The 72089-nt window shown below is 48.0% G+C and overlaps 1 protein-coding gene and 1 long non-coding RNA gene across 3 annotated transcripts; both read left to right on the forward strand.

Annotated features, from left to right (window-relative positions):
• Positions 1-5424: 5424 nt before the first annotated feature.
• LOC146180115 (uncharacterized) lies at positions 5425-6725 on the forward strand. The gene is made up of 3 exons (XM_084580330.1): positions 5425-6171; positions 6236-6409; positions 6720-6725. Exons 1-3 carry the CDS (start codon positions 5779-5781, stop codon positions 6723-6725), a joined length of 573 nt encoding a protein of 190 aa, XP_084436456.1. The 5' UTR covers positions 5425-5778.
• Positions 6726-10298: 3573 nt separating this feature from the next.
• On the forward strand, positions 10299-50717 carry LOC146180116 (uncharacterized). Of its 2 annotated transcripts, none has more exons than XR_014700955.1 (3): positions 10299-10609; positions 19266-19445; positions 50623-50717. It is a non-coding gene; the product is annotated as an uncharacterized LOC146180116 (long non-coding RNA). The 2 variants fall into 2 exon arrangements; XR_014700954.1 differs by lacking the exon at positions 50623-50717 and adding an exon at positions 26866-27083.
• Positions 50718-72089: the final 21372 nt, after the last annotated feature.

Raw genomic sequence — 72089 nt, forward strand, 5'->3', positions numbered from 1 at the left:
CAGCGAAACACTTGATAGGCGCAGCCTGTTGAAGAAATCCAATCAGCTCATCTGAATTTCTCACCAACAAGAATCTTGGTTTATTTCTCTAGTGTGGCCCCGCCGGGGTGGCGCAGTGGTGACGGCGCTCGACTACTGTGCCCAAGGAAGCGGGATCGAATCCCGGCCTCGGCGGCTGCTTTTTGTTGACGGCGAAACGGAGTGGCGTCCGTGTGCTGTGCGATGTCAGTGCACGTTAAAGAACCCCAGGGGCAGGTGGTCGAAATTACCGGAGCCCTCCACTACAGCGTCTCTCATAGCCTGAGTCTCTTTGGGACGTTAAACTCCCACAAAACTAAAATCTAATTCTCTTGTGTGTGTGTGTTGTGTTTGTGTATAACCATGCAGCGCCAGAGGTAGTCGGAGTTGTATAGCCAACTAGCCCACTCGCAATTACTACTCAACTTTCAACGCCTGGAACGACGAAACGAAGCTCAGGCAAGTCTACTTTTCTCTTGAAGGATCTGCCCGAATATGGTTCGAAAATAAAGAGGCAGCTTTGAAGGATTGGGAGATTTTCAAGAAAGAGATTTTTACTGCATTTTCAAATGTCGTCAGAAAGGAATGAGCCCAGGACCTGATCCAGTGATTTCCAGTGATCCAGAAAGCGCAGTTGAAGTTTGCGTCGAAGAGCCTCGGGTTGTGGAAACAACTGGTGTTGAGAGAGACAGGCAGTCTCCTATCTTTGAGTAGAGGTGTGCTCTGCGGAGGCGCCGGCAAAAGTGACCGCCATTGATCGAAATGCACAGGTCGAATCCTGCGAAGTAGCCGAATGTGCTCACCGTGCTAATGAAGCGATATGCTTGGATGGCGCGAACACTGAACTTGTGTTATCAACCGGAGCGGCAGTGTTCCAGGCAGGACGTGCCGAGACCAGCACACTAAAGACAGCGATCGCGACATCAGTAGTAACCTCCGAGGAGAGCGGCACAGCTGGATAGACGAGGCCCTTACCCAGAAAAGACGGGTTCATGTGAAGATGTAGATGAGCGGAGTCTGAGGCTTGCTCTGAGCGACGGCGATGGAAATTGCGTCCCACGCTTTGAAAACAGCAAAGTAACATTGCCACAGGCAGCGATAAAGCACGACCAGTGTTGGGATGTCGTTTCGCACCTGCGCAAAAGACGGATCGGTAAGGCTTAGCCTTCTGAGAGTGAGTTCCTTCAGCCAGGCAAGATAGCTCCAGAGACAAATATTGAGTGCATTCATGTTCGCGCTTTCGTGAAAGTGTGTGTGCCGAGGACACAGTCATCTAGCGTTTTCTGCGATGCAGGAGAACGGCACAGCCAGAAAGCAGGGAACGTACGATTATCTTGCATGCTGCGGCTTTTCTGTGCCGTGCGAGCAGTCAAGGAATTTGATACCGGTGGTAAGTGCTGTGCGCTGAATGTTTGCAGTCTTAACCCACTCTGCCACTGCCAGTTTACGACAGGAATAAATGTCTCCTGTGGCTCGACCACACGCTGAGGCACTGACTGAGATTGGGGGAACGTTGGCTGTTGGTAGACTTGGAATAGGGAGTGGACAGTCATTCCTGTGCGGGACATGTGTATTGTGGGAACTTCTGCTCTTTGTGCTTGACCAAGCTGTGTTTATTGCTTGGTTTGGTGTTGTGCATGCCACGCTGTGTCGTCTTGTACGCCGTGTGGTTTATTTACCGTTTGCGAACGCGCACATGGAGTATTTCTTCCAGGGCGCGCACGTCTCTGCACGCAGTGTTCCACTATTGTTTTGCATGCTGCGTGTGTTTCTGTTTGTTTGGTGTACGAGACGACACAATCTCCCCCTTCCCTCCATTAGAGGAGTTTTATGTTGGCCGTTAAGCAAGTGTACGCACAACATTCTTAGTGCGAAGGTGTTAAGTTGGCGGACCGTTGTGGAGGAGGGGAGCACTCCAAAACAGCCGGCTCACTTCTTCTGTTTGTCGTTTCTTTGTAATTGTTGACTTTGTTGTCAGGGTTCTTTTATGAGAACGGGTCCGGGCACCCGTTAAACTTGAAATACGTGAGGAAAAGTTTTTTGACCGGGAGTGCGGGACTGAGACCTGGTGAGATGCTGGTCGGACCGTGAGGCAGAGTAGGAATCATGGCGCCAGACACGAGAATTATGACAATCAGGGAAAACGACCTATGGCGCATCTGCCGCTCGTACCACTTAAGGGGCCCGCAAATGTACACGCCGCAGTGACCTCTTGCCTGTGCGACCGGAGGAATGTGCTGATCTCTGTGTCAGCCGCGTGAGAAACCCAGGGTCGTCTTACGGGTAGCATACGCTGTTTCAGTTTCAAATGCAGATCCACGCAGGGCAGGCAGGCGTGCCGTCGACGCGGAGACTGCGGATAGCGAAACCATCTCCGCGTCGTCGTTTAACCTGTCAGCTCAGACCAGAAACGGGCGAAGGTTTATTATCTTCCTTGCTCAGCGCATAACCAATTGGGCGGCACCGACGCAATCGCAAGCTGCAAAACAAAGCACGATAACGGATGTTCGCTCGAGAAGCGCGACGTTTACACATAAGCGGTCTCGTGTTTCTGGCTTCGCTCGCGCGAACCGGGGGTGCCGTTTCCAATGCGATGCCTTCGTGGTACTCGAGCGCGGACAGGCGCGCACCGCGCGTCGACTTTCGACTGAACATAAATTTCGCCGCGGCGCTCTCGCCGAGCCGGCTCAGACGCGGGAGAACAGCAGGACACATCCAGTGCTGTCGGTTCTAAAGTTCACGAAAACATCGCCGCAGCACACGGCGCTCATGTTGAGGAGTGCGGTAGCAATAAATTCTATCCTTTTTCCCACTCTGCTTACGGCCAGCGGGGTCCTGTCATTACCCTCGTATATCTTGCTGCCCTGTGTGCCCTTGCGCGTGTATGCATTGCTGGTGAAAGTGGCGTTCTTGTGTCTGTTGATTTGCTTTGTCTAGCCCCTGATTTTGCGAGGATATCTGCGCGCCATGTTCACAGGGGGAAAGGGTGAACGATTAGTGGGAGGGGCGCGGTGCTTGCGAAGGACCAATCTTGGAGGTGCCGACGTTGCATCGGCTATTTAAAATGTGGCTTTGTCATTCTGATTGGCTAGAAGAAGCTCTCTTCCTCTGATTGGCCACGAGGTTGGTCCCCATGATGTTGAAAATGTATACTTAAGATGAGTCTTTGGGCGCAAAAAAGGGCGGACTGCCTGACGATTGAGATCTGGGGCGAGTGTTCACGGAGGCGAAATGTGTTTTTGACCTGTGCAATAAGTGTACGTAGCGCTCGAAAAAGTTGCCCCGTCCGTTTCCTGCAACGTGTCCCCAGATCAGCGGACCGTGAAAAACACCACATTAGCCATAAAAGAAAGTTAACTACGAAGACGGCTTTCGGCCGACTTCCAAGGCTTATTTTAGGTTTTTTTTTTCGAGGATCTGGGCACCTCCTGAGCTACGTCCTTCGCTCAGGTTCATCCTCTCGGCCACCGCGGGCGAATTGCGGGATCCGGACCCGATTTTAACGGGTATTTTTTCAACCGCCGATCTTGGTTCGCTGCCAACACCAGCGGCCATTGCGTCGCCGGTCACCACAGGGTCGGGCTCTCGGATCAGACGTACCAAGAGCAGGTGAGCGTTACTCCTGCGGACTCATGTGTGGGATCCTGCTGCCTGCAGCCGTTTTTTAACCGGATTTGGGAGCTCCGGAATCTTAGAGCCGCGTGGTGCGGCGGCCTTGCCTATGCATATCCAGTCATGATGAGGGTTTGAGCTGAAGTGTTTGGGGTGCAAACTTATACCGGTGAACACCTCCGGCAACACACTCCCTCAGCAGAACAGGTATTGGCCATACCGGTGCAGTAATTGGCCACAACCTCCCATGATTAGACCTGCAAAATTCCGGCCCGCAGTCATCAATGGCGGCCAGACCTGTGACGCCGCGGTTGTGCTAAGAATCTCTAGCTCCGCTGGAAAGGCCGCCATTGGAAACTGACCCTTGAAACTTTTAACGCCAGAACACTAGCTAGTGAAGCTAGTTTAGCAGTGCTGTTAGAGGAACTAGAGGGTTTTTTTAACTCGATATTTATTGCCTCAGGGCATCAGTAGGATATGAAATGAAGGATGAATGAATTATTAATTTAATGGAAAAGGTTGGCTGATTTTATGAATCCCAGAAGTGAGCGATGATGAGGTCCCTGCGTCCAAGTGGTGTATGAGGCAGGATTGGTTGCTGAAAGGACAGCTATGCTCAGGTCCCGAATTCGTGTTGGTTTGAGTGCTGGGCAGTCCCACAGCAAGGGGTGGATGTTGGCCTCGACATCTTCGTTTTTACAGATCGGGCATCCTGGGCGAGGATATAAGTGTTGGAAGTGTGACCACGCCCTATTGACAGCTGGTGTAAGGGCAACACCCACCCGGATCCTCCTAAGCGCCACCTCCTCTGCACGGGTGAGACCGCGGGGAAGGGAAATCGCACACGGAGGGATAAGTGCACGTGTGCGGCGCCGGAGTAGCTTCTTTCTTGACAAAAGGAGGGTAGCGTCGTCTACTTCGAGCAGCCGTGGGATTGATGCGTCTAGGTTGTGGGGCCCCACAGCCCCTTTTAGCGTTTCGAACCGCGCGCGCTTTTTTCTGTTTGTGTTGGTGTCCGCCCGGGCAGCGCGAGTACGCATGAGCGAGCTGCCCGGAGCGGGGGCGGCATGTTATCGGCGCGAGACAGAGGGTAGATAAGCGCGTTGGAAGCTGGCTCGGGGCTTTCTCGTCGGGCGGCAGGCCAGAGAAGGGCGGCGTGGCAGCGTCCCAAGCCGCCGGATGTACACGGATGACGGAGCGGAGTCCTGCGAGGCGAAGACTGAAGCGGCGCCTTCAAGGAAGCCTTAGGAGTGTTAGCGTGAGTGCTGCCACGCGAGTAGCAATGTTTTTGTACCGTGATCAACGCTTTGGCCCTATTACTCGCCCTATCCGCGCCGCAGTGTGTTTTGTGTTGTCGGGGTGAAGCCCTGACCCATGTTCCGTTTTATTCTGCATAGTCCATTGTCGCGAACTTCGACGGCATGTTTCCAGCGCAGTTTTGACCAATGCTGTTTCTTTTCTATTTTATACTTTTCTGTTGATCCGGAATAAACCGGTGTTTTTAAGAAAGACTTGGTTTTCACTCGTCGGGCGAGACCATCGCTCGCGAACCCGTATTCTAGAAGGCGGAGCCTTCATTTGGCGCCCAACGTGATTTCTACTCGAGCTTTGGCTTGCCCCGCGAGTGTACCAATTTGAGGTTCATGCAGTTTCGTGCGTAGCGATGTCGGACTTACCGGGTGCAAGCGCCCAGTAACGGAGACAGTTCGGCCTCCCACACGGGCGGATTCCGAGCATGAGCACTCAGAAGACAGGAAAAGCAAACCGTCGGACATTTGTAGCGGAACTCTTGGCCTCCTGAACGAGCTACTGGAATCAAAGGCACATTTCAGAGAAATGGTAGGAAGCGAGGCAGTTTCGTTAACGCCCACTCCCTTGTATCGCGATAATCAGCTGCGGCTGAATTTGGCCGTGCCAAGGTTTGAAGGATACGCCGATAAGAAATCTGTGTGCGATTTTCTGTATGAAATCGACAATTATCAGATGGCAATGGCAATTTCGGACAGCGCTCTGGTCACGCGTGTGCTTCCCGTAGCTTTGGTAGGTTCCGCAGCAACCTGGAGGCGTAGACAGCGGCCGTTCACAACAAAGCAGGATTTTATAGACCGTTTTTGAGAAGAGTTTTTGTCGCCTGACTATGACATCCGTATGAAAGACGAGCTTTGCACCAGGACGCAAGGCGAAAACGAGGGTTTGCTAGAGTTTTTGCGCAGTTTTCAAGAGCTTCATGAGCGGGCAGATCCTGCAGTTCCGGAACCAGAGAAGGTGGCTCATGCTATACATCGGTGCCATCCAAGGTACCAGCCATATCTCCGGCGTCGCCAGTTCGCGGACTTCGATGACATGGCTAGAGAAGCATCCCGCATCGAGGCATCTTTCCTGGCGGAGCTCCAGTACAAACCACCTCCCCCTGCAGAGACTTGCCTTGAGCCGTCCTGTGCGTGGCCTGGATCATCGGCAGCACGCAGCCTGGAGACGCCAGGCTGCCGTACGGGGGCTGGCGACTTGCACGGAGTCACAAGCCCTGATGCGTCTACTCAGGTGACGAGCCGATTTCATGGGGCGACAGGTCAGACGGGGCCCCGTGTCTTCTTGCCATACGCAGGCGCTGGTACCCCTTGTGTGGCAGCAGTTGGGACACCCCACGTCAGAGCGCGCAAATCCCGGAGATTTCCTACAGCGGCTGCCGGCTATCATTCACCTACGGGTGCAGCGTGGGTGTCACCATCGGGTGCAGCGTGGGTGTCACCATCGGGTGCAACGTGGACGTCACCTACGGGTGCAACGTGGGTGTCACCACCGGGTGCAACGCGGGTGTCACCACCGGGTGCAACGTGGGTGTCACCACCGGGTGCAGCGTGGGTGTCACCACCGGGTGCTGCGTGGGCGTCACCGCCGGGTGCAGCGTGGGTGTCACCGCCGGGTGCAACGTGGGTGTCACCACCGGGTGCAACGTGGGTGTCACCACCGTGTGCAGCGTGGGTGTCACCACCGGGTGTAACGTGGGTGTCACCACCGGGTGCAACGGTGTCGCCATCAGGTGAGAAGCGGGCGTCGCCCCCAGGCACAACTTGTCCTCTGATTCGCAGATCTAGGACAACACAGGGGAGGGTGTTTTGGTCATCGCACCATCCGGCGGCCAGGCCGCACAGACCTGGCCAACCACCGGGAGAGCTGATCCAGTCGCTACCTTTCCTGCCTGAATCGAACCAGGTGCCACCGACCCAGGTGTCTTCGACACAGGTACCATTGTCACCACCTGCTATGCATGAGGCAGACCCCGAGAAGCCCTACAAACACTCGGTGAGTGCAGTCCCGTCAACTCTTTTTGAGGAAAGCCAACCAGACAAGACCCCGCTGGTCTTGGTCAAAATGGCCGGACTGGAGCTTCCAGCCCTTTTAGACACAGGGTCTACAGTGTCAGTCTTCGGCGATCAGGTGAAAAATTCCTGCGAGACAAAATGTGTCCGGTTGCGGAGTGTAAACACTAACCTTCGTATGGCGTCGACTCACATAGTACCCGCAACCTCAGCAGCCCGCCTAACAGTTGCTATAAATGGTCGAAAGATTAGACAGCGTTTCTTACACCTCCTCGGAGTATCCTGGCCAGTCATACTAGGCCGTAACTTCATAGTGATGGCAGGAATCGTGATATCTCAGTAAGGGAACCTACCGGTATGGCACCGGTACAGAAGCATTTCAGTTCAAGACCAGGGCCGCTGAGCCACAGTCACAGTTGCTTGCCACGAACGGCCATTCGGCCAATATCACAGGCTGTGGTATTCTACCCGTTTTGAATTCCTTCACGGGGTCACCAGCGGAAAAAAGCAGAATCGAGACAATGCTCAGGCCCTTTGCTGCAATGATCACGGAGGCTCCGGGGAAGGCCAACGTACTAACCCACAGGATTGACACCGGCGATGCTCGTCCTATCAGATTCAATCCAAGGCCCTTGAGTGTCCACAAGCGAGCGCTGCTGGATGGGGCCCTCGACGAAATGGTGGCTACCGGTGCGGTGAGACCATCAAAAAGTCCCTGGGCGTTTCCTGTTGTTCTCGCGCCTAAGAAGGATGGAACAGCACGGTTGTGTGTCGATTATCGACGTCTGATTTCTGTGACAGTGCGAGACTCTTACCCTTTCCCGTCTGTTGACTCTGTCATGTACTCACTTGGGTCAGCAAAATTTTTTACAACTCTTGGCTGCAGTAGGGGTTTTCTACAAATCCCGATTGACCACTGCGACATTGAGAAAACGGCTTTCACTTGCCACCGGGGACTGTTCGAATTTGTGCGATTGCCTTTCGGGTTGTGCAATTCACCTGCTACTTTTCAACGGGTAATGGATATTGTGCTCGGAGACGCTAAATTTAACTACGTAGGAGTGTTCTCAGAAAGCTTAGAAGAGCACCTCCGTCATCTAACGAATATCCTTCAACGAATGCAGAAGGCGGGCATCACCATTAACCCCGGCAAGGTTCAGTTGGTGACAAGCACAATCAATCTTCTTGGGTTCATTGTATAACAGGGCACAGTTCGCCCGGATGAAGAGAAGCTTCAAGCCAATCTGCAGCTCCCCCCACCAAACAACATAAAGAGCCTCCAGCATTTCTTGGGCATGGTAGGATTCTACCGCCACTTCATCCCGAACTGCGCGGACCTGGCGCGACCCCTCCATCAGCTCCTCCGGAAGGGTGCCCGCTGGTCATGGACAGAAGCCGAGCAGGGATCATTCTGTTCACTGTCTGCAGCCATCGCGGATACTGCACGCCTGCGGCTTCCACACCTTAACCGGCCATTCACGGTACAAACGGATGCAAGTGAGTACGGAATTGGGGCGGTATTGCTTCAAGAACATCAAGGAAAGCTTTGCCCATTGGCGTTTGCTAGTCATACACTGACGGCACCGGAAAGGAACTATACTGTGACAGAGAAAGAGTGTCTCGCGATTGTGTTTGCCCTCAAGAAATTTGACATGTATTTGGATGGCGCAGAATTCACTATTCAGACCGACCACCAGGCTCTATCGTGGCTTTCGAGGTTGCAAAATCCAGCTGGCCGTCTGGCCCGTTGGTCACTCGCTCTCCAAAAGTATAATACAGGGTAGAATACAGAAGAGGCACTTTCAACAAAGTGGCCGATGCCCTGTCACGAGCTCCACTTCCGGGCGAGGGAGAGCGAGCACCCGCGGTCCATGCTGTGACAGCTCCTGCCGACACCTGGGGCACACTGGTGTCCCGTCAACAGCTCCTTGACGCTCAGCTTTCAGACGACCAGTGCAACCAGATCCGCCAAAGCCTGAACAGCGCCAGCCCTGCAGGGAGCCGGGCGCTTAACGGAAACTATGACAGCTACGTGGAAGCAGAAGATGGTTTGATCGTGCGGTATATACCTGCTGCGGACACCGACAGTGGTGAGTCCGCATTTCGTGTGGTCGTTCCTAAGGGCCTACGTAAGCATTTTCTAGAGTACTTCCACGATACACTCCTCGCAGGTCACAGCGATGGCAAGAAAACATATGACAAATTGTGTCGCGTTGCAACATGGCCCCGCATGAGAAGGGATGTCCTGACATTCGTCCGCACTTGTCATACCTGCCAGACCGCGAAGCCAAGGGGAGGAAAACCACCGGGCCTCATGCAACCTGTAGAGAGCCGATACCCATGGGAAATTGTAGCTTGCGACATAATGGGTCCCTCCCCCAGATCAGTGAAAGGGAATCGCTACTTGTTAGTAATTACTGATCATTTCTCGAAATGGGTAGAATTGTATCCCCTGAGTAGGCTAGACTCGAAAATAATTTGGGATAAGCTACTAGAAACATTCACTCGCTTTGGTTTCCCAGCTCAGCTTATCACTGATAATGCCACGTATTTTACCAGTCGGATATTCACTGCCACTTGCAAAGTTCTTGGCGCGCAGCACAAAAAGACTACGCCCTACCATCCTCAAGCAAACATTACAGAGCGAGTGAATCGAAATCTCAAGACTATGATGGTGGCATTCACGGAGCGGCACAAGGACTGGGACGCTCGTATCCAGGAGATGGCCTTCGCCACAAGAACCACGGTAAACCGGTCAAAAGGTTTTACGCCAGCGGCCATTCTCCTTGGTCGTGAGCTCAGGTTCCCTATTGAGCATGCTCTGAATGGCTCTGATTTACCGGGTCATAGCCATTCTAAATTTGCTCATGATCTTTCCAGCCGCTTGGCCGAGACTCTGAAGGAGGCAAGGGAAAACCTAGACCTTGCCCGCCTGGAACACTGTAACCAGTACAACAAGGAAAGCCGACCTTTGGAATTCACAGTCGGCGACAAAGTCCTTCGCCGCACGCACCCACTAAGTGATGCAGCAAAAGGGTTTGCTGCTTCTCTCGCTCCACGATGGACTGGCCCTTACACAATAACAAAGCGCGCGTCTCGGCTTTCTTACTTTATTCGCCATGTGCAGGGTGGTCGAGAAGCCGGACCAGTCAACGTGGCCGATCTCCGAGCTTACCACGGCCGTCCACTAGCCACTTAGAACCACTTGACCTACCAGGCACTACGGGTACCCACGCCCGGCGGATACCTCCAAGCATGCGCCCCGCCAGCAGCAGTACCAGTTCTGTCCTTATCCCGCGTTATTGTTGGTTTACACGTCGGGAGGTGTCCCGTCTAGAGAGGGGGGGAGTGTGGGGCCCCACAGCCCCTTTTAGCGTTTCGAACCGCGCGCGCTTTTTTCTGTTTGTGTTGGTGTCCACCCGGGCAGCGCGAGTACGCATGAGCGAGCTGCCCGGAGCGGGGGCGGCATGTTATCGGCGCGAGACAGAGGGTAGATAAGCGCGTTGGAAGCAGGGCTCGGGGCTTTTTCGTCGGGCGGCCGGCCAGAGAAGGGCGGCGTGGCAGCGTCCCAAGCCGCCGGATGTACACGGACGACGGAGCGTAGTCCTGTGAGGCGAAGACTGAAGCGGCGCCTTCAAGGAAGCCTTAGGAGTGTTAGCGTGAGTGCTGCCACGCGAGTAGCAATGTTTCTGTACCGTGGTGAACGCTTTGGCCCTATTACTCGCCCTATCCGCGCCGCAGTGTGTTTTGTGTTGTCGCGGTGAAGCCCTGACCCATGTTCCATTTTATTCTGCATAGTCCATTGTCGCGAACTTCGACGGCATGTTTCCAGCGCAGTTTTGACCAATGCTGTTTCTTTTCTATTTTATACTTTTCTGTTGATACGGAATAATCCGGTGTTTTTAAGAAAGACTTGGTTTTCACTCGTCGGGCGAGACCATCGCTCGCGAACCCGTATTCTAGAAGGCGGAGCCTTCAAGGTTCACGAGGCGGGTTCCTAAATGAGCTTGACTTTGGGAAGGCGGCAGATTCCGTGGGACCCACTCAATGCGTATTGATTGTGGGATGCGCACCGCAAGCTGGTGGATGTCTTGGCAAATTTTAGGGCAGCGGCTGACACGTCGGAGCAGACGTACTGCCTGAAGTGCGTCAGTGCGGATGACAATGTGTGCTGTAGGGAGCATGGTTATGAAAGACACAGCAGAGTGCCTCTTGAACTGCCAGGAACTCAGCGCAGAAAGATGTAAGTGGTTCTGAAAGCTGAAACGTAGTTGTCTGATTCAGGCTAGGTCTCCGTGGACAGTAACTAGAGGGTTTGAAATGGGATGTCATAGGACTTAGTGCGGTTAGGAGACCAAGTGAGGCAAATACTGTACTTCACGATCTCCCCAGTACTATTCCCAACTTGCTTAGAAGAAGTATTCAGAGACTTTGAATAGGAGCAGATAGGGATAAGAGCAGATATGGAATACCTCAGTAATCTTCGATTTACTGATAACATTACCTTGCTAAGTAACTCAGGGGATGCATTGCAAAGAATGATTGATAACCTAGACAGGCAAAGTAAAAACGTAGGCTTGAAAATCAATATGCAGACGACTAAGGTACTGTTTAATAGCCTAGGGAAGAAACTGCAGTTTACGTTAGGTAGCGTAGCACTGGAAGTAGTAGGCGAATATACCTATTTAGGACAGGTAGTAACCGCTGATCCGAAGCGTAATATGGAAATAACAAGGAAAATAAGACTTGAATGAGGTGCAGTTGGCAAGCACTCCCAGACTATGACTAGCAGCTTACCGGTATCTCTCAAGAGGAAAGTATATACCAGTTGCATCTTACCTGTACTTATCCATGGGGCTGAAACATGGAAGCTAACAAGGACGGTTCTACTTAAGTTGAGGACAATGCAGAGGGCTATGGAAAGAAAAATGGTAGGGATAACGTTACGAGATAGGAAATGTGTAGAGTGGGTTGGAGAAATAGCTCAAGTCAATGGCATTCTAATGAAAATCAAGAAGAAATGGGCATGGGTAGGACGTGTAACGCGAAGAAAGGATAACTGATGTCACTTAGGGCAACAAACTGGATTACAAGGGAAGGAAGGCGTAGCAGGGGGTGGCAGAAAATTAGGTGAGCAGATGAGATTAAAAAGTTCAGAGGGATCAAGTGGATGCAGCTCGCACAGGACCGGGTTAATTCGAGGAATATGGGAGAGGCCTTCGCCCTTCAGTGGGTATAATCAGACTGAGAATAATATGATTATGATGATTTTGAAGGAGGAAGATGAGGAGGAAAGGCAGGGAGGTTAACCCATGAAAAAAACCGGTTTGCTACCATGCACTGGGGAAGTGGTGAGTGGATATAAAAGTTGTGAGAGAGGAATGGGTGAAGGTAGTATAGTCACATCACAGACATGCCACATCACATCACGTCGCAGTCATATTGCAACGTAACGTTACACAGAAGGCACTCTGGCACCGAGGAACACCAACAATCAGTCAGGTCAGCATGAAAGTGGAGCACAGTTTCGAGTTGTCGTCTTCTCCCAATCGCCCGTTCAATTCTTCGTCGTCGTCTATGAATGGCATCTTTTATTGCGCCCTTTCTTGGCAGCATCGCCTCGATGCGGCAAATGCTGCTCGATGCGATGAGCTGAGAGATAGTATGCTAGGTTGGTATGGGATACCACAACACAAATCGGGAGCCCATCAGTCTCAAGATCAGTCAACGGGCTGTCGTGGTAGGGCTTCATCCTGACGACATGTACAACATCAGTGAACTTGCGCCGTCTCTGGCTGGAAGGGTCTTGGGTAGCGGATTCAACTTCGTAAGTAACGTCGCTGAGGCGGCGAAGGAAACTGTATGGGCCGAAGTACCGCCACAGCAATTTTGCAGGTAACCCATGATGACGAACGGGCGTTAAAATCCAGACATAGCCTCCAGGCTCGTAGGCAGCGAAGCGCCGTCCCTTGTTGTAACGGTCAGCGTCTATTTGCTGTTGTAGGTATATGCGCTGCCTTGCCAGCAGCCGCTCTTCTTCCGCACGCTGAGTAAAAATAGCGATGTCCAGGTCAAGCTCATGTTTGTCCTCGTTGTATACGGGCCGCATTGTATCTAGGGGAGTGGTCACTCGACGGACGAAGTCAACCTCGAAGGGAGTGAGCCGCGTCGTCTCCTGAAGTGCCGTATTATACGCGAACGTGGCATATGGGAGATTTTGATCCCAGGTCTTATGCTCTATATCCACGTACATAGACAGCATGTTGGCCAGAGTTCTGTTTAGCCGTTCCACCAAGCCATTAGTTTGAAGGTGGTACGCCGTGGTCCATCTATGGCTAGTGTGCGTAAGGTTCAGCACAGCCTTAATCAGGCGGGCCGTAAAAGCTGCCCCGCGGTAGGTAGTGATAACAGCCTTGACGCAATATGATGTCGTGGACAAAAAACTCTGCTACTTCAGTTGCAGTTCCATTTGTGAGCGACTTAGTCTCAGCATACCGGATCAAGTAGTATGTCACGACAACAATCCAACGCTTTCCATTAGTTGACTTCGGGAAAGGACCAAGAAGATCCATCCCCACTTGTTGGAAAGGAGTTTTCGGTGGAGCGATCGGCTGAAGAAATCCAGCTGGTTTCACTGGTTTCACGGGTCGAGTCTTTCACCATTGACATTCACGGCAGGTATTAACGTAAGATCGTACTGAAGGTAATAATTTCTGCCAATAGTATTTCTCCCGAATCCTTGCAAGCGTACGACTAACTCCCAAGTGGCCGGCGGACAGTTCGTCGTGACAAGCGCTGAAGATGTCAGGCCGTAGGTGCGTAGGTAGGTGTCTCTTTTGATCTTTCAAAATAGCGCTTGTAGGGAACTGCACTTCGTAAAGTGTATGACTGCAAGCCACGACGAAAAACAAGCGATACTCTACCAACGCGTCCTTCCAGATAATCGATGAGCGGCGCCAGCTCCGGGTCCTTGCGTTGAACGTCAGCCATATGTGATTGGGTAATGGCTCCAATAAAGGGAAAATCGTTGGCGTTTTCCACTGCAGTGGAGTCCAATGGCGTGCGTGACAAGCAATCCGCATGCCGACATAAAACAACAGTAACGTCATACTCTTGAAGACGGAGGCTCCAACGAGCCAAGCGTCCAGACGGGTCTTTAAGGATTGCCAACCAGCAAAAGGAATGATGGTCGCTGATAATACGGAAGGGTCGTCCATACAAATATGGTCGAAACTTGCTGATGGCCCAGATTACCGCAAAGCACTCCTTCTCCGCTGTCGAATAGTTCGCCTCCGACCGTGAGAGTGTTCGGCTCGCGTAGGCGATAACGCGTTCTACTGATACCGCCCCTAGGCCAACGTTGCTGACATCAGTATATACATCGGTTGCGGCGTCTCCATCAAAATGGGCGAGTATAGGGGGTCTGTATAGGCGGCTTCTAAGCTACTGGAAGGCTTGATCTTGATCGCCTCCCCGCAGGAAGGGTATGTCTTCTATGGTTAGTGCTGTCAGCGGCTCAGATATCTTAGAAATATCTTGGACGAAGCGTCGGTAGTAAGAACAAAGACCTAGAAATCGCTGAAGTGCCTTTTTGTAAGTGGGACGTGGACAATTTGACACTGCGGTAGTCTTCTCGGGATCAGGGAGAGCACCCTGTGCACTGACAACGTGGCCGAGAAAGCGTAGTTCCTTGATAGCGAAGTGGCATTTCTCAGGCTTGATCGTTAGTTGCGCGCCTTTGATTGCCTGAAGCACAATGCGCAACCGGTCCATGTGTTGCTCTAAGGTAGGCGAGAAATAACCATCTAAGTACACCAAGCACGACTGCCACTTCAGACCTGATAAAACCGTGTCCATCATACTTTGGAACGTGGCCGGTGCAGAGCAAAGACCAAATGAAGCACCTTAAACTCGTACAGGCCGTCAGGCGTCACAAATACAGTCTTCTCTCGGTCTCTCTGATCCACCTCAATTTGCCAGTATCCACTTTTGATTTCTAAATAGAAGAAGTACCTGGCGTCGCGTAGTTGGTCAAGGGCATCATCAATCCTGAGCAGCGGAGAGACCTCCTTTTTGGTCTCGTTATTTAGCTTTCGTCAGTCGGCACAGAATCTCAAGGTTCCATCTTTCTCTTTGACAAGGACCACTGGCGACGCCAATGGGCTCGTCGAAGGCTGTATCACGTCGTCCGCAAGCATTTCATTCACATGCGTTTTAATGGCATCACGTTCCTTGGGAGAAACCCAGTACAGGCGCTAGCATAATGGTAACGTGGTCTCCTCTGTGATGATGCGGTGCTTGGCGACAGGGGTTCAGTTCAGTTCAGTTCAGTCGTTCAGTCGTGTCCGACTCTTCGTGACCCTATGGACCATGTCACGCCACGCTTTCCGGTCTCTCACTATCTTCCTAACATCACATAACTGCGACAGGGGTACGACTGACCTCAGAGCCTGTGGCGAAGCAGTCTGCAAAATCGCTCAGAAGAGCCGAGAGAATATTCCTGTGATCGGGCCTGAAGTAGGGGCTACTTTTAACGGTTTGCAGATCATGCCAAGGTGCGGCCTCGTCTTTAGGGTTCGCCCCGGTGGTGCAAAAATGAGGCAAGGCATTAACATCGTAAAGGACGACAACAGCCATGTCCTTGGCGAGATGCCGCATCCCCTTAGCAAAATTTGTCAGGAGGACAGTAGCACACCTGTTTTGGAGTTGTACTAGTCCTCGAGCAACGAGTAATTCGTTCTCGAATAGTAGCGGAAGGTGCCTATCCGCGATGCCCTCGTAATCGTGGAACAAGCCATGCTTTATAATAACCAGCAAACTAGATCGCGCCGGAACAGTCACGTCATCGTCGACTGTACGCAAAACGTTCAGACCTGGATCCTCGTTTCCAATGCGCACCACGGCTCGCTTCGTCGAAAAGGAAACACGCGCTTCTTTCAAGTCAATGACAGCGCCGTTGGTATGCAGGAAGTCTAGACAAAGAATCAAGGCTTTCGAACACTCAGGAAGCATGATGAATTCTCCGACATACACAAATCCACGGATGCTGACCCGCGCTGTGCACATGCCTGAAGGGTCAATCAAATGACTTCCCGCCGAGCGAATTTTCTGGCCGGACCAATGCGTCAAAACTTTCAATTCTCGGGGGAGACCACGGCTCATTACTGAATAATCGGCACCAATGTCGAGCAACGCGGTGACATCCACTCCATCAGTTGTTACGCACAAATCGGAGGTAGTATGCCGGATGCTGTCGCTACCTGACACAAGCGAAATCTCGTCGGGTCGGCCTGCCGACGACGGAGCATCTTCACATTTCCTGACATCAAGCGACCCTGCCTCCGAAGGCCGCTGGTATTAGTTTTTCCGGCGAGCGCTGGGAGAGCGGCGTCAGGAATAGTTGGGACTTGTCGAACGGTAGCTCGTCGGGGACGTAGACCGACGCTCTTGGTAACCGGACGTGACGGGATACTCTCGCGCAGCAAGGTGGCTGGCGATCTCAGTAGGCCGTTCGAAATTCCGAGGGTAGGGATCCTCCGACGCGAAACCCCACTTGTTGAAGCGGCGGTACGGGCACGCCCGGTAAAGGTGCTCTGTGCTTTCTCTCCAATGAGAGCACAGGGGCCGACGGTCCCGGGGCCGCCATACTTGACTTTTATGGGATCACTGGTAGATTGGCGGAGGGGAGTAGTGAGGCTCCATGCAGCTCCATGCGAGGGCCTCCAAGCGAGGACCCTGCGGCTCCATTGCTGCAGCTGCGGCCTTGATACTATGGTCCGGGGGAGCCTTACGTAGGACGGAGGCGTAGGTAGGACTTGCGTCGAACCTCTGTTGGAGAACGCGCTGATGAGGAACGTCAGTAACTTGCTCAGCTGCCATACGCCCCTCCTCCCGAACGACTCCAGCCAGTGAAGGAAAAGATGTGTTGCAAGGCATCCGGAGCGCTTGCAGTTTCACACGCACGACAGAACGAATGAGATTGCGTAATGCGTCCATGTCGCTGCCGATATGCACAGGGGGTGCGTCGGACCCAATAATGTTCACGTCATGGTTATACTGACACGCTTGGTGTTGCAGCGTTGTCTCCATGGACGCAGCCTTGCTGAGAAACTCCGCCAAGTGCGTGGTGGACTGCGCACCAGTCCCGCGAAAAGTTCTTGCCTAACACCCTGCATCAGGTGACGCAGCTTCTTATCTTCAGGCATTAGCGGGTCTGCACGCTTGAAGAGGCGTATCATGTCCTCAAAGAACATACGCACGCTCTCGTTCTGGCGCTGACTGCGCGAGTGTAGCACTGCTTCTGCTCGATCCCGGCGGTCGGCACTAGGAAAAGTGGCTTTCAACTCAGCACAGAAGGCTGCCCAGGATGGAAAGAAAGCCTCATGGTTTTCAAAACATGTCCGTGCAGACTCCTCAAGAGCGAAGTACACGTTGTGGAGCTTACGCTCATCAGTCCACCCGTTGTAACGAGCGACTCGCTCATAGGTCTCAAGCCAGTCCTCGGCGTTCTCGAACACGTCGCCATGAAAAGAGGGGGGTGTTCGCAGCTAAGTTGAGGACAACCCAGAGGGCTATGGAACGAAAAATGGTAGGAGTAACATTAAGAGATAGAAAGCGTGTAGAGTGGGTCAGAGCAATAACTCAAGTTACCGACATTCTAGTAGAAATTAAGAAGAAGAAATGGACATGGGCAGAACATGTAGTGCGAAGAGAGGATAACCGATGGTCGCTAAGGGTAACAAACTGCATTCCAATGGAAGGAAAGCATAGCAGGGGGCGGCAGAAAGTTAGGTGGGCGGATGAGATTAAGAATTTTGCAGAGGTCAAGTGGATGCAGCTAGCACAGAACCGGGTGAAGTGGAAAAATATGAGAGAGGCCTTCGCCCTGCAGTGGGTATAATCAGGCTGATGATGATGATAATTATGATGTTCGCGGCTGATGACACAGGATGTGCGTGTGAAGCCTGCTCTCAGTTTTCATTGCAGCAGGTTCTACGGCCGTCTGAGGCTGCGTCGTCCTGGTAGCTGCCGAAAGGGGTCCGAATTCAGGGGGCTGTCCACGTAGGCGGCGGCCGAGACATTGATGTACAGGGGTAAGCTCCGTAGTGAGAGGTTGATTATGCAGGACTGGATCGATACCCGGAAATGCCTCCACCAGATTTGTAACCTAACGTTACACAGAAGGCACTCTGGTACCGAGGAACAACAACAACCAGTCAGGTCAGCACGAAAGCGGAGTCACAGTTTCGCTTCATCGTCTTCTCCCAATCGCCCGTTCAATTCTTCGTCGTCGTCTATGAATGGTATGTGTCAATATCACGGAACATTACAGCAAACTTATAGTCTTGCGAATAAACCTGTGCTTTTCCTAAAGCGGAGCTGTGCCTGGGAGGCCTTCACCGCAGACGATCGCCATGGCCAGGGACCGAAAATCTTAATTTCAGTTAATGGGCATCTATCTAGATGCTCCAGGGTATGGCACAGACACTGTCTTTTCTCACTGTATATGGGGCACTCACAAAGAATGTGGCCTATAGACTCGTCGCACCCGCAGTTTGTACATGCAGGGCTGTTTCCCATGCCTATCATAAAAGAATACGAGTTTGTGAATGCTAAACCAACCCACAGGCGGCACAGCAAAGTTTCTTTGCGTCGGGGCAGGCCAGGTGAATGCCGGAGCTTCAGGTCAGGGTCCTGGAATTTTAAGCGGCAGTTTGCAAACTGGCCATAATTCTACAAAGGAGAGTGTGTGTTCCCTCGCAAGTGCGCGGAGCATGCCCGCTGCGTCTGCCCTGGAAAAGGGAATCAACACACAATCGCCGTCTTGGTGGGCTGTTCGTGCGATCTCGTCCGCCGGAAGATTGTCCGCTATGCCGCTGTGTCCTGGTCCTATGTCATGCCCCCCAATAATTGTACAGTGATAAATTTGTCATATTTCCGCAACAAGTTGTTCATAGGCTCCACGGCGAAGAGCCACTTTTAAGACTTGCAGGGCTCCTTTTGAATCTATGAAAATAGACCACCGCTGAGGGATCTGCTGACTAATATGCCTAATTGCGACACGAAGAGCGGTTAGTTCGGCAGCTGTTGAAGAAGTCTGGTGAATTGTCCTAACTTTTATTTCTGTGTTAATTGAAGGTATGACCATGGAGCCTGAAGAACTCACGGCATTCACTGAACCATCGGTGTTGACGTGCAAACAATTTGCATGGTGCTCATGGAAGTATTCAAGAGTGATTTGTTTTAGTTCTGTCGGCAATAGCTCACCTTCTTCCTGATTCCGGGTATTGAAAGAAGCATGCGTGGTTTATGCAGGCGCCATAGTGGAGAGGACGGCCTAGATGCAGGTGTAAACTGGGATGGCAAATCAGCGCGATGCGCATCAATGGTCTGTGCAAACGATCTACGCGTCCTAGTAATAGGAAGACTGGCCAAATGATGACAGGGAACCCGGGAGATGTGCTGCAAATGTGCCCTCAGGAAGTCCACTGTTAGGTAAGTAGATATGGGATGCTCCTATGCGATTAAAATGGTAGCAGCCGTCGAGGCACATTTCGGCAATCCCAGGCAGGTTCGCAGAGCTTGAGCTTGAACGCTCTGTAGAATTCCTAAGTTGGTTTCCCTGATATTTCCAAGTGCAGACAAGTTGTACCGAAGATATTGCCATAAATAATGCACGGTATAGTTATAGTATCGACCGCACGGACGCTCCCCATGACTTTCCCCCAATAAAGGCAAGTACGTGAGCAATTCCTGTCAGCCCCTTTTTCATGAATGAAATATGGGGAGTCACGAAAAATTTCGGTCGATGATCACTCCCAGAAAGCGATGGCTGCTTTCGTAGAGTATTACTTTATCATCATTGCGTACGGTGTAAGGTGACATGTCCTTGCATGTAAAAGCAACAAGCGCACACTTTCCAGTTGATATCTGTAGACCTTGCAGATGGAGGTAGGCTGCAACTATACTTGCCGCGTTTTGAAGCCTCTCTCTAACCTGTGGGCTCGTAGCTCCTGATTCCCAGATAGAGATGTCGTCTGCATATATTTAAAGTTGCGCCGACTGTGGTATTAGGTCGACAAGCCCAACAAAAATGAGATTGAAAAGTGTTAGGTATAGTACTCCGCCCTTTGGGATTCCACGGGAAGTGAAATGAGATGTTGGGCCATCCTCAGTCTGCATAAAGTGAGATCTGTTGGATAAATTACTGCGTGTCCAGCAAAAAACACGGCCAACATGCTCGAGAGCTTCCAGAGCGTCCAAAAAGGCCTGGTGTGTGATGTTGTCATATGCGCTCTTTATATCCAGGAACAACGCCGCGGGTAAGCGCTTCAAAAAAATGTTTTGGCGCCGTACAGATGATACCAGGCCCACCACGTTCTCAACTGAAGAGCGTCCACGTCGAAACCCTGACATTATATCCGGATATATGCGGTAGCGCTCCAGGTACCGCTCAATACGTGTAAGCAGCATTATTTCCAGTACTGTGCCAACGCAACTAGCCAGTGCATTTTGATGGTATGATGTCAATTCTAGAGGCGATTTGCCAGGTTTCAGGAGCGGAACGAAACGACTGCACTTCCACTCTTCTGAAACTGTACCCTCACTCCATGATTTGTTGTAATATTCTAAAAGAGCATGCTTAGTTTCTTGTCCAAGATTACCAAGCGCAGTGTATGTTACACCGTCGGGACCCGGCGATGATGATCGTCTGCAAGAAGCCAGCGCAGCGTCAAGTTCTTCGACCGAGAAGGGAAGGTCCATTCGTAAATCCAGTGAAGCTGGAACATCGCTGAAATGTAGCGTTGCCGTTGCAGTCGATTGGCCTGCAACCCTAGCGCAGAAATCTTCTGCTACCGTGACCTCACCACGTCTTAGGTAGAGTGCGAGAGATTTAAATGGGTAGAGCTGTTTCGGGGATGTTCGGAGACCACGAACGACCTCTGCCCAAATTTCGTAAAGCTCTCTATGGACAAAACAGTACGTTCCACGACAACTTCGACGCAACAATTCACTCTGAACGTCCTCGACAAAGTATTAGGTTTACCACACCAATCAAGCATCATCGTCTGCGTGGTTACCAGCGGCATGGAACCTCCTTAGGGTGTCGTCGAACGAAACACTCGGTTGCTTTTGGAGCACAGACTAGGAGTCACAAGTAGGCATCGCCCTTTTCCCTCAGACATGCTCAAGTGGTCGTCACAAATTTCACCGAAGAATGCCGGCGCATGAACAAGGGCATGACGATTGCTTTACTTGATGAGCTAGCAGACAGCCGAGAAGTCTTCGCCCACCCCAGCCAAATTGAAGATGATGCACCCAACCGAGCCCAGCAGCCCAAATTCAACATCAACCCAGCGCTGCCCTGAGATAGAAAAGACCAGATTCGCGCTCTTGTTGAAAGCTACGGCGGGTGCTTTTCTTCAACGTCGAAGGTGTGGTTAACCCCGTTGGCAAAACATCGTATCATCATGGACGAACACGCTCGATCGCTACGTCGAAACCCCTACCGTGTATCGCCGCAAGAACGCCAGGCCATACGCGACCAATTTGAGGAAATGCTGCGTGATGACGTCAACCAGCCATCGAACAGCCACTGGGCGCCACCAGTCGTTTTGGTGAAGAAGACGGCCCACTTCGCTTCTTCGTTGATTACCGCCGTTGAATAGCCAATTGAAGAGAACAGTTTAGCGGTCTAGTTTTTTTTTCTTTCTTTCTTTGACCTTTATGAAGAAAAAGGATGTCTACCCGCTTCCCCGCATCGACGACACACTAGACCGCCTATTTCTAAGCATTTCTCGTCGATGGACCTGTAAAGCGGGTACTGGTAAATTGAGGTCCATGAAAGAGACCGCGAGAAGAGGGCGGTCATAACCCAGGACGGCCTCTTCAAATTCAAGGTAATGCCATATGGCTTGTGCCCCGCACCTACCACGTTTCGACGGGTAATGAAAACTGTCCTGGCTGGCATAGAGTGGCAGATTTGTTTGGTATGCTTGGAAGACATCGTTGTGTTCTCATCAGATTGTGAAGACCATCTGAGAAGGTTTCGAACAGTACTTGACGCAATCAAGTCCTCAGGCTTAACGTTGAAAGCAGAGAAGTGTCACTTCGTCTAGGTAGAGATGTTATATTGGGTCGTATTGTCTAAAGGGAGGAAGTTCACCTCGACCCACGAAAAACAGCTGCGATCGCACCGTTTCCACAGCCCGTTGACGAGAAAACTGCTCGTATTACCGACGATTTGTCAAGAACGTTTCGAGCTACGCCGAACCATTGACGCAGCTTACAAAGGCAGACGTGCCATTTCAAAGGGAAGCGCCCCAAGCGGAAGCATTCTCTAGGCCACTTTGATGAGAACGTCAAGACCGAGATACATACCGACGCGAACTGTCTTGGCCTAGGAGCGAATCTCATTCAGAAGAATGCCAGACAGGAGGAAGTAATCACCTACGCTAGCAGGACCCTCTCGAAAGGCGAAGCTAATTACTCCACGACCGAGGAGTGCCTCGCGATCACCTGGGCCACTTCAAAGTTTCGCCCGCACTTATACGGCCGACCATTCAAGTTGAAAAGCGATTTGCCACGCGCTCTGCTGGCTTGCAAATTTGAAAGACCCATTCGGCCATCTCGGGGGCCTACGTCTTCAAGAGTTCGACATCACAGTCGTCTACAAGTCAGGCCCCAAGCACCCCGATGCAGGCTGCTTGTGCAGACTGCGAAAGAAGACATTCAGGCGTCATTTATCATCGCTTGCGTTAAGCAATGGTCTTCTTGTGAAGAACTTCGCACCCAACAGGAACGCGCAGCTTCTTGTGCCAAAAAGCTTCCGGCAGAATATTCTGTAGGCGTTGCAGGATGAGCCCACAGCAGGCCACTTGGGGTTTCCGCGCATGTTGCGTCGAATGCAGTAGATATACTACTGGCCGCGACTGCCTGCCGTAGTTGCCCACTACTTGAAGACGTTTTGTGAGTGGCAACGACGCAAGATGCCGCCGATCAGACCAGCGGGACTATTTAACTCGATTCCGCCCCAAACCCTGCCTTTTCAATAAATTAGGACGGATCTCCTTGGCCCCTTTCCATCTTCATGTATGGGCAACAAGTGGATCATCGTGGCCGCTGACTAACTTACCCGTTACGCAGAAGTAAAAGCACTGCTCAATAGTGCCGCGGCAGAAGTCGGCAAATTTTTTGTCGAACATATTGTCTAGCGACACGTCGGCCCAGAGGGGCTCATTACGGACAGGGGAACGGCGTTTACGGCAAATTTGACGTACGCCATCCTGGAATACAGTCATACCAGCCATCGACGAACAACTGCGTAACATCCCCAGAGCAATAAACTTACGGAAAGCCTGAACAAATCGATGGCGGACATGATCGACATGTACGTCGATGCTGAACACAAAACCTGGGAGGCCATCGTGCCATACGTGATCTTCGCGTATAACATGGCAGTCCAGGAGACGACCAGAGCTACCCCATTCAAGCTTGTGTACGGCAGGAAGCCCACGACGACGCTCACGCAATGCTGCCGCACGTAACCAACGAGGACAACATTGACGTCGTCGCCAACCTGCACAGTTCAGAGGAAGCCCGACGACTCGCACAGCTGTATCAAAAGACCAATAGCGCACTGTCACCCGACAATACAACATACGACAACGCCACGCAGAGTACAATGCAGGAGACCAAGGATGTGTGTGGATTTCAATTCACCGTCGTGGACTACGTGAAAAGTTACTACGTCGATAATTTGGGCCATACAAAATCCGTCGCCGCGTCGGACAACTCGACTGTGAAATCATTCCTGACGGTGCGACAGCATCACAACGGCGATGCACACACCCAGAAATCTTTCATCTTGTTCGTCTCAAGCCTTATTACGCGCTTTAAAGTTTATGTTTATGTTTAAGTTGCTTTGTTTATTTTGCAACATGGAGGTGATGTCGTTTAAGGGGGAGAAATGCCGCGAAACCTTCAAAACTGTCCTTTTTGTTTTGTAGCATCCGCCGGCATACGGCGTAATCACTGATTCTGGCACGCGTATCCATTCTGTATTCTTTGTCTGTTAATCCTCGATGTCGCGAGGCGCACCTTTATCAGTTGCTTTGTCGCAAAAATGCTCCGAGATCTGTCGCGAAGATTCCGGCCACACGCGTATGTCTCTACAACAGTCCAGGTTGTGCTACTAGCAGTTTGCGACGTTATCTAGTTTGTTCTGAGCAGCCTTTAAATTGAGCGTTGACGAGTGCGACGGGCATTCTTTGTTCCACGATCGACGAGCACGTTTGTTGCTATCGCCGCCACCGAGTTGCTTAGTTTTTGCTTTTTTTTTTTGCGGGCGCAATTCAGCCCAATAAAAAGTTATTTTCAGTGCTATCTAGCTTGAGTCTTCTTTTGGTGCCTACGGCCTTGTCACCAGCATGTGGCAATATATTCTATACTTTGAGCCCAAAAAACAACAACAATGGCGTGGCGTCGAAGTAAGCGCGTTCGGCTGGAGATTGTAGGGGCAGTTCAATCTCTGGTGGAGGCTGATTTTATTTTTTTTATAATGTCTTGCGGCGGACCCACCCAGTGGACAAACACGAACGTCAGCATCAGTCTAGAAATACTTCTTCCCTAGCAGAGGCATAGCAAGGCCTGCTATTCTATAAGGCAAGTCTTTTTACGTCATTTTGATAGGCTTTTTGAAGAAAGAAAGACTTCCTAGATCCGAGCTACGCAGCGGAACAGATAGCCTGGTTCAGCGCAACAAACGAGGAGAGAAAACGGCGATATTAGGTGGGAAAGTCATTTGTCCCAGAAAACCCCTAAATTATTTGCGTTAGCAATAAATATTGATAAAAAAGCCCAGAATTCAAGGTTTCACCTACAATGTGATCAAGATTAGACGTACACAAAGTATTAGATTCATTCTATCCTGCTCCAAACAAAGCAAAAACCCTGTTTGCACGGATGATCGGCCAGAATAAGGTAAGATGACTAACTATGCACTGAACGAGGTACTCGATACGCATTCAATGCATTGTGTATCAGGTCTCCCTATTCTTTGCGAAGACATACATTGGAGAGACTAAGATATATGTCGACGATAGGATACGAGAGCAAGCCACTGAGATATTGGAGAAGCTTGGCACCAAACCTGCGGTACACTGAAAATACTATGATGTATGATAACAAAAATGCGCAGTTGGCCTTCACAATGTGTAGGTTTTGAAAGAGAACAAGGGTAATTGGGTCCGATAGATTTTAGGAGCTTGGCCTACTAAGGTTTCTGGTGAACAATATGTCAGTACGTCTACTGCATTGCTATTGAATAAGGAAATGACTTGGTGCGCGTCTCAGGTCACCGATGGGACTAATAGGTGGAGAAAGAAGGTAGCTGCGGGTAGATCAAGTGAAGAGAGAAGTGCGCGGGTCAGAAATAATTCAACTATCAGTGCAGCATAGCGCTTTTTGTGTTTGTGTTCCTACTTTGCTATTATCTTCTTTTCCGTGTCCATCACATTTGACCAACTAGCCTAACTATCTACCGTATTGTTGTTCTAGCCCTAAAATGTTTGGGATAAAAGATTCCGATGTGATATATCTGAGGGGATAGAAAGCAATGCAGTATTACATGTCTAAATGTCTGGAGCGCTCCTTTTAATTTATTTGGAAGTATTTCAATGTTCAGTTCCTACAAAAAAATGTTCTGATTCTTTTCCAGTAGCTCAGATATTTACAATCAGCATATATCTGCCTCTGCTTATGACGTTCGAATAACAATACAAGACAAAAGTGTGGCACGTATCTTTAGCTGTACTTTATGCAGAGTACTAACGGCGTTATTAGGAACATTATCATAATCATCAGCCAAACTATATCTTTTCCAGGGTGAAGTTATCTCCCATATTCCTCTAATTCACCCTTTCCTGTAATGTCTGAAATGCCGTTCCTCTAGAAAAAATGTCTCTTAAGGCGAACATCGTTCGTCTTGAGTTGTTACACAAAAAATGAGCCTTTACTCATAGGAGAAAAATATAGCGTAGAACAGACTGCAAAATGAATGGTGCATGTTTGGCTTACGATCTTCATTAGGATTGCAGAAAAAGAATATAGAATTAAAATCACTGCGTTGAACATTTTGCCACTTCACTAATCATGCAGAAGCAGAAAGATCACGTAAAAGCCAGATAAAGTTAAAAAATTAAACTTTTTTTAGGCGATGAGATTTTTTCCTTGAACAATATTCTTCATTTCATTTGAAACGGCCGAAAGAGAAACTCTCAGAGTAAAATAGCAGACATCACTTCCGTAATCAAGAGTTTGAAACGGTTTTAGCTACGTTGAGTCATTCGGCGCGTTCGACCACGTAAGCATAAAAAATATTTGCTGGAAATATCTGCTCATTAAATCTGGCTATTCAAACCTTTCAATATATAAATGTGCCGTAGCGGGTGCAAAATTACTAAAAAAGAACTTTGCCTGCTTCCCTCTGTTCCACGATTTTCCAAGCTAAGCAGGAGGCTCCATACTTTTTTGGACAAGTTATTAAAAAAAGCATTGTGCCTTAATATTTATCTTCTTCTTCCTGGTCTAATTAATGCGGAACTGCCTATGGTGGACAGCTTGCCTTCGAACAAAGGTAGAAAGATGACGTTGCCCTCTGCGAACGCTTAGTGCCACGCACGGTTGCTAGCAGAAGCTACGCTTGTATAAAAACCCTACGTGCGCCTCAGTATGCTTGCTACACGTTGCGGTTTGCCCACAGAAGCAGTCGCGCGAATGCACTGGGCTTGCATATGATTTTCCAGGTCATTAACGAATAAGCCCAAATTCGCTATCTTGATGATTTGCATAAACATGTTCACAAAACCAGCTAAATATGAATGACTGGTAATCGTCGGACTCTCCTTTTTTGCAGGTTAGGACATTTAAGATTTTTGGCGCGACAGCCTAAAGGAAATGGGTTCCACACTTCGCACTAAAAGTGAATGCTTGTTCGCTAAGTTGTCTTTCAGCTCAAGATATGTTTTCTGGAATTTTTTCACATGAAACATCTCTCTCTTTTCATAGTGACAGCCCGTAGCTTCATGCGCAGTTTAGGGAAAGATGGCCGGTCGCCATGGTAATGTCAGAAATAAAAAGCGTTTACCAAGCTCCCTGAAACAGTGGTAGGTGTTTACAAATGCAGTCTTGCTGCTTCCGCAACCCTTCTACTCCGCTTGTGAAAGTTGCGACCGCAAACAACAGTAAGCGTGTTCTTTTTTCTTCCTTTTGAAATTTCTTTTGCATGTAACGGGAAGGTTTGTATCAGAAACCTTGGAACAAACTGAACGTTTGATCGACTGTCTGTGCACTATATAGGGTGTAAAACTGAATAAGGTACATGTGTAAAATACTCTGTGGGCTGTCCGCCGGCTTTTACAGTAAATACGTTCTGAAATAGTCTCAAAGAACGCTTGACGGTTGACAGACTCCCCGCTGGTTGCAACAGAGTCGGAACTGTTTACTCTTGCAAAGGCAAATAAGAGTTTTGGCACTGTGGTTTGGCGTTGTCGCATACCGCGAAGGATCTGAGTATTGCTCGTTCACTGCCTACTCCAAAAAAGAATTGTCATCAATGCAGTTCGCAGACAAACATTAAACTGGTGGCTTCTGTCCGACGTCCATCTTTAGTACCGTTGGATCTGTAACACCCCCACTACACAATACTGGCCAGTGGCTCGCGAAAGAACTGAACGATTGGGACGGTAGCGATGACAGTACGAGGCCGCTGAGATAAATTTTGCGCCAGCTCCAAGCCAAATTGTTTTCTTGTGAAATGGTAACGGAGAGAAGGTGAAAAGAGTTTTCTCTGAACATCGTGAAGTTGAAGCGAGCATTGTACGTCCATTTTCCGTCTCTTAAGATGACCACTAGAAGCTTGCACAGAAGCATATCGCACAATACTGTTTATGACGAACAAGGCTAAAGCGATCGGTTGCAAACTTCAGTACTGCGCGGCATGGAAGAATGTCACTGCAAAGCAAGAAGCATACCGAGGCATAGCAAGGACGTAGGGTAATCTGTCCTTAATGGGGCTTTGTTAAGCCGCATCCACTATTAAAGAATATATATGAGTGCTTCTGGTCAATGGCTTGCGATGGCTTGCAAGCATTGCGATGGCACTCTCGCTATCATGAATTTTTCCTCTGCCGGCATCTAGCACAAAGCAGACTCTCACGCAACGCAGAATAACCCGTCCGAGTTTCTACACACCTGGACGTGTATTTCACTCTGGCAATAGTTATGTATTTTAATTCTTACGCTATAAAATCGGCTGAAGCTGACGAAGTGTAGCAGCACCTAAGCCTAGCCATCCATGTGACACAACACACAGTGTGCATGTACAAAGTTTGACGTGGCTCGGGTGCGTGAGTAGATTAGTTTGCTTCTTTTCCGAGCATGGATCCTTGAACCTGACTGAAATACATTGCATTGTTCATGTAATTGCTTTATATAACAAGCAATTGTCAAATATGAAAAACTGAAACACTGAACAACGTCTTAAGTTAAAAATTGGAGACGTCACACCCTGCACAATTCGTCAATTTATTTTTGGAGCTCGGGAGAAATTTTCGCTTACCTCCCTCAAGACATGAATTCGTTGTTTCCCTTCTTTAAGGCAATGAAAGAAAGCTTAAAATTTTTGCTTGATCCAGGGTACAGTTCATCTGATAGAGAATAAGGGGAACATCTGACTGGCATTCGTGTCGGTGTTTCCTATGCCTGGCGGGATGTGACGCTGACTGCGCCGAATAATGTCTGAGAAAATTTTATTATACATTTAGAGCAAACGTTAAGCCTCTAGCCCCTACCCATAAAATATAAAATATTAAGATTATACAATTGCATTAATTTTTTTTTTTTGTTCCAGAATAGTGAATGATGGTAAGCAAAGGAGCGTAAGCCGGCCTCTCTGCATTCTTTCACGCTTCGTGAACCACAACCTGACCTGACTCTACAACGCAATTCTAGGACGAAAACTGTAGTTTTTAATGTACTAGTGTTGTGCGTTTCATATTGGGTTTTAAATGAACCATGTTAAAAAGCAATTCGCTTTGATTACTTTTATTTCAATTCACTGCCAACTCATTATAATTCATTAGCGCTACTACATTGTGCTCTTCATGTTACACGCAGGACTACAACGCCATAAAAGCCAACCCGTTGGTGGAGGTCTTCTCCCTGATGATTTGCATTCTGTATTGCACATCAATTCCATGTAGCGGAGCCTTTATTTAAAATTTTCTGTGTTGTTTACCTCTTGTTAATCAGGGAATCTCGCTGTTGCATGGAAGTTTATCACCAGACGTATTTCAGCAAAACTATGGAATCGCATTTATAACATTCTACATCAATAGTGGTAGCACGAGAGGAAGACGGCTTACACGTTATGAAAGACCCCTGAACAAGGGTAGAGGGGGGGGGGGGGGGGGGTGCGTCAGTTCGCAGGTGAAGTCAACGTTTCGACATATGGACTTGTCTTCGTCTGCGCCCAGGCGAAGACAAGTCCACTTGTCGAAACGTCGGCTGGACCTACGAACTGAGGCTTCCGCCCCCCCCCCCCCTCTACCCTTGTTCAGTGCTCTGTCATACCTCCATACTGATTATTTACGAACTGCAAGCAACTCCAGCAGAAGTAAATGAGACCCGGTAGATTCGCGTAGATACGTTTTGCGTCATGTGTCATAATCCTAGAGTGTTTACTGTGCAGCGTAGTTTTGATCTTAATTTCATGTAAACCCTATCTGAACCTCACAAGACAAGTTTGAAAACGGCGCTGAACTTTGACTAATAAATATTCGTGTTCTAAATATGGCGATTTCGTGAATGAAGCCGCACTGGATACTTCATAAAATTCCTGTGATAGGGGGATTGTTTAGGTGCGACACGTTGTAAACGAAGAAGTCGGACTTACTTCTTGGCACCAATGTGCAGATGAGCAGAATTACACTACAACTTTTAAACCTAAGCTAGGGTAGTCGCTGCCATCCATAGCGATCGAGAGCATAACACCGCGGTACACCCTTCACTAGATCCTGTCCTGTCTGACCGGATTAAATCGCACTACGCGAATGGTTTCCTTGCTCTTCGGAGTGCGGCCAGCGCTAAGATTGACTCGGTCCGATTTTTCTTCTGTCATTATAGATGAAGGACCCCTATCCATGTCTCCTCTTTGGCCGCTAAATCACCCCCTAAATTACGCTTCCTAGAATTGTGTGGACCATTTTAGTAGCCAATCGGAATGGGGCTTAGAGGAGCCAATTAGATTTTTTTTTTCAATTTTAACTCTCCCATTGCACGCTGATGAGCTCACCAACATGTTTTCTCGCGAGCACCACGTGTTCTCCACGATGTCGCTTAGGTTGTTGTTTTGATAAGATGGCAGATAGGCCGGATCGCCCAAACAAAAGCAGAAAATGGCAACACAGGCTTAAATTCTATTTCCGCCTGCCGTACCTCAATGTACTGGCGTCTGAGGTCAAGCCGTCGGCAGGCTGTAAAGGAAAAAAAAAAACATGCGAGGCACATCTGTGAGAAGCGAATTCGATTAGCTGCGCTCGCCTCTGCGGATGGCATCGCTAAGTACGATTGAAGCTGTTCGCATGAGTCTTATCGGGTAGATTCCAACGGCCCGCCGCGTGCGATGAAAGCACCGGCTGCCGGCGACAGCCAATGCTACCGCCGAAAGCACCCACGCAACGGAGACGTAAAAGGGCTCGCGCCGTAGGGTGCTGCTGACCATCGTTCTGGGGCGGCCTGCCACGCTGCGAACAAGAAGGCCTCTGCAGGCCGCCACTGGAGTAAAAATGTCTTATTATAGTTCCTTGGTGTAAATAACAAAATTTCAGGAACGAGCAAATTGTGAGCATCTTTGGCCAATAGTAAGATGCCCTTAAGTGATAACGGCGACACAAGCTAATATTTTCAAAAAGCCATTTATAGTGAATTCTAATTGCAGAGCCGGAAATTTTCTAAAGCAATGTTTTCTGCTCTTTTCGGAGCAATTCTGTTCCAAAATCAGATCCGGTACAAGGATCGCGTCTTCCAAACGCAGATGGGAATCAATTCCCGAGCCAAGGTCGCTACGTGGAGCAGTCAAGACTGGAACCCCGAAATCGGCGGAGCCGGCCGGAAGGTACGCGACGTATTCCTTCAGCGGCGCTCTTCATTTCCGCCCGCTTGTCATCTCGGCCGCGCAGGCTCCGTCCTCTGCGCTTTTTAGCTGACGATCAGTACTTGCCACTGCTTAAGATGTATATTCCCGCCGCGAACTAATGCTCTCTCTTGGGGACAGCGGATTAGAGAGCAGCCGCATCTCAAAGAGCGATTTCAAAACTGTCTTTATAAGCTCGCATTTTGCAAATTCCAAGCCATTCAATTGCTGCTAGCCTTTACGCGGCTGAAAACGGCGCACTGGGACTGTTTGAGTAAAAAAGTGCCGAAGAACTGTTACCGTGCACGCCCGCGTTTGGCTGTGCGACCGTAAACAAAATGATCGCGTAATATTGATGTCAACATCTCAAGAACAAGCGGGAGCAGCTTAGATCCGTTACAGTTTTGCAAACCGACGATAAGGCTCGTACATGAAGCACAGACAAGCGCAAGGAATGACGGGTTTTTCCGCCGTCAGTTCGCGAGCGTCACCTACTTGCTCCGGCCGGAGCATGAGTGTTCCAAAGGCAGAGTCGGAACGCATGTTCTCCGCGGATTCGGGTGCTCCGTCGCGGAATGGACAGACCGCTCTGGTTCTGTGATTATAATTAATCATTAGCTGCTGCTGTGCAGTGCGATCACCTGGCGCCTTTGAGCTCAACTGCTGAAAGCTTCGCACAAATCGACCCTATATTCATTTCAAGATTATATACTCTTCTCAGAATATCGGCGACGACATTCACACGTTTATTACAGCGTTGGCCGCTCCAAATCGCCTTCCGCTGCCTCTTCGATACGAAATCGGCGTAGTTTAGCGACGACTAGGACAGGCACTGGGTGGTGGAGTTCGTCGCCCGACAGGCGCGTCCACGGGTGGCTAGTTGACGCAGTCCCCGTGCACGTACAGGCACGCCGTGCTTGAACAAGTATTGGCCTCGAGATCGAGCAGAGTTGCCACCTTGCGGCTCAGCGGCGAAACCTACTCAGTGTGGATGCGTTTTCGCGTCGCGTGCCAGCCCGCAGTGATTTCCGCGCGTGTGCGGCGTGTACAGTAGTGTTTTTGTTTGTTTCGCAGTTCTTGTGAGCTTTTGCTTACCTATATGCCTCTTGCAAAATTAATATGAACAGTCTATAACCTCTCCACGCTTCATTAAAATAAATATATACTTGTCCGTATCAAGCATGTCATGCTTGGATAAGGACATCATCCATCGCGGTCTTCGGTGCTTGAGATCCTTTGACATGCAATATGTCTCAAACGAAGTGGTACTGTCGGTACCGCCGTGTCATATAGCAGAATGCAGCTTGAACAGACCACTATATGCCTGCTATGCCGTCTGTATGCACGATATAGTTGTGTGAGTACTTTGTTTGTTTGTTTTTTTTTCTTTCAAACCTCTGTCGCGGTGTCTCAATGCTAAGGGCGCTCGACTGCTGATTTCGAGAACGGGGGATTCAATTACAAACGTTGCGAAAGGCGTTCCTCTGCTGCGGGATTTGACTGCACAATAAACAATCCCACGTGGTAAATGTGGTGTTAATAATAAAAAAAAAACGATACCAAAACCAGCCTCTGCAATCATCCGTCATAGCCGATGCCGCTTTCATGCGTTAAACCCGGGCCAATATGCACTTCTTTACTTTTCTTTTGTTGTTGAAGACTTCTGTGCATCCGTAAATGTTTTAGTGAGCACATTTTGCTTTATACAAATGCTCGAATGTTTGGGAACATATTCCCTGCACCTAATTGTTACCCTAATTATTACATAATACACCTCGATCATTGTACTTTACAGGTAGCCTATTATAATCATTATAATCCCTTTTCGTCCAAGTGCTGTCTTCCGACAAAACTCATCATTTCTGACAAGAGAAGTAAAACAGCTTCATGCTGGCTTAAATATCAGTGTTTAGTTCAGGAATAAATACATTTTTATAGTCGCATTATAAGATGACCTTCATTTATTTCGGAATAGTTTTATATCCGGCATCTGTTTTGGAAGCAACCCTAATATTTTACTTCGCATAAGATTTAGTCACTGCTAAATATTTAGTGATAAAAAATTTTCAGCCTGTAAAATTGTTTCCCAGAACATGACAGTGCCAATGCGCAATTTATTACGATGTCTTCGCAGCGAGTAATACGTAGCTTGCACTTTAACGTTAATTAATCGCTTAAAATTTAAAATTAATCGCTGATTATTGTAAACTCTGTCCAGTGTGTAAAAGTTCTCTGAAAAGGTGAAATTCATTCGCATTTCAAAACAAAATAATTACACTAGTAATTTACCTTTATATATAACATCACACACATCAGAAATCCTTTATACTCTCCTCGGTTTCAGGAAATAATTTACAGTTAATGGCGCATGCATTAATACACTATCACATTCTATGACAGTGGTCGCAAAAAGTATCTCGGCAAATTCAATCCACTCAGCGCTGTACACATGAACAATCAGCTTTCCTGTGCGGCCAGGTTTCCTGTATAGTGTCAGCGTGATCTTATTTTTGGGGAATACTTGTGCGTAGTTGTCTGGGCCAGAGTTAATGTGCACTCAGTCTAAAGCAACTGGCCATGCAGTGCGCTACCAATGCTACATTTAACCTGCTTAATCCTCGAGTCAAGTAGGAAATAATGAACCAGACTGCCTCGATTCAATCTAAATTACTGCAGGTCAGAGCACGAACCTTGTATCTGCGCGGGCTTGACACTAAATTCGCCGGTCTCACTCGCATGAGACACGTACAAACTGTTTTTAAATTCGATATGAAAAACAAAGCTGCCATTAGGCACCCAAGCATTAGGCGCGTGAGCGCGGTACAGCGCAAGAAACGTGCAAAGTAAATCTAGAAGACTGGTGGTTGCGTGCTTTGTTTTCCTAAAATCCGCTCTTCTTCTGCTGCATTGGCGAAATCCTTGGATGTTTTTCTGCAGCATTGCAGAAATACTGCAGAAGACACGTTTTCATCGCCAACAAACCCGCCGTAAACTCGAAAGCAGACCTACGCAGCGTGCGTTTCTGCGAGCGCCGCCGGCTGCCGATCCACACTACCGGAGTGACGGTGGCGCCACCTCTTGGTCGATCTCGCGGCGAATAGCACGCACTCGTTCTGATAACATTGCTGTTTAATCTTTTGCTGTACGCACGTGAAGTTCATCTATCCAAGCAGTGCACAGACACTGCAGCGCTTTGACACCGGCTGTAGGCGAAGCTGGAAAGAATTTCCTTGCCGCACATATGATCTCCATGTGTCCCTGCTTGCTTGAATTGCGGCAGCAGTTCGCGAGAGGCGTTCGTTATGGCACGCCGGTCAAACTTTCGCACATGTGTCCTCTGCTTAATCCGTAAAATCGTCGCGCAACTGCTCACACGTGCTCTTAACTGACAATATAAGCCAGTAGCCTTTCCCCTGCTACAGTTTTCAACCGCTTAATAACCATTTTTTCAAACAAGCCACAACATGCCGCTCAAAAGGGCACCGGGGCTAGCGACGCACAGGACCCGCCTTCGAGCGCGTCCCCTGCCGCTTTCCCTCGCGTTTCGGCACTGCTGTTAATTTTAATTTGGACAACCCTCTGGAAGGAACATTAGCTTCCTTACTTTAGAAAAGTCCGACTGCTGGGGTGTGAATGACGCGGAGATTAGCTTTGAACACTAAAGAGAGGCCAAAATAAATATGCAATGTCAGGCGGTCAAGTGCATATGGTCTGCTTGCCGATGGCCCACAAACGTAATTGCTGAGGAAGCAGGATCGAGGAGCCAACATTTGCTATATTCTACCGAATAGGATTGCATTGTGCTCTCAGGTTTATTCTCAATCAGGCATCCTGTTAGTGACAAAGGTTAAGGAAGGCTCAATATTTTGAATGCTGCGATATGAAAAGCTTCGTAATGAACAGACAGGTGCAAACGCTTGGTAATTTTATTCAGCAATAATAAATGTAACATGAAAACCTAAAAGCTCTAAGAGCCCGAGCCCTCCCAAATAAAAGAGGGAATGAGACCGGCTAATTGGGTATTACAAGTGCTTCGCACTAAACGGGTTCTACGCAGTGTTATTATTATTTTATTATTTATTTATTTCGACCTTAAAGGCCCCATTGAAGGGGTATTACACGAGGGAGTGGGTTACAGGGCATATTATTGCTTCGAGTGATGCTTTGAACATTGATGGGTCTGTATGGAGCACGACGTCGGCAGGCAAGTCATTCCAGTCTTTTGCTGTGCGAACGAAAAACGAATATAGATGCGCAGACGTGCGGGCTTGCGGAGGATTGGTTGTCTTTTCGTGGTTCGTGCGCCTGGAGATGCGGTATGCAGGGACGATAACAGACTCGTGCGAAAGATGATAATAGAATTTATGAAAAAGAGATAGTCTTGCGATGCTACGCCGGTTAGCTAAATTTGATAAATGAGCATTGCATTTTAGTTTCGTTACGCTTTCATGATAAGAATATGCAGAGAAGATGAATCTAGCGGCGCGGTTTTGTATTGCTTCTAGCGTGTTAGAAAGATTAAGTTGATTATTGTCCCAAATAGCGAATGCATATTCTAGTTTGGGCCGTACAAATGTTACATAGGCTGGTGATTTTAACGATGGTGGTGCTAGACGTAGTGTTCGCCGAAAATACCCCAGGACTCGATTTGCTTCTTTAGAAATTTGAGTTACGTGGTATGTCCACTTAAGATCGTGTGTTAAGTGAAGGCCAAGGTATTTATATGTGGTTACTGCTGCAATTTCTGAATTAGCTATTAGGTACTTAAAAGGTGGTTCAGAGGGACGCCTGTGAAAAGAAAGTAGTTTTTTTCACGTTAAGAGACATGAGCCATTTACTGCACCAAGTTAAAATGCGATCAATGTCAGATTGAAGAAGTTGGCGATCACTGTGAGTGATTATGAGACGGTACACAACACAACCGTCAGCAAATAGGCGTATGTTAGAGCATATGTCAGTTGGCAGGTCGTTTATATAGATAAGAAACAGCAGGGGCCCCAGGACTGTGCCCTGGGGTACCCCAGATATAACAGAGGAGTGAGAAGAAGAGCATTTATTAGCGAGGACAAATTGTTGCCGGTTAGTTAGAAAGTTACGAAGCCAGTCAAGTACCAAGGAATTGAGATGAGATTAAGCCGTGAAAGTTTCAAAAAAAGCCGCCGGTGGGGAACTTTGTCAAGCGCCTTTTCTAAATCTAAGAAGAGGGCGTCCACTAGAATGTTGTGATCAAGGTTGGAGCTTAGGTCATTAATAAATAGGGCTAACTGTGTGTCGCAAGAAAAGCCCTTTATAAAACCATGTTGGCTGGCGTGAAAGAAATTAACAGATAAAAGAAATTTCATAACGTGAGAAAAGATTACATGTTCCATTAGTTTAGACGGTACGCTAGTAATGGATATAGGGCGGTAATTATGACGAGAAGATGAAGGCCCTTTTTTTGGTACTGGAATGACTTTACCCACTTTCCAGTCGTGCGGTACAATGCCTGATGAAAGCGATTGCTGAAAGATATGAGACAACAGCCCACTTGTGATATGTTTTGTATTTTTTAGTACCTTTGCGTTAATATCATCAATACCTGCTGATGATGTTAGTTTCAAAAAATCAATTAATTTAACAATGCTGTGGGGTTCGAATGATATATCGGGCATAGCAGGAAAACCAAAGGATGGAAAATCCGGTAGGTCCCCATCTGGTTCACGAGTAAATACAGAACTAAAGGTCATATTTAATACTTCAGCAACATCATGTTGCTGAAGTATTAAATATGACCCTTCATGGATCACTGCCTTGTCGTGGCGGAGGGGCTTGCGAAACTCGATGAAGTCGTGAGCTCTGCTGTGTAGGGCCACCCAAGATGGACAGGTCACGGCAGAGTTCTGACAAAATGTGATTCACTGGAGAAGGTAATGGCAACCCACTCCAGTATTTCCTGCCAAGAAAACCCTATGGCCAGTCACAATACCATTAATGATATGGCGCCGGAAGATGAGCCCCCCAGGTTGGAAGGCGTCCCACATTTACTGAGGATGAACAAAGGGCGATTCCTAGTAGCTCCAGGACGAATGAAGCGGCTGGGCTAAAGCCAAAAGGACGCTCAGTTGTGGATGTGTCGGGAAGCGACCGGAAAGTCTGATGTTGCAAGATGTATCACATAGCAACATGGAATGTAAGATCTATGACGCAAGGTAAACTGGACATCGTCAAGCGAGAAATGGACAGATTGAACATTGATATCTTGGGTATCAGCGAGCTCAAGTGGACCGGAATGGGAGAATTTAACTCCGGCGACCATTATGTCTTTTATTGTGGGCACGAATCCAAGAGAAGGAATGGGGTCGCTCTCATAGTAAACAGAAGAATGGGCAAAGCAGTGCTAGGGTACAACCCCTCGAGGCACTGCAGATGAAGTTATGTGATGTTAGGAAGATAGTGAGAGACCGGAAAGCGTGGCGTGACATGGTCAATAGGGTCACGAAGAGTCGGACACGACTGAACTGAACTGAACATCATGTTCCGCAATTGTAGCCATATCATCATCATGAAGTGTTATTGGGTTGCTAGGGTTAGGATTGATACATTTCCAGAATTGACGAGGATTTTTGCGTACCATTTCAGGGAGCGTGGTATTAAAAAATGATTGTTTAGCTTTAAAAACATGGGCGCTAAATTGTTTTTCGGCTACGTAATACTTCTGCCATGTATTATGGTTGTTATTTCGTCTGGCTGCTCGAAATAATCTTTTCTTCTTATTATTAAGACTCTTTAATGTATTATTGAACCAAGGGGTATTAACGCGCTCACTTACAGTAATTGTAGGGATGTATTGTTTTACAAGACTGTTTATTTTATCCTTAAAAAGAAGCCAGTTAGTCTCGGTGGACCTTCGTTCAAAGTCGATAAGAAACGAAGTACAGAAATTTTCGAGTTCACGGTTAATGCTTAGATAATCGCCTTTATCATAAAGAGTGAGTGTTTTAGTTACTTTCTTAGGTTTTGGCAGGTGGTTGAGAACCGTGGCGTGAATTATTGAATGGTCACTAAGTCCAGGAAGATATGAAAGGGATAACAGATTCTCTGGATGTGACGTTAAAATCAGATCAAGTGTGCTAGATGACTGTGCACTTTGTCCTGTTGGTGAAGAGATTAGTTGGGTTAAGGCAAAGGTTTGACATGTGTTCACAAAATGGCACTCGGCGGAATTTGATGCGATCTCAGAAGGGCGAGACCAGTTTATCACGGGAAAGTTAAAATCCCCTAAAATAAAGACAGTAGCACGCGGAATCTTCGTGGTTACGGTATTAATAGCATCATGAAATAGTGGAATGAACGAGGCGTCGCTGTCTGGAGCGCGGTAAGTACTGCAGATTATCATGGGCGGAAATGAGGCACGAGAACAGATGAACAGTATTTCAAGGGGTGAGTCAATCTATAGATTAAAACATTGAAGGTTACGATGGGTGGCTATCAGCACGCCTCCGCCTCGCCTGCCGACTCGATCGCACTTGAAAAACCGAAACCGAACCGAACCGAAACTATTAACTTGAAAACCCGAAAAAAGTTGCTAAATTTAATATATGATGCAAATATTTAAGCATTTATATTTTACTCAATCTGTCAACCACGCATATCTAATTATAAATATAAAATCACACCAATGGCGCAGCCTTGGTGCAGTGGTTAGGGCGCTCGACTTCTGTGATCGAATCCCGACCTAGGCGGCCGCGTTTCTATGGAGGCGAAGAGCAAGGCGCCCGTGTGATGTGCGATGTCAGTGCACGTTAAAAAATCGCAGGTGGTCGAAATTTTCGGAGCACTCACCTACAGCGTCCCTCATAACCTGAGTCCCTTTGGAACGTTGGCCTCACAAGCAAACCAACCAAAATGTACCTATTCCTCTTAGACTACGAATACTTTCATTCCCAGGAATATCCGGCCTGCCTTCTCCAGGTTAGAAGTTGTAAAAGCACTGCATTCTTTTCTGATTGTACACTGCTGACTGCAGGCACTCGCAATCGCCTGAGACAGCCTCTGTTTCACCTTGGTTTGCCGAACACTGCTTGGTGACTACGGCCGATTCTAAGCAGAATTCTAGTTCTGCTGCTAACGTAAATCTTCATATTGTGCTTGTACTTGGATTACATTGGCGCGTTGTTCGTAATTTGACCAGTATTTACTCTCACTTTTGAGTTAGCAAATAGCTTTGAATTAGTTCGTCATCTCTCTTCATACTTTGTTCCGTGTTTATACTTGATATAGTTCAATTCACTCAACATGAGCCGAACATCTACGTTCAACCAGAGCAATATCAGCACGGAGAGAGAGCAAACTCAGTCAGCTCGAAGAGGAGATTTCGGCAGGAAGCATCACTTCTCTTGCTCACTTCATCCTAGAATACGAACGTGTTCCTACAAGTTTCCTAGAAGACCACAGTGGGTTTTTTCATTTTAGTATATGGCAGCAATTATTTCTCCTATTTGGTTAATAATTTATACTTAAACTACAAAACACCCATATGCTGTGGAAATTTCAGGACCCGGTGTGAAATTTTGAGGTCCTGCAGTCACTTTTTCATAAACATCTCAGCGCTCACGGCAGGTCCTAGCGCGCCGGACAACATTCCCGACAGTAGCAGACTTGATGATGACATCAAAAAAGGTCACATAAATGAATTCAAGGCGAATTGGGCGTGTTTTGATATTTTACATGTAGACATCGCAGTAACATGATGCTCTCACAGCAACGTTGTCCAGCAGAAATGCGTAAAATGTGAAGAAACGTAAGCAAAAATAGAAGAACCAATAAAAAAAACGCCAAAGTTAATATCCAACATAGAATACCGCTTAAAATCCTGCCTCCCACTAAACAAAACTATCGCCTGCTTAAGAGAGTAACAGCCTGCTGCATTTAAACCGGAAACAGCTAACTTGGCAACACTGAAATTTCCTTGCCTATGGGCCACATTTCGTAACACTAATTTACTACAGGCCCTTACCCATACCGAACTTTTTCACCGCCGGCGCTAGTCTTCATTTTCGTTAATCATCTGGAAGCGTCACCAATTTGTTGCAGTTGTTGCCCATGCTCTTTTTCCGGCTTAGTTTCTACGGGCCTCAATACCTGTTTCAGGGTCCTTTGTGTTTGGAATATAGTATGCGTGTTATCTGTACTGTTACGTTTCTCCCCCGAGAAGTGGGACAGCTGACGCGGCCACCGCATAGCAACAGGCAGAACCGTGAGCGGATCGGCCATTTCGACGCCGTTCATCGGCCGCGCAACGCTTCCTCCCGCCGACAAGTCTCAGCGTGTTCCTGCCACGCGCCAAATGTGTGTGCGTGCGTGTGTGTGCACAAGCTGGCCAAGCCTGGAGATCGAGGGAAAGTGCGTCGCCCTCTCCTGTCTGCAGGAGGTGGAGGAGATGAGGTCGGAACATCTGCGATTGAGTCATTCGTCGTGAACCAACATGTTTGGCTCTCCCTTTCCTGTGAGGGTTTACCCTTTCCCTGTGAACTGGAAAAACTATAAAAAGCAGCGGCCGACTCCGCTGAGAGAGAGACTACTTTGACGCGCCGTTGGCACGACGCTAGACACCAGCTGTGTGAGAGTGTCTGTAATCTCTCCGGGTCAGCTTCACTGCCCGTTTCTTCCTGATGTTACAGTAAAGGTTGTTTCGTTAAAAGACGCCTCGTCTTTGCTGGCACCTTTGATGCCGTCCGCCGTCCACGGAGCCGCCAGGCCAACGCTACCGAGGGGCCGCGCGCCGCAGCGGTACGCTACCCCGGCACTCGCCACCTCAAACGTAACAACTGGCGTCAGCGGTGGGCTGAGCACGCGACACCAAATGTAACAATTGGTGAACAGCGGTGGGACGACGACGACCAAGCCGTAACCGTGGTTGGAGGGACGAGCCAGGCGATACCGTCGTCCAACAACTGGTGAACAGCGGAGAGACGAGGACGACCAAGCAGTGACCGTGGTCGGTGAAACGAGCCAGGCCTGACCGAGGTGCAACATCTGGTGGGAAGAGCGGAGATGTCCGAGGCGTGACTCGTGAATCAAAGCAGCTCAGCGGAAAGGCGGGAGCAGTGCAAAGAGCCCTGTGTGATGACTGGTTGCCTGCAGCGGAACGACTGCGTTGGATTCTTGGCTGCGAGGTTTGGTGAGTGCGGGACTTTCTTCTACTCAGTTTTGCCAGGCTTTTGTTAAGTAGAGAACAGAGCTGGTAATTGTGTTGTCGTTGTTGCTGGGTTAATTGCAGCAAGGCAATAGTGGGCAGTAGGGAAGGCAGCACTCGGAACAGCCATGAATTTGGATTTGAAGTCGTTGCGCAAACCGAAATTGCTGAAGCTTGCGGAGGAGTTGGGTCTGAATTTGTCAGACAAACAAAGAAAACCAGAAGTGTTAAAGGCTATTCTTGAGTTGGAAGCTGAAGATGACGAGCTTTTGGAATGCCTTGAGATCATTGACGAACGTCAAGAGGAACGTGAACGTCACGAGAAAGAGGAACGTGAACGTAGAGAACGTTACGAGAAAGAGATGCGTGAACGTAGGGAACGTTTCGAGAAAGAGGACGCCCGCGTAAGGAAACTGATGCAGCTGGAGATATCAGCACATAGAATGAGCGTGGAAAGGATTAAAGCTTGCAATGCCATTCAGTGTAACGGTTCAATACCGCGAGATGGTCCGCCACCGTTCCTCATTGCCGAGGATGTGGCCGAGTGTTCGGCAGACTTCGAGAATGTCTGCAGAAGTAAACGTTTCGAGCGAGATAGTTGGGCGTAGATGTTGGTAGCTCTTCTCTCCGCTGAAGCGTCGGAAGAAATCAAGCTATTGGTTGGCGACCGCTTGAAAAATTACGATGAACTAAAAGAGTCATTGCTGATACGATATCAGATAACGCCTCAGGATCTTCGGAAGAGATATGAGAGCGAGAAACATTGTAACGAGGCATACTTTGATTTGGCCTATCAGTTGAAAGCCGCTGTAAGCGAATGGCTAGACAGTGCGGAAGTTCCGGAGCAAATCGAATTTGCACCGGAGTGTGAGAAAGAGCTTGGAGAAGCGGCCGAGCAACGTGACCGCAGTAGTGAGCCGACCGATTCTCGAACAGAAGAGCATCGTGTTACCTTGGTCGAGCCACTAGCTGAGACGGTTAGCACAGGCTTAATCGGCGAGAAATCCGCAGGGACGCTGTCCAGCGAGGTGAACTGCATGCCGACCCAAGTAGCTGTAGGAGATACAGTTCCATCAAATGAGTGTGGGGAACTGATAATAGCTGAACCGCCTCTCGAGTTAAATGCAGAAGCTGGTCTAGAGCGTGGCGGAGATGGAAATCAGCTAGGAAATGAGAAAATTTCGGTTTCCGAAATCAGCTGTGTCGTAGAGCAGGGCACGCAGAAAAACGAAGTGCCGATCAGGGAAACTGCGCAGCCCGCGAGTTGTGATCATCCAGGGCAGACCGACGAGGAGTGCGCGTCCGCTGTAGAGAGCGAGACTTGCGAAGGCGACAGTGAACGACCAGAGCAAAGTCAGAATCGTTCGTGCCCCAATACCACGCTAGGTTGTATTCGCGAAAGCAACCCCAGTGCGAACGCGGACGTGGCACCCATGACCCTCACGCAATCCGAAGCGCCCCAGCTGTCGACGGAGCTTGATCGTGCGCCGGTTAACGCTGAGCGATGCGGCTCATCGGAGGACCCGTGTAACGTGAGTGGCGAGCCAGTGGAAATGCCTAGCTTGAGGGCTGGCATAAGCGGTTGTTCGGATTTGACTGAAAGTGAGTCATGCGATGCAGCCGCGGCGCCGCCAGAGGAAATGCCTAGCTTGAGGTCTGGCGTGAGCAGTTGTCGTTCGGACTTGACGGAAAGTGAGTCATGCGCTGCTGGCCGCGATGCAGACGCGGCGCCGCACTTTGACCACTCAGACGACACCGGTGTCCTACTAGCTCCGGTTACCGCTAGCTTGCCAGAGCTCGCGCCGAAAGAAAGTGGAACTAGAGTATTCAAGTGCTGCCACCGAAAAACGCGGAAAGGCAGACGCGAGAAAGAATGCTGCCATCGTAAGGAGAGCAAACTCAAACGATTGCAGAAAGAAAGCAGAAGGCTAGTATTCCCGCGCTGCCGACGAAAAACGCGGAAAGGCAGGCGCGAGAAAGAACGCTGCCATCGTAAGGAGAGCAAACTGAAACGATTGCAAAAAGAAAGCAGAAAGCATGTGTTTCAGTGCTGCCGTAGAGAAAAACGGAAAGGCAGGCGCGAGAAAGAAGCGAGAAAGTTGAAGCTATCGCGAAAGAGAAGGCGACTATCCCAAAGGCACAAATGCGCCCGTGCCCAGAAATCGCGTGACTGGTGCGCCAAGCGTAAAGAGAGGGATAGGTTGTTTAGCAAAGCTAGTGACTTATGCTCATGCGTTTCTTTGCACAGAAACAGGAAGGTACGGTTGTTCCGAGAAACGGACAGCCGATGCTTTAGTGAAAAAGGTGATCTCAACGGTAACGCCGATGGCTTAAGTCGAAGCCCATAACGTGAGAAGAAGCCTTTATTCACTAGTTGGTGCTTTTCTTCCTGGCATAGGATTTTGAACATTTGTATTGTATTATTTTTGTTTGGGAATGCTGTTTTGAAAATGCGATTTTCAAATTTGTGGACGCGTTCCAAGTGCTGCTGAGCTGCCCTTTAATATTGATGGGGGCATAAGAGGGAAAGAGTCTGGCGGAACTTAGTGAAGTTTGTGCCGTGCTTGCTGGCTGAACGGTTGAGTCTAGCGTGGTTGTGACGTTGTGGGTTGCCAGAAATCTCTCCGGAAGACAAGTTGCAGAGTGCCTTGGAAACCCGGACTTGCCAAGGACTTCTTCAGGCTGTTTGAGCTCAAGGGAAGCTGAGTTGGACGACCCCGGCTAGCAGCAACATCCCGATCCCTCCGGACAGCGGATGCAGTCCCCTGCCCTTCGGGATCTCCCTCCCCCGGCGGGGCAGTCTGTTACGTTTCTCCCCCGAGAAGTGGGACAGCTGACGCGGCCACCGCATAGCAACAGGCAGAACCGCGAGCGGATCGGCCATTTCGACGCCGTTCATCGGCCGCGCAACGCTTCCTCCCGCCGACAAGTCTCAGCGTGTTCCTGCCACGCGCCAAATGTGTGTGCGTGCATGTGTGTGCACAAGCTGGCCAAGCCTGGAGATCGAGGGAAAGTGCGTCGCCCTCTCCTGTCTGCAGGAGGTGGAGGAGATGAGGCAACACCACCTAGAAGACTGAAGGCCCCCGCACGGCGGCGTGACGTCACGCAAGTCAGATCGTCCTGGAAGTGGACTTCACCACACTCGCTCTCTCCCTATAAGCTGCATGTTGGCGTGAAATAAATTAGATTCGCTCGCTCGTGTTACCAGTAGGAACTAATATACTGCGTCTACAGTTATTTACGAAGCTTGGCCGGGAATTCTCACCCCAGTTTGTAGCTTCGTGCCTTAAGGAGTCGGTTTGCATGCTTACACATATAAGAACCGTTTTCTGACTGATTGGAAGCGATTGATGTAAAATTTTGTCATCACTGTGGTGCATAAACTCTATTTGATCTAGTAATAAGCTATTCACGTTGCAAGCTACCGCCATGATTATATTACATATATTTAACACTTCGGGGCTTTTTTTTTACTTTCAAAAGCCCTATCAGGCAAGTTACAAAAATGGCAAGAAATTGGCATTACATGAAAGTAAAATGTCAATAGTTCAAAGTGGAATAAATCAACTCATAAAATGCACAAACTCAGTTTTGCTCAGCAGCAATACAGGATCATTTATTATACAATTCGTCGAAAATAAATAAAAATACAATGCTTGACAGTCTCTTCTTTGTACAAGAACACATTCTTCGTAAAAGTGCACATAAATGCGATGCATGTCAGTGTCAGGAAAAAAAGTTGGTAGAGTAAATTTTCTGCAAATACACTTTACTGCTTTGGCACACAGGACTGCTTCAAGTAAAGAAATTCAGGCGTGCACGAGTTTCCGTGACACGGAACAGACAGAGATTACATCAGAAGCCTTCTTGAGAATGAAGGTAGGATGAAGGACATTTTATTTGACATTGATGAAAGAAAAAGTTATTTTCTTTTTACAAACAATACTGTGGAAGCAAAACTGCACAAATGACACCTCAACTTTTAACAGTTGCAAGTTTTCGCTTTGCCTTTGTGGCAGACAACTTGTCGCTTGCTAACTTGTTATTTGCTGCTTTGCACAAGTTGTTCAAAAGGGTGTTTGCTGCTGCACTCAAAATGTAATGTATGACTTGTTGAGGAGTATGGCCATTCACACAAACATCCAGGTCATCATTATCATTGATGATGCCATGCACAAGGGCCACTAGCACTTCTTTCTGCTTAGGAAGTGCAAAGAACTGTTTTGCAAAGCGTGGACTCCTAAGCTTGTCCAGCACTATTTCTGTGGTAAGGACAGCATTCACAACAAGTTCGCGTGGGAACTTCAGGCCACCTCTTGTCATGCTGGAAATAAGGACATTTCTAGCAATGTCTATCTCTGTATCATCCATTATCAGATTTTCTTTACATGACTGGCACAACAGTTTCTTTACAGCTGCATGAGCACAGTAACCGGCAACATATGTCACAGCTGGTAGCCTTGCCACTTTCTTCTCAATATCGCTGTCCCAAACTGCGACATCAAACTGGCTCAGCAATGAGTTGGAGCTAATGACAGGAACATCGCACACCACATCAATGTCTGGTAACTCGAGCACTTTCTGTAGCCGCAACTTTGTCTCAGACTCGTAAATCTGCCTAATCGACACATGATAGTTGGCACCAGACAACTGACGGTACCGACCAAAGCGATCCTCAAGGGAATCTGTTTGAAATTTGCCTAGCAAAACATACTGCATACCAAGTTCTTCAAGGCAGTAGATAGCGACCTCATGGAGCGCATGAGTTGTGTGACATAAAGCTGAGTGAGTTTCTTTTGTTAAATGTCCTGCATCGTGCCTCAAACTTTCCCAGTAGTCGAGCCACTGCATCATTTTCCCCAGAAACTCTAACTGGGGACAAGATGTCGAGGTTATGGGTTTTTGCAAGTCATCTAAAAGCCGCTGGCCCTTTCGGGGAGTTTTAACGTTAACAACATTCCACCACGTTAGCACCATGCTGATATACTGAGCAGTACCGTCAGCATGCTGAATGTTGCTATTATTAAGTGCTGCCACAGTTGATAAATTGAATATTCTCAGTGCTAACTTTACATTTTGCCTCTCCATGTTTGAAGGATTCAGTGCCTTCAATGACAATGTCGGAGCAATCTTCAAAAGCTCATTTTGTTCGGATTCATGCAGCTCACATAAAGTGTTAAATGATGCTGCCAAGATTTTGGGTTTGGGGTCTGTACTTTTTGGATCTGGGAAGTACATGCACCTTCCTGCATTGCGTTGATTTAACCAGTTATTTCTGACACATTTCAACACGTGGACAGGGTCTATGACAAAAAACAAAGGTCGTGATTTGTCAGCTGGATGCTGATAAACTATCTTTAGTCTCGGAGGGTCTGAAAACAATGACATTGTCTTTCTGTTGATGGAATTATTGTCAGAGATGATGGCAATTACTTTAAATCCTGTATCTTCAAGCTTCATGACTAGCATTCGCAGAAAATCATGCAAACATTTTGCATCGATTGTAGCCACTGGCAATATATGCACAACATCTTTGTTATTTGAAAGCAGACTCTGAATCATAAAGACAAACGCTGTTTTTGCCGGGCTTGCAGTGTTGACTGCTGCACCGGCAACTGACCCAGCTTTAAAATCAAAGTATGACTGAATGTGGATTTCATCCATCATTAAAGTTACTGTCTTTTCATGCTCTTTCAATGTGGTAGCAACTTTCTTAGCATATGACAGGAAACAGGAGCCTTGCTGTTCTATGGCCGGGCTTACTTGCTGAGCAGAGCAGAGACGTCTTATTGTCTCTGGATGAGGCAACTTTACCTTCAGTGAACCTCTGAGGAATTTGTATGCATGCGGTGAAATGGTGTAAAGGAGGCTTGCAAATACGAGAAGGTCCGACGAGTAGCGTGCAGCGTTGTTGAGGATTAGGTCTACTTGGGATTTTATAAACTTCACGACTTCGAGGTGCCATTCGTGTAAGTGGGGCTGATGATTGCATATTAACTCTTCTAACAGCTCCTCCACAGTTTCAAGCAGATGGCGAGCCCGCAGGTCATTGTAGGGAGAATGAGCACTACGCAGAGACTCAACATGTTGAAGGATGTCACTCAGTTGTCTTAAGTCCTGCAACACTGCAGGCACACTGACACCATGAAGGTCCATGATGCGTGTTTCCCCGTAATACACTTCTACACACATGTTGTCACAAACTACCACTGATGAACGTACAGAGGCGCCCTGATCAACAGTCAAATCCAGGAATATAACTTTGGACTCCATTGTGATCACAGACCAAAACGGCGAGGTGTTAAAGCTTGGCAGAGCATGAAGAAATTCAGAAAAGCTTGTTACTTCGTTATGCTTGTCTTCTTGATGTTTTTCTTCTAGAGATTTTTCCATGGCAATGCGGAGTGATTCGTCCTCAACACGTTTTCTTTTATCCTCCGGAGCCTCCCGAGTGCACGCATGTTGCCGTGAAAGGTACTGGGGACAATTCGGGAACACACTTGGTACCGCATCCGGCTTCAGCCTGGAGACTTTCAGCGGCACTTCAATAACGTTTCCCGTCTTCACATCTGTGTACTTAGATGTTTTGACGTAATCGCTTGCCACAAAATGTTTCTCGCAAAGCTGAAATGAAAAAAAAAAAGACATTCTGTACAAATATGTTTTATACTACCAGAAAGATAAACGGCTCGGTTCGGCTTTCGATACTACAAAAAGAATGAGCACGTTTCAGGCTCCGACAACGCAAGCAACCCGATTCGGCTGCTGCTGAATACATTTAGCCGGAAAAACGCACATTGCTTTAATAAAAAAGCCGCGAATCGACTCATAAGCCATAGCTTACCACTGTGTTTTTCGTAGGAGTAAAATCCTTCCGGGGAACCGCTCTTGTCCATGCCGCTCGCCGCACAGGGTCACAAGGAAACACGTGCACGCGCACACGCGACTCTCCAGCATAGTTGGACTTGCAATTGGGAGCGCAACAGCAGCCCGGCATTCTAGCAATTTGTTTACGAGCACAACCACAGCACAAAATCGAAAATATGCAGCTTGCAGACGTAAAAACGACGCACAATCATGCCTGTTGTACGGACAGGCGGCATCCGATACAAACGACTGCAAGCAGCTCCGATCACTGTGGCCAGCACAAGTGAAACAAAATCCGCTAGAGGCGCATGAAAATGTGGCTGCCTAACTACGCCAAACGATGCTGTGTGCCATTCTTTAAGAATATAGCTGTCGAATGAAAACCGAATAGCTCAGTACTGCGGCCTTTGGTATTATTTGGGCTCTAATTATACTAAAAACTAAAAAAATGACTTGTTTTGGTTGTAGTAAAAGTCACCGCTGAAGCCATTGCGAGCCATTCATAACTGTTCTTGTCCGGCTTGTCCATGTTGCCCCCTCACCCCCTACCCTCGCCACGCGGACGTTCGGAGAGGTTGTCGCCGTCCGTCCGAGCGGCGATCTGAGTGTGGTGACGTAGGCGCTTGGGCGAGGAGGCGGCGCGGGGGCCTTAAGTCTTCTAGGTGGTGTTGGATGAGGTCGGAACATCTGCGATTGAGTCATTCGTCGTGAACCAACATGTTTGGTTCTCCCTTTCCTGTGAGGGTTTACCCTTTCCCTGTGAACTGGAAAAACTATAAAAAGCAGCGGCCGACTCCGCTGAGAGAGAGACTACTTTGACGCGCCGTTGGCACGACGCTAGACACCAGCTGTGTGAGAGTGTCTGTAATCTCTCCGGGTCAGCTTCACTGCCCGTTTCTTCCTGATGTTACAGTAAAGGTTGTTTCGTTAAAAGACGCCTCGTCTTTGCTGGCACCTTTGATGCCGTCCGCCGTCCACGGAGCCGCCAGGCCAACGCTACCGAGGGGCCGCGCGCCGCAGCGGTACGCTACTCAGGCGCTCGCGACACCCAAATGTAACAGTACTCGTCTCCCTCTTCCATATCCTGGCCGTTTATCTCGCTTTTTTACCACGCCCCGTGCTGGCACTAACTCAGCATATCTTTTCGAGCACTTCTTTCGAGCTTTTTGTTTCCGTTTTCTTTCCTATTTTGGGACAAAGAGCATTCGGGCATTTACTGAGCGGACTTGTTTTCAATTATAAAATATTGTTACGGTCTTGTTCTCAAACAGAGCACAGAGGAAGGAAGAAGGAAGAGGAAGAAGAAGTGTGCGCGCCCGTTCGACCTTTGTCTTGTGGCAACTGTATCGCTCCCCGCTGGCCGTGCGCACCTGGCGTACTGAACCGGCTAGAATGTCTCGGTCGCGACGCTAAGGGCGTAATATTGCGGTGGAGGTATGGAGTGACGATCCCTGGCGCTACACACAGCACCGATACAACTGGAGCCTCGCCGGAGTGGTCGCGCCTCGAACCGCAAACCAGTGCCATGCAATCGGCCAATGACCCGTAAACAGCCCGTGATGACGCGGTGATCCAGGCTGAAGACCGGCCTTCGGGCGCAGCAAACAATTCATCGCTTCACTATCGGGAGCCTCGGGCTTTCGCGGGAGCGGCAGGCGAGGACATCGACGAGTGGTTCACCCACTACCAAAGGGTGAGCCGCTACAATCGATGGGACACCGCCGCTCAGCTTGCAAACGTGGTTTTCTTCCTAAGACATACCGCTCCCTTTTGGTTCGAAAACCTGAAAGACTCTCTTACCACCTGAGACCGTTTCGTTACCGAATTGCGCCAGTGCTTTGGCGACTGCTTTGCACGAAGGAAGCGGGCTGAACACAAGCTTGCGCACAGAGCTCAGCTACCTGGGCAAACATGCACAACTTACATAGAGGAGGTCCTGAAGCTATGCAAAACAGCAAGCGCTAATATGACCAAGGAAGATAAAATAGGCCATCTTCTGAAGGGCATCGCAGGTGATATTTATGATTTTCTAATTGCCAAAGGTGACCTGAAAGCCGTCTGTGATGTAATTCAGCACGTTCGCACATTAGAGACATTGAAGGCTCGTCGCATAATGCCAAAATTAGGGCGGCTCGCCAACGTTCCATCAGTGGCGAGCATTGAAGACAGCTTCATGGACTTGTCGACGTGGAAAATCATCAATGCGCAAGCGGCCGCATGATACGGCCTCAAAAATCTACATAAGCAGCTATTGTTGCAAGCTTCACATTTACTTTCACCGGCATTCTATTGCATTATTCAACGTATTTCGCCTTCTCTTTTTCTTTGCTGTATTGTGCTGGCTTCTGGGCCGATAGAGCTTCTGTAGGCTTTAGGTCGAATTAGTCAGGGAGGCAATATATTGTGCTGTCTTTTTTATGATTGGTGTTCCTTTTCAGGAGATTCCTACCTGCACAAGGCGCACAAACAATATGCAACACAGTTTTTCTCAGGAGGAGGACTGTACTGTTAAAGCTGCAAAGCATTCGGAAAGTTATAAATAAATAGCATTCTAAATGCTTTTTGTGTGCCTCTTTCCCGTGATTATCAGCCAGGTAGTTTGCGTTTCAGATATATTCAGCGTCAGATTCCGCTGAAACTGGTTCTTTTATTCTTACAGCATGAAAAGGTGAGTCAAGCAGTGATTTTTTTCATAACCTCAAGAAATACAAGCAGTTCTCTGCGCCATTACTCTAGGCTAGTTGATGGAAAATATTTTTTTTTTTTTTTGCTCAGTCGGGTGTTGAAGCTGCACAGGCGGCGTCTACCAACCGGCCTTTGGAGAAAATTATTTCAGTTGTAAAGCCGGTAACCCTTTTTCAGACTGATTATTAAGGTATCAAATATATGTTCAGGTATCACGAAATTAATCTAATTTCGTGCACTCTGTCTCCAAATCTAATAGTTTATAATCGGCTCTGTTTAAACGGGTTATGCTTTCTCTTTGCCCTTTCTTTTCAAGGTCACTTCCCCGCCTGTGCATCTTTAGATTTTTCTACCATCCCACGTTCGTTAGCATTTCTTTCTTCCTTTGTCTTTCCTTCTTTCTCTATCTGGTGCGTATCATCTTTTCTCCCTGTTTCCGTGCCACTTTTACGAACTTTTTGTCCCTGTTTTCTGAGGCCGCCAAAATGCGCTGGTTGAAATATTGGAGCAGTAGTGTATTTTTTCCAGGGCTCATAATAAAAATCGAAACATATAAAATGTTTCTAACTTAAATAACCATTAGTTGTAAAAGGAATAATTACCCTAAATGCCGAGAAGACAGTAATTTCTCTCCTTTCTTTGAGATGAAAGAAAGCGCAATATTTTTTGTGTTTTATTCAGGGGTCAGTTCGTTTTCCCGAGAACAAAGGTTCGCGGCTCTGGAATTCATGTGAGCGTTTCCTTTTTGTGCCGGATGTGGCACTGACTGCCCCGGTAAATATTTGAGCTGATTTGATTTTACTTTTCTAAAGCAAAGTCTGAGCTTTTAGTTGGCATTCACTAGCAAAATAAAAACACGAGTGATGCCACTTTTAATTTATTCTGACCGACCTGATTCACTCTAAATAAAGGAAGCGAAATTTGCCGTGTCGGCGTTCATTCCTTTGCTAGAACTACACCGTAAATGTTTAACGCATTCTCCAATATTATTGCATTCTTCATTCCGTTTAGCAGAGCGTTTTAAAGGGGCCGCGTTAAATTTGATACTCTTTCATATTGATGACTTCCGTTTCTATCCATTGTGATTTCATTAGCATTCATTAGTACCGCAATCATGCGTTCCCGTGTCATCACCATTCATTTTATTCGAAAACTTGCCACGAGGAATCGGATCGTAAGCACTGACTCCAAGAAAGTAAACGAAATATTTTGGACGGAGATTAGTACTGGCAAGATTTATATGCTGAATGTTTTATCGTTCTCTAATGAGTGGCGTTTTTGTTTTCCTTTTTGCGGTGTCGTTTGACCAGAGCTATGTACGGTACCTTGCAGTAGCAGAATAGTTTTGATGTAGACTCGTTTAAGCAAAATGGTTAAAATTAGGTTATCGCTTCGCTTGCAGTTCATTGCGGACGGCAAGAAACGCCAGCAAAAGAGATCGACACCGCGATTACGTCTTCCCTCTTGATTCGTCAAGCTTTGCTCCGGAAGTTTTAAAACTGTGATTATGTTTGCCGCTTTGCAGAGTACTTTTATAATTCATTATTTATCCTTCCTTACCTAAGTCCAATATACAATTTCGTATGTGAGCATTGCAATGGTTTTGAAATATATATACACGGTTTTGCGAAACTGAAGATTGCACAAGTAAAACTGCAGTATATGCTTCAAATATCTTTCTCTGTTGCTGGGACAGCATTAGAACCAATTGTTAGTGCAATTTTCTAATCAGATCGGTGACCTGCTTTTGTTTAGTTCGCAACTACATTTCTCGTTATAACGAAGGTGAATGGGAAGTAATATAATATGGATATTCTGCCATGAAACATCCCTTCGATGATAAATGGTTAGATTGCTGAGGCTAGAGCAGCGTCATAAGTAGGTCAGGCACGGGAAAAGCATGTTGATTTTTCAGTGCCATGAAAAAGGTTAACTGTAAAATATTATTCAAAGAATCGCTCTCATGGCCCGATGAGAATAACCTGGTAATGGGACGAGAGATTCAGCCGACTGTCGGTCAGTACGAGGTCTTCGTCGGGGGTTGCACGCAAGAGGCCCATAACTCACTAGCTTAGCTTTATTGTACTAGAGCATTTTTTTACGACCCATGCTGAAATATGACATCCGCATACCATCGTTTCCAGTTGCGTTGCTTTCTGGCAGCGCAGCCAAGTGCACGCGTTAATTATGTGTTGCGCAGAAAGAGAGAGAGAGAGAAAAATTTATTAAAAAAAAAAGAAAAGAAAGAACACATATTATGGTGTTTGTCACAAAGCGGACTATAATGTTATAGCTGTAAAACTCTCACACCTTGTCAAATAAAACCTTTGTGAGTACTAATGGTGCGCCCTGTTCCGGCGACCAGGCGCCTTGCATATCGCGTTTGAGAGACATTTACGAATAAATGCAGCTGAAACGACATTTAATTTTCGCCAGAATGGAGCGGTAAGCAAGCGCTGACCTTTATATAACTTGAAGTAATGGACGCAGTGCGCCGTGTTATTAATTTTGGCAAGTCGTAATGACGCTTGCTCAGTGGAAAGTCGAAGCTGCATAGATGGCGGCTCACAGACGCCCTTTAAAATACACTTTCGGCGGAACAATCGGTAACGTCTTCATTAAATAAGCAATTGAAGCCTTCAAAGTGAGCCGCACAGACAAGAAATTAACTTCATCCTGCGCATTTCCTCCCCCTTTCTGAGAAGAAATGCTCGTTACCCCCGAACTGTCCAAATAACTCCAGGTTATTGGCCGCTTTACCTAAACACATTAGATTTGCGTCTTGCCGTTTGTTTGCATGGCTACTTACACGCCGAAGCAATTGCAGTCATTCTGCAATTGCACTTGTTATTCTTTTTTTTTGTTTTTTTTCCTCGTTGTGTTGTTTCCCTTTTCACTTTGTATTACACACTCTCTCCTTTTCTCCCTCAACCGTTCTCTCGTATTTCCTTGGCATTTCCACAATGTTTGCGACTTGGCTAGCCAAGCCCCTCGAATTTATCTTGTTGTGCCCATCTTTAATTCCGTAGGCTCATACCCTCTCCTCTCTCGCTTCGCTGCTCACCATTTCTAATGCTTTCTGGCCTTTTGTCCCTTTTACTGCTCTGTTTGCTCTAGCTTCACATTTTCCCTGCAACAAGGGTTTACGGTGGAGGTGAAATGTCTCATTAGGGTGCTCAGCTCCAAGGTTTTCTCTGCAGGCTTAGTTAGGCCAAGGACACTCTTTGAAAAAGACTCAGCGCGGGTTTCTTCTTGCAATACATTTTTTCGCCGTATTTTCTTATTGACATCTCTTGTTCAATTTAATTTTTATCTTTTGTTCATTTTCCTTTTCAGCGCTGTCTTCCGCACTCTTATGGTCGTCATCGTGACAGTTCTGCGTTTTTCGGATGTTCGCAATTACGGCGACTGCACCGGGGCCTCGTACGCGCTCTTGTGTTGCCACATAGCGCAGAAAGCCTGTGCCTCACGTCTTGCGTTCAATCTGTCCAATAGAATTATGACGACAAAAGTGATGACGATAAAATGAAGCCTCAAGTGGAGGAAGCAATATAACTTTTGTGTTGAATGTTGGCCATATATGTGGCCCAGGCGCAGCCTCATAGCCTGAAAGTTGCCTGTATGCGGGAGTCTAACATACCGTTAATATATGAGAAAAAAAACGCTCTCAGGAAACTGCCGTTAAACGCGTGGCTTGACAGCAGCCTTGATAGAAACATTTTGAGAGCAATGGCAACCCACAGCTAAAGCTATGCTGCACTCATTGTAACCTTCCGAAGAGAGTAACATCACAAATATAGGCTCAACGTGAAAGGAAGAAACAGCATCTAGTTTATGTTTATAGTGGATAAGGACGAATTTGTTTAGTTAGCCTTCCCCACCTTTCGTTTCACAAGTGCAACCGCATATTTGTTTCTTAAATTTGATTTTTCATGCTCTACTATTCTGGTCCTGTGAAAACCCAGTTGCCTCCCCTTAGCCTCGACCAATCACCACCACCGCAGCAAGCGTCGAGGCAGCGCCGGCTGGGAGAGGAGCTAAATACCTACCCTTAGTGGAAAGGAGAACCACAGATGGGTGCGCCACCAAGACGTCTACGCGGGTTCCGGCGAGAAGGTGACAGAGAGCTTCTGGATCCAGCCTGCAACGAGAGCGGTCGTCTCCCGCCACCTCTCCCGGCAAACGCCGGAAGATAGCAGGCACGGAGTACGCTGCGCACACGGGAGGACCCATCGTGCACTACCGTCCGTCTTCTGGTTCCCAGCAGCGAAGCGACCGGTAAATACCGTACGCTTTCACCACCGCCCGCGGCAGACGCTGTGCTCTGCCTTTGTCAAAACAATGCGGCGCGGACGGGAGATGTCGGCCGCCATATTCACGGCGTGTGCAAATGTACGCCTTCGTAGTCGCACCACCATTTCGCAGTCGGTGAGGTGGAATTAAGCCCTTCTTATCTAGTTTGCCCTTCCAACGAAAGCCTTGTTGATGTATAGCTGGGCATGCTGTATTTTATTTACACATTTTGCACAAGTGCAATAAATATAATTCGAATATTTACGCTATTTTGTGCCCGTCCTTGTCCCATTGGTCCTTCTGTGGATCGCTAGCGAGAACACCGCACCCGCGAAGTAGCGACGGGGCGGAAGCTCGCTCCCTTCATGCCGCCACAATTGGCGCCCAACGTGGGGCTCTCGTACAGGAACACTTGAGCTACTCACTCCCACCGCCACAACAGTAGCCTGAAGTGTGGCAAACCCTTGGGACAAAGGACTGTTGTCAGTTAGCGGCGCGGAGTTCAGCCGGACTTTAATCAACAGCGTTAGCCGGATCCGAGATCGGAGTGCTACAAGTCTAATATGCTTTCTTCAAGGCTAGGTGAGAGGAGTTGCAGCGAGAACAAATGGTCATTCATGTGTGTGTGTGTGTGTGTGTGTGTGTGTGTGTGTGTGTGTGTGTGTGTGTGTGTGTGTGTGTGTGTGTGTGTGTGTGTGTGTGTGTGTGTGTGTGTGTGTGTGTGTGTGTGTGTGTGTGTGTGTGTGTGTGTGTGTGTGTGTGTGTGTGTGTGTGTGTGTGTGTGTGTGTGTGTGTGTGTGTGTGTGTGTGTGTGTGTGTGTGTGTGTGTGTGTGTGTGTGTGTGTGTGTGTGTGTGTGTGTGTGTGTGTCGAGACCTCAGAGAGGTGCAGCCACGAGGTCCGTACATGGAGCGCGAGACCGAGCCGTCCACAAAGAGCAGCAAGCCAGAAGCGAGTGAGTGCCTCAGCCACGACGATGTCCTTAATTTTCTTGTATATAGTTGTAAATATTTTCTCTTCTGTCTCTTTGACTCTGGGAGCCAGGTGCCGTAATCGGCTGACTGGTTTTGCAGCCGTGATCGGCGGAAAGCACCGGGGCGCTCTGACACCGCTGGACGCGGTGGGGGCGGTTAACTCAGAAGTTGCATTTGGATGACAGCGAGCGATTAGGGCAACCCTGGATTCCTTGGCGGAGATGCAAATCCTTGTGGCATTGTGTTCTAGCTATTCTCCTTAGCCCTAGAGCGAGTAGCCTTAAGGCTATTTTTGGGAGGTGCCTGTGGGCACATCGGAGGACAGTCTAACCGTGGCACACAGGACGAGCAAATGTGTTCTGTCTGTTTTATTTTACTTCGCTGCAGTCGAAACATCTCGTGAATTGAAGAAAGCTAACTTCGTTCGAATGAAGTTGGTATTTTTGAACTGAGAGGGGCGAATCGTAAATTTTGGAACTAGATTATTATGTCGGCAACCGAACCACGCGTACGCATTCGACAGAAGAGAGCCAGCTTCGTTCAAATGAACGCAACTCTCTGCGATGCAGGATAAAATTGTTTGGCCCTGGCATTGTCCCACATTTTACTAAATGGTCATTTTGCGTAATATTTTCAACCTTTTGGAGATTCGGAGGGTTATGCAGAGGTCAAGGGAAGCCGCCTGGGTCTGCTGCCATTGTCTATGTTCCTGCCTGCTACCCTGCGGCCATTAATCACCAAAGCTGCGGAGTATCATGGAACCAGGCCGGCTTAACGGGAGGGGAAGCCAACTCCCTGCTTGCCAACAAAGGCGCGTCAGCGGGATCAACACCCTCCCGTCACTCTCTGGCTTCTGGGACCTGCCGATGAGCAGCAGGGGCCCGTTCACCTTGCTGCTCGTCGGATGGCACCAAAGTTTGGACCGCAATGGCGTATTGCCTGTGCGAGCTGCCCTGCGGTCGTCATTGCAAGTCTCGTGTGTGTATCGCGGATGGCATTCAAATACTAGTTCTCAACAATCATAGGTGAAATTTAAGGAGGGGGGGATGTGGAAGACTCGTTGCCACTCCCTCTCCGCGACCGGTCACCACCACCACAGCTAGCGTCGTTGCAGCGCCAGCAGGGGAGAGGAGATAAATACCTCCCCTTGGAGAGAAGGAGACCCAAAGATGGGTGCGCCACCAAGACGTCTACGCGGGTTGCCGGAAAAAGACCACAGAGAGCTTCTCGATCAGGCCGGCAACGAGAGCGGTCGTCTGCCGCCGCCTCTCCCGGTACACGCCGGGGGATAGCAGACACGCAGTAAGCTGAACCCATCGTGCGCGACCGCCCGTCTTCTGGTTCCCAACAGCGAAGCGACCGGTAAATACCGTACGCTCTCGCCACCACCCGCGGCAGACGCCATGCTATGGCTTTGTCCGAAGAATGCAGCGCGCACGGGAGATCCCGGCCGCCATATTCACGGTGCGTGCAAATGGCCGCCGCCGAAGTCGGACCACCATACCACAGTCGGTGACTCAGAAATCATTCTTACGTAGCCTTACCCTTCCAAGGAAAACCTTGTTAATGTATAGCTAGAAGGCTTGCTCTGTATTATTTGCAAGTGCAATAAATAGCATTCGAGTATGTACGCGGTGTCATTCCCCGTCGTGTCCCGTTCTTCCCTCCGCGGGTCGCTAGCGAGAACGCTACACCCGCGGAGTGGCAACGGGGCGGAAGCCCGCTCCCATCATACCGCCACAGTCGTTTGTTTGTGCTTATGCTTCAGTTTATGCCTTGGTTGAAACCTCTAACGCGTCCCTGATTTATGGCTAGTTTATCAGCAATATATGCGCATTAGTGAATGCCGTTTGTTAATGGTGTTGAGGCTGGCCCATAATAGTCTTCAGAAAAAAAAATATGGCAGCAAATAATATTGTTGATCAGAGAGGCATTAACGAAACAGCAACGAGGCCAGCATGTGCAGGTGTTAGTGAAGGAAGTGGTTTACTCTCCATTTTCGAGCGTTGCGTTAGCTATGATATTCTGTATATATATATAACAGAATATTATTTTCAGTGTGTTGAAAGACTGAAAAGTATATTATGTTTTTCCAATGCATAAAAAGTGTGATGCTTTATGTTTATCCTCGCGTCCGAAACCATTTGGTGCGTTTTTTTGCAATATTTCTCTGGTCACTGCAAAAAATCTCATAAGGTTTTTGCAACATGATGATGGCAAAGAAAGAATTTATTCATCACATGCATTACAAAAGCTATTAAAGTTGGCCTGGGTATGGCACCGACTAATTTATACTGCCTCGGAAAATGAACGTTGCACGTTTTTAGAAAACAATAGCTGGAACCTTGAAGAAACACCAAAGGAGATGCATGTATACTACGTTGGTTCCTATTTCGCAATCTTAATATGCGCTGAGTAGTTGCGTTTATAAGCTAATGTTTGCTGAGTAATGCCTTGTCGAGAATTTGTGGCTATGACAGCCTTGCTTGCATACTTATTGAGGTAAAATTGGGCAATAGTGTTCCTATCATTTAAGGAGTGCTTCTGTTGGGGCAAGGTTTCTGTGAATCAGTTCATTGTAGTGAAAATAGAGATTAGGACACACTTTACAGAGTTAAAATTCATGCCAATGAAATAAAATCACATCGAAACTTTTGTTGTCTAAATAGAGTGTCAATTCGGGTTTTTATCATGAACCACATGTAACCACATATACTTCACTTAAACTTGATAAATCAAAAGAGTTCTGGTTAGGTCTCTGGGGTACAAAGCCTAAATGTTTGCCGGCATTAGGTGGGATTCCGAGAACTTACAGTATTTGGGGATTCCTTTGCATCAATATCGCAGTTGTGGGCCTTACTGGGGTTCTCAGATCTTATCAGTTAGGCGACAAACCCAGGCATGGATGGGTAAGGAGCACTAGTTTGCAATGTCTTCCTGATTTCTAAGCCTATCTATGTATTGCAGTTGTTGCATTGTCCAAGAAACAAAGTACAGTCCATGCATAGAATTTTTGCTACTTTTGTGTGGCGCTCTCAATGGGAGCCTATGCTTCGAGATAATTTTTTTCTGCCTCTGGAGGCTGGTGGAGCTGGTTTTCAGCACTTGTTTGTTCATCAGCTTGTTTCAAGGTATTTCTTTTTTAAAACAGCAAACAATCCCTTCCCCCTAGCTGTGTTTAATAGACGAATAAGTGCCCAATTGCCTAATTTGTTTGCGCCCACTGGTCATAGGAGTGAGGGTTTTTTAAGGAGTTTTCTGAAGGAAGTTGCTGAAACATTCCATTTCCTCTTTGTACGGTTTTTCTTGGAATACCTATGCAGTCTATCTAAAAGACAGATGGAAAAAGTTCTTATTGAGACGTTATTTCCTGTACCGATGTATTAGCAGCCTCACCTCCCCTTTCTAGATAATAGTCTATTAAAGCGGGTTCAACGAATGTATATTCAATCAGCCGCAAAGACTTTCTTTTTTAAACTTCACACATGCGTGTCAAAACGTGGCTTCGTGCAAAATGACCTTTTGTGTCATAGACAGCAGACTGTCGCCTGTGTCAACAGTCAGAAACTATAGATCATTGCTTTGTGTATTGCCGTGATGCAATGTTTTTTCGAGACATTCTTCAACGGACTCTCAAAAAGGATATTGATATTACGCCCCATGCTATAATATTTTTTCCTACAATGGAAACTTTCGAGGTGCCATGTGACCTTTTTTTTTGCTCATGGGACGTTTAGTCTGCGGAAGAGCCGCATGACAGATCGCCAAGCAGAGCCACCACGTTCATCGAAGTCTCTGTTCAGAGAACAATATGCTGTGGTGCAGAAGGTATATGCTGCGCAGGATCGCCCTCCTGTCTGGTTACCTTTACTTGATGAATGTATATGTATCTCAGAATTTTGATATGTGGTCAAAGTGTGAGCTCAGTGCTGGTGTAACTGTGTAGTGGCAGGTTGAGGAATGGGACCTGGTTAAATTGTTCGAAGTATTTCCATGCAATAAATAAAAAGAAATAATGTGCTAAGGAGCAGTGGTTGATGCATCCTTCTCAACAGCGTGAAGACCGAATTTGGAATCCACAATTATCTCCGCAGGTTTTTTATATTGTTATTTATTTTTTAAATTTAGTCTTTTTATTTTATATTGCTGCACGTTATTCAGCCTTGCGACGCGTTCTTTCTCTAAAACAAGGGCCATCAACCATACAGGAAATTTCGGTATCATAACTCCGCGCTGTTTCAGTCCCGACTTTACTGTGCAGTACAGGAATTTCTTGCAATTGCACACAATCCTGTATCCCAAATCCTGAACAGTTAACCTGTATGCGATTTCCTGTATGGCTTTTATACAGGATTTTTCAGTTGGGGTGAGTTGCGGTTTAGAATGGACGCAAAATAATAGCATGGAAAGCATCTATTTAACGTCGAAAATGAGATTTTCTAGAAACCATGTAAATATGCCTACAACACCAGCTGAAAAAGAGAATATTATTTTATCAAAATATGTCCAGAAATTGAAATCGGACATTTTATTGTGAGACTAAGTTTTATTTTTACAAAAGAAGTGAAAATATATGTTTTCGATGATAGAGCAGGTCATGATGGGGGAAGCTAAGTTAGAACTAAAACCGACGTTTGAAATTGTGTTTCTATATACTGGGAGTCATATAATACCGCACAGCAGAGCGACAGAGAACGGAACGCAAGGAAAAAGTTGGTGAACGAAATCAGGCATGGTGCTAGCGAACAAGGAGGACCCGCTGTGTGTGTCCTTGTTGTTCGCTAGCACCAAGCAAAAAACAGGCCTGCCTTAAGGACAGTCTCAGGAAACTCACGATTGTGCTCCTGAAACGTGTCTTTTGCGTTTTCTAAAAGAAAGAGACATCTGAGCCATGGTGAGACATCTCGTTTTTCCTGGGGATGGTTGAATTGCCACAACTTTACATTTTGAATTTCATAAATAAACTTGCTTTATACTCAATGGCTGAGGACTACTGAATGAGGACTACCGCATTCTGAGGACTACGGCACAGTAGCAAATAATAAACGATATTCACGTGCCACGTGTTTTACGTATTCGACCTTTGCTGAAAAGCAGTTCACGACAACCCCTAGCTGTAATGTACCGTTTGCTTACTGGTCAATATTTTGATCCCCCCTCCCCCTGCACCAGTCTTCACCGGTACCCTTGATATTATTTATGTCCGGGTAAGGACTGCAATCGATTAATGGTATCTGCCCTACTTTGGGGGGCATGTTCATCCTTCACCACCTATTTTTCCACAAAAATGACAATCTTGTTTTGCAGCCAACAAGAAAAAGAAAGCGAAAACACACTGTGCTATTTACTGATGTCCTTCATCTATGATTTGCTGACGGTGTAAAGCTGAGCACTCTACGATCTGCAAAACGTAACTGCTGAGCTCGCTTTTTCTTATTGCTGTCATACAATTTCATTTACATAAGTGTGTGTTCAAATAGGTCGCTCAGGGAACCAGCGATACACACCGCCTTCGAAAGAGCTTTCTTAACGTGGCTGTCGATAAGCGGACGTCACTTCTGGCTTCGAGTAGATTGAATCACCAGAGCAGCGCAGAGAAGCAACTAACCTACTGTCACAAACCCCCGCCTTTACGGTCAAAAGAGGTGCGGGATCCCCTTTACGATTACTCGTCGTTCCTCTATGAGGGTTGTGAACACATTTAAAAGTTAGGCCGGTCAATCCGTGAAGCACGTGTGTCGGTGTGTGATTGAGGAATAAGTACAAATAGGTCACTTTCTTTTACAAACAATTGAAGGTTTATAAATAGCAGACCAAAATTACACTGATAATAATAGAGTACAATGAAAGAGAATACAACGCCACGACAAGATATTGATAAAGACGAAGAAATAAATGATAAGAGAAAAAAAAATAACCCGACATTGAACAAAACACTGTGATAAAAATATGAAGACTATAAAGATAATAAAGCAGGTATTTCAGATATTATAAGTATGGGCAAAAGTTACATAAGAACACAGCGCAAAATACTACTAAGTCAGGTCAAAAGTTAACAAAGCGAAAATAATGTTCGATTGAACAACAGTCCGTGGCGAATGAAATTCTCACGTCTTCTTGTTTGCTGAGGCGTCGAAGGCTGTGTTGCTCGGTAGCGGCGGCCGTACAGGTGCAGAGGACGATGCGTCGATCGCGGGCCCGAAGAAACACAATACGCTTTCGGAGCACCGCGGAGTGGCCGGAAGTTTGAATCTTCCCAAACGCACTGGTGAGGGCGTGCTGCTGTCGGTTATTTTATACCCTCGGCCGACTATGCAGCAGCCGCGTCAAGGACAGGCGGTCGCTGCCCCATCGGCTTGTCGAATCTTGTCCAGAGGAGCGACGGAGTCCCGTGAATTTCGCTCTATATTCCAGCCATAAGCTCCCGCATCTTCCGCTGTATAATAGGTGAGGCAGCTTGTGACACTGCCCCCCACTGAAGAATATTGCCTCGGAATATTCTAGAACTCCACAAGCGCCGAGAACGATGTTATTACGCCCCTATAGAGGGGTGCAGTAGATTGGGTCCGTTCAGTGCACTGAAGATCGTTCGTCACTCACTACCGTTCATGACGCGCACCATATACGCACTGATCTGAACCCGCACACACCACAACACTGTAGTTCTTCAGTCATGTCTTGCGCACATGTCACAAGTCACGGATCACTGATAACAATCAAGTGCACATATATACAGGCACATCGTGTACGATTTTCATTACACAATCAACACAATGCAGCTATGCAGTAGTGCAAGCTTAACAACTATTCCAACCGGCTCACGTAATCTGCTCCCACGTTCTCGCTGCCTTTAATATACTCGACACGGAAGTTGTATTCCTGAAGCTTAATACTCCAGCGAAGAACGCGGCTGTTTGCAGATTTTGTTTCTTTTATGAACTTCAAAGGCTGGTGATCCGTCTGAACGAGAAACCTTCTCCCGTAGAGGAAGACTTGAAATTTCTCGATTCCCCAAACGAGCGCTAAAGCCTCTTTCTCAGTGGTTGAATAGGCTACCTCTCGGGGGAGCAACTTGCGGCTCGCATAGGCAACTGGGTGCAGGATTCCGTCATGCGATTGAAGCAGAACGGCTCCAACACCTCTATCAGAAGCATCTGTTCGCAGGACGAATTCCCGGTCAAAGTCTGGCAATTTCAGAATTGGTGCCTCAGCCAGTTTTTCCCGCAAGTTCTTGAAAGCCCGTTCTTGCTCGGGGCCCCAGCTCACGACTGAAGGTTGACCTTTCCGTGTTAGATCTGACAGAGGACAGGTTAGGTCAGCATAGTTCGGGATGAAATCACGGTAGTAACCCGTGAGTCCTAAGAAGGATCGGACCTGCTTCTTTGTTGTCGGCCGTGAAGCTTCTTGTATCTTCTGTAGGGTTTTGGTGAGGGGTGACAATTCTCCGGACGCAATTTGGTGGCCCAGGAATGCGACGGTTTCCATTCCGATCTCGCATTTCAGCGGTTTGATGGTGAGACCAGCCGCTTCAATTCGAGCAAAGACCTCGTACAATGTTTGGAGATGCTGTTCCCATGTCGCACTGGCAATGAGGACATCGTCGAAGTAGTACGCCACGTCGGGAATATCGGCCAAGATGTTCCGCATCAGCTTCGTAAAAATGGCTGGCGCCGTCTTAATACCGAAGGGCATATATCGGAATTGAAAGCGCCCCGTGCCAACCGTGAAAGCAGTCATCGCCTTTGAATCGGGTGACAACGGTACTTGCCAATATCCCTTGGACAAGTCCAGCTTGGAAAAGAATTTTTTGCGGCCTACCGAGGCGATAAGGTCGTCCGCACGTGGTAAGGGCTCGGCGTCGTCTGCGATGACTTCGTTTAACTTCCGAAAGTCAATGCATAGCCGATGCGTCCCGTCGGGCTTGCGTACGGCGATCACAGGAGAATTGTAGGGCGACTCCGATGGCTCAATGATGTCTAATCGGAGCAAGTCGTCCACTTCTGATGCAATTGCCTGTCTCAAAGCGTACGGTAGCGGATATTGTTTTACATTTATCGGCCGGTCGCTCTGTAACTTCAGTTGGCACTCGATTAGCGTGGCCTTTCCCGGAAGGTCCGAAAATATACCTTCGTACTGTTGCAGAAGTTTCTTGGCTTCATTCTGCTGTACGTGGCTCAATCTCTCGGAAATGTGTACATCCCCGATAGACTGTGTCTGGGAGGGTTTAGGAAGCTCAATCTCTCCAGCGTCTGTGTCTTCTTCTGCCGATATTACTGCACCGACAGCTGCAACAATGGTGTCGTCTTTCCTTTGCTGGTATCTCTTCAGCATATTGATGTGGAATATTTTTGTGGCATGGCCCAAATCCACTTCATAGTCGACATCGCCCCTGCGGCTGATGACCGAAAAGGGACCCTTCCATTGCATGAGCAGCTTATTGTGCTCTGTGGGAAGAAGAATAAGAACCTTCTCTCCCGGTTTGAGTGAGCGTTTGCGGCTCTTGATGTTGTAGTAGCGGCTGTAACGCTCTCCTGCGCTCTCTAGCTCTTCGTGGGCAAGTTTACAGGTATTTTCCAGTCTGTCCCGTAGAGCAAGCACATACTCGTACGTCGTTCGCAACTCGTTAGGGATGGTTGCATTCGTCCAAAGCTCTCTAAGTACAGCCAGGGGTCCACGCACATTTCGCCCATATAACAGTTCGAATGGGGAAAAGCCGAGGCTTTCTTGGGGCACTTCCCTGTAAGCAAACAAAAGTGGAGCCAGGTAGCGATCCCAATCGGTTGGTCTCTCTTGACACATGCGCTTGAGCATTTGTTTAAGCGTGCCGTTAAACCGTTCGACTAGGCCGTTCGCTATCGGGTGGTAGGGAGAGGTATGCAGCTGTTTTACTGACAACAGACGGCTAACCTCCTTCATTACTTCGGACGTAAAATTCGTGCCCCTGTCACTGAGGACCTCTCTGGGCACTCCTACACGGAAAAACATTTCGACAAGTGCTTCGGCTACCCTTTCGGTCTCGACGCTAGGAAGTGCGACTGCATCAGGGTACCGAGTGGCATAGTCCACCATGGTCAGGATGTACCGATTGCCTTGAGCGGACTTCGGGTTGAGTGGACCAACGATGTCGATCGCCACCCTCTGAAACGGTGTCTCAATGACGGGCACTCGAACCAAAGGCGCTCGTGTGGTGTGACCCTTCGGAGTTGTGCGTTGGCACAGATCGCAAGAGGCAACGAACCGCTTAGCGTCAGCCTGCATTGCTGGCCAGAAGAATTCTGTCTGAAGCTTCAGTAGGGTTTTCTTCGCGCCTTGGTGGCCTCCCATCAACCCATCATGTGCCAGCTTGAGAATAGCTGATCTGTACTTTTGGGGCACAACAACTTGAGTGTACTCCCCGCCCGACTCGGCGACGTATTTCCTTTGAAGGACGCCGTTAGCAATGAAAAACTGGTGGCTACACTTTCCTTTCTTCGCTTGTGGCGGGCCTACGCGATCGAAACACGAGCGTAGGGTCGCGTCATTCTCTTGCTCTTGAACCAACTCTTCGCGGCATACACTAGGGAGGCCTTGCAGGACTTTAAGCTTTTTCAGCGTTTTATCCTTGCATGCCTGCGCTCTAGTCACTACCGGACAAGCTTCAGCGGCATCCGAAATGGGTGCGGGGCTCTCGGTGTCAGGCGCTAGCTCTACAACTTTTACTGCAGTGGACTTCGTAGTCTCGCTTTCTGTTGTCTTGTGCCAGTTCGGATCGGGGTCACTGCTGGCCTAGCACCTTCCACATTTCCCAGCACCAAATCGTACAAGGGATTCTCCATTCACTTAGCGAGAAGTCGTCCCTGAAAGTACGGGGTGTCGACATCGACCCAAGCTTCTGGGAGCATTAGGACTGAGCGGTCAAGTAGGTAAACTGGAGACTTCGTATCGGTGATATCTTCTTTCCGTACTAAGTCCTTTCTTACCACCACCGTGTTGCAGCCTGTGTCTCTCAGGACTCGGACTGTCTGGCCTCCGATCATGCCGGCTACGACAGGTAAGCATTCCCTGACGGCGCATTCTTTACTGGTGAACCCAGCGTTGATGACGGGGATCTTCCCTCCATCCTTAAGTTCGAGGTATCCGTTCTCAACACATACTGCAGCGGACTCCCGATTTTCTTCTCTCTGTTTCGGGGCCCCATTTGCCCAGCATCTCCAGCTTGGATGACCTGGTTTTCCGCATTTGTGGCATTTCTTGGGCGGTCCCGATCCGTCGGATGGGGCGGCCCGGCAATTTTCGGGGCGGTGTCCCGTGCGTGAACAAATAAAACATTTCTTTTCATCGCTGCTCTTCGCATCCGATGATTGAAGGAAAGTTTCCTTTCTCTCGGTCGTCTTGGAGACGGCGTTTTCTGCCTTATTCTTCGGGGTGCTTCGCTTTCCGAAGTTTGACCAGCCATGGGCCTCCACATACTTTTCTGCCCTTGCTACTGTTTCAGAGAAGGATGTGTCCTTCTTTTCTTTCAAAAACATTTGTAGCGGAGTGGCGCAGTTAGAAAGGAACTGTTCCTTTAGAATCAGGTCAAAGAGATCTGCGTACTCTTTCTTTGTGTCCGACAGCTCTATCCATCTGTCTAGGAAGTTCTGAAGACGCGTCATGAACTGTGAACACGTTTCCTCGTTCCGGAGACTAGCAGACCTGAATTTTTCTCTGAACCCTTCCTCTGTCATACGGAAGCGAATCATGAGTGCCTGCCGGAGCTTGTTGTAGTCCAAGCACTCGGACGCAGACATGCGACTAAAAACGCTGAGCGCTTCGCCGCTTAAACATAGACTAAGGGCTGTAGCCCACTGGTCGCGAGGCCAATTCTGACTCTCAGCGACGCGCTCGAAACGCATGCGGTAAGCGTCAAGGTCGTCCCTGCCCTCATTAAAAACCGGCATCAGCTTGTGCGGGCTTATGCGTTCGGGCCGAGCAGCTTGACTCTCCCCCGTTTCTGACCTTGTCTCTCCGGTGCTGTTAGCGTTAGTTGCCGGATTATTAGGTAGGTCTCGTCGGAGCATCAGTCACTCCTTTTCTTTTTCCATCTCCGCTATCCGGAGTTGGGCTTTCTGCGACTCTATTTCCTTTTCTTTCTCCATCTCCGCCATCCGTAACTCCTTTTCTTTCTCCATCTCCGCCATCCGGAGTTTAGATTCTAGTTCTGCCTCCTCTTTCCGCCGCGTACGTTCCTCATTGCGTTCTTCTCTGCGACGAGCTCGCTCCTGATCTACCCATTTGAGCAGCTCTTGACCCTCAAAGCCAAAAGTTCGGCCATACTCAACAAGCCGTTCTAACTCTGCATCAGCCATGTTAGGTGGAAAGCGTTATGCAGTGCTAGGATACAACACTAAAAAAAATTGCACCTACTCCTCTCTCCCTCACCGACACTTGGTTGACCAGTCCTGTCGCCGGACGCCAATTATGTCACAAACCCCCGCCTTTACGGACAAAAGAGGTGCGGGATCCCCTTTACGATTACTCGTCGTTCCTCTATGAGGGTTGTGAACACATTTAAAAGTTAGGCCGGTCAACCCGTGAAGCACGTGTGTCGGTGTGTGATTGAGGAATAAGTACAAATAGGTCACTTTCTTTTACAAACAATTGAAGGTTTATAAATAGCAGACCAAAATTACACTGATAATAATAGAGTACAATGAAAGAGAATACAACGCCACGACAAGATATTGATAAAGACGAAGAAGTAAATGATAAGAGAAAAAAAAAATAACCCGACAATGAACAAAACACTGTGATAAAAATATGAAGACTATAAAGATAATAAAGCAGGTATTTCAGATATTATAAGTATGAGCAAAAGTTACATAAGAACACAGCGTAAAATACTACTAAGTCAGGTCAAAAGTTAACAAAGCGAAAATAATGTTCGATTGAACAACAGTCCGTGGCGAATGAAATTCTCACGTCTTCTTGTTTGCTGAGGCGTCGAAGGCTGTGTTGCTCGGTAGCGGCGGCCGTACAGGTGCAGAGGACGATGCGTCGATCGCGGTCCCGAAGAAACACAATACGCTTTCGGAGCACCGCGGAGTGGCCGGAAGTTTGAATCTTCCCAAACGCACTGGTGAGGGCGTGCTGCTGTCGGCTATTTTATACCCTCGGCCGACTATGCAGCAGCCGCGTCAAGGACAGGCGGTCGCTGCCCCATCGGCTTGTCGAATCTTGTCCAGAGGAGCGACGGAGTCCCGTGAATTTCGCTCTATATTCCAGCCATAAGCTCCCGCATCTTCCGCTGTATAATAGGTGAGGCAGCTTGTGACACCTACAAAGGAAGCTGCGGTGTCTATCGACATAAATATTCAATAGCCTTGCGTCTCCTAGCGGTGATCACGTCATCGCTGTTTATCTCCCAGGCCCAGAAGACTGGCTTTCAGTCAGCAGATCGATAACGGCTCGGCTGCTGTTTTCGCCAAATGACTCCTTTGAGGGTAAGCACGCCTGTTCGAATCGGCACGCGGATACGGCCCGTATATATGACTGTCCGGAGACACTCTGCAGAGGTCGACGACTCTGGATATTTCGTCTTATGTTCTTCTGTTGCAAGAGAGTAAGTTTTGCCTAGCGACACAGCAGTTCAACTTTGATTGACCTTCCCTACTCGAGGCCACGGTTTTTTTTTAGCTGGCTGAGGTTTCTGCATGCAACGCATGAGGAGACTAAACCTAATCTGACAGGCACTTTGAATTAAGCACTAACTATGCGTTCAGGTTTGAAAAGGTTGTGTTTTCTTTCTCCACTTGCGGTGTGCAGCATTTAAGATTTTAATAAATTCTCGACAGTGAAAATTTGCCGGTGCAGCGGCACAAAGGCAAAGCAGTGGGGTAATTATACACACATCCGCCATAATTATTATCATGAAGGTTAAACAAACTTGAAATCTAAAAGGAAAACGTAGATAAGAATAAGCGTATTATGCTGCAAGACCGAGGATTGTCTGTTTGGTGGTAAGGAAGTAAGTTTCACGACCAAGCACTTCGTTTGTTTTGTGTTTGTCGTGTAGAATTCGTTGAAATTGTCAAGCCTAAAGAACGAAGTTATATTACAGCTGCGTTTGCTGGTAGTCTCAAGACAACTTATTTTAGTTGAGGAAATACTTATGCATTCTTCCAAGAAATTGAATAGAGTCGTACAATATTATTGGGCGCATCAAAGGCTTTTTTTTTTGAATTCGTCACTGTCACGAAATCGGCGCACATTTTTACTAAGCTGGCGCGGCGCGAGGCCCACGCGTCGCCGCATCAAAACTTCCACAAGGTTCTAGAAAAACCTCCTTTCCCGCGCGAGAAAGCGCGTAGCTTTTTACCCGTCGCCGTCACCCTCTTTCTCGTCACCCGGCAATGACGGTGATTCGTCAGTCCGGAAATGCCAGACGTCTCCAGAACATTCTATGGGACCTAGCCAATGAAGACACGCGGCTCGATGAGAGGAAACGGGAGCGCTCTAACCAGTGAAGCTAAGTGTATGTGCGCGCTAGCCTTGAAGCGTGTTAACAGACAGACCCGGTGCGCCCTATTTATTGAGGCCGCGCCGCTTGTGGAGTCAGTCAGTTAGTGGTTGCGGCGTGTTCGCCGGTGCGACAACTGGACTCCCGGGGATCACCCGCTTCTGGCAAGCCCACAGACCTGTAAGGGAGCGGCGCTTGTCTTGCATGGCGGCCATATCGTGACTCTCGAGGCGTCGGACTGCAACAGTGCCCGGTGAACAATTTGGTGTTTGTTTATGTGTCTCTCTAGTGTTTGATCTGTGTTGTAAAGCCTCTGTGGTATTGAATCATTCTGTAGTTGCATGCTTAGCGTTTGTTATTCTGTGAGCCTCTCGTCTGTGAAATTTTAGTGTTTGTGTATTCCTCTGTATCGTCTCTTACTGTGCATAAAGTGTGTTTTGTTTGCTACTCTTGACTCCGACTTTTACTCTGGCTTGGACCGGCGAAAGCTGGGCACCAAACGGCCACCCCCTTCTGTCACTACAAGGTAGTTGAATTCCGGCTGAGCTTGCCACGCAGGTCGAGGGCATCTCCTTTGCGACCGGAACAGCTACCCCCACTCACTCTAAGGGTGTCCGGGAATGTGCGCACCGTTAAGGGCCCATCGTCAATAATCCTTCTAATTATTAACGGGTGAGAGTCACTGACGTGCATTAAGCATGTACGACTGCCATAGAGATCCAAAAGAACGAATTGACTACCCGCAAAACTGTAACAGTAAATAACTATGAACCTTACGAGAGGATGTCAGCATGTCCTAATTGTTGTAGACTTTTACTAGCCTACCAGAGCATTTAGGCTACAGACAGTGCTAGCTAAACGTGTCAAGAATGTACTGTCATCCGGGAAATACAGCACGGGAACCGAATGCATTACTAAGCTATGGGATCAAAACAGTTAGCAAATCTGCACGCTTTTCCGAAGAGATTACCTGTTCTTGAAAATAAATATATATTCATCAGCAACGCTGCAGCTACAGTACATTATTGCACAGTTGTGTGGAGGGTTTGATTTTGGTTGTTCCTGCTTCTGGTAAGATATCAGCAACAAAAGAAAACTGCAAATCAGAGTTAATAGGATCTCTCAGATTTGACGAGTGCATTATCGCTAACATAGAACTTTCCGTCACTGTGCGTATGCGGCATCTACGCTTGAATAATACTATCCTGAACTTACACGTTCAAGCCAAAAGAGAGCCCAGATAAGCAAATAAATGCCACTACCTAATTATATTCTCTGCTGGAAAGGCAAGTGATTCCGTGAGAGCTGAATAAATTATCTAATTTCCAAAATAAAGGCTTTTTTTGCAGGGAAAATGGTATACGTATTTCTTTGTTGATAATCTCTGCTGGGTAAACAAATAGGTATTTTGAATTTAACGTCCCAAAGCGACTCTCGCTATGAGAGACGCCGTACGATAGGATACCGGAAGTTTTGACCACATCGGGTTCTTTACCTTGCACTGACATAGCACAGCGCACGGGCACCATGCTTTCGTCTCCATCGAAAAACGGCCGCCGAGGCCGGAATTCGATCCCGCATCCTTGGGCACAGTGGTCGAGTGATCTGGATGGTTAGGAAATATTTGTTGATATACGGAAGGTGACTTTGAAACCAGCATCTGGGACATAAAATTAAAACTATTTATTGCCTTCAGAACCCGCTTAGCCAAGGATGCTGGATCGAATCCCAGCCGCGGCGGCCGCTTTTCAATTGAGGCGAAAAGCAAGGCGCCCGTCTGCTGTGCGATCTCAGTACGTCTTAGAACACCCAAGTGGCCGTCCTTTTAGGAGTCCTCCACTACAGCGTCTCCCATGGCCTGAGTCACTTTGGGACATTAAACACCCCAAACCAAACCATTTATTGCTTTATGAGCACACTACACAAAGTAGTCTTTATAACTCAGAGCTTGGGATAGTTTCTTTCTAGAAGAGCTTCAATGTAACTTTAGGAGCAAAAAATTGTGACAGTCAATGGCGGTTGCATTATGGAGCCACATGTCTAAATTTTGTACCCGTGCATAACCCTGCCTTTTTCAAGTATGTTTGCATGCTCATGAAATCAGCTTTGCGGCCATGAAGACACTACCTGGCGTGCGAAGATAACTTGGCACCTGAAGACTGCCGAAATGCTGTACTTTAAGAGCATGTAATTCGATTGCAAGGCCGCTGGACACAGGGGATACAAATGCTTATGTGCTCTCCCGATTGTGCAAGGAGTTAGAGAGATTTCCTTGTGTGTATCGAAGGCGGACTCATGAGTAGTGAGCTAGTCACCTTTAATTCGAAGAGGGTGCTCTTGTCTAGAATTTATACTGCTCACGAAACTCTAAAGCTTTTCAGATTGACGCATTTGTGTCCGACTAAAGATTCTGCGTGCTTACCTGCTAAGTGCGACATATGTTGTGAGCGACGCCGTGGAGGAGAGGAGCGAAAGTT

This window comes from Amblyomma maculatum, chromosome 9 (assembly GCF_055883805.1).
Source record: "Amblyomma maculatum isolate TAMU_Amacu chromosome 9, ASM5588380v1, whole genome shotgun sequence".
In the NCBI taxonomy this organism is placed as follows: domain Eukaryota; kingdom Metazoa; phylum Arthropoda; class Arachnida; order Ixodida; family Ixodidae; genus Amblyomma; species Amblyomma maculatum.

Excerpts from the sequence above, each read along its gene's own strand:
- LOC146180115 (XM_084580330.1), top strand. The coding sequence starts at position 5,779 with ATGAAAGACGAGCTTTGCACCAGGACGCAAGGCGAAAACGAGGGTTTG. Across the intron at positions 6,172-6,235 it reads GCCCTGATGCGTCTACTCAG|GCGCTGGTACCCCTTGTGTG; the intron begins GTGACGAGCCGA and ends TGCCATACGCAG.